General features: G+C 39.0%; 2 protein-coding genes across 4 annotated transcripts; one reads left to right on the top strand and one right to left on the bottom strand.

Annotated features, from left to right (window-relative positions):
- Positions 1 to 2,607: 2,607 nt before the first annotated feature.
- On the top strand, positions 2,608 to 34,432 carry crbn (cereblon). 3 transcript variants are annotated; one of them, XM_072280611.1, is made up of 12 exons: positions 2,608 to 2,684; positions 9,590 to 9,696; positions 12,163 to 12,365; positions 13,750 to 13,899; positions 15,141 to 15,303; positions 16,900 to 16,962; positions 21,116 to 21,200; positions 21,543 to 21,658; positions 22,100 to 22,164; positions 27,432 to 27,563; positions 29,734 to 29,918; positions 32,002 to 34,430. In XM_072280611.1, exons 1-11 carry the CDS (start codon positions 2,624 to 2,626, stop codon positions 29,915 to 29,917), a joined length of 1,329 nt encoding a protein of 442 aa, XP_072136712.1. In that variant the 5' UTR covers positions 2,608 to 2,623; the 3' UTR covers position 29,918; positions 32,002 to 34,430. The 3 variants fall into 3 exon arrangements, with proteins under 3 accessions (XP_072136712.1, XP_072136713.1, XP_072136710.1); XM_072280612.1 differs by having other exon boundaries at positions 29,734 to 29,922; XM_072280609.1 differs by having other exon boundaries at positions 29,734 to 34,432.
- A 7,668-nt stretch (positions 34,433 to 42,100) lies between these two features.
- trnt1 (tRNA nucleotidyl transferase, CCA-adding, 1) lies at positions 42,101 to 52,175 on the bottom strand. Its single transcript, XM_072280608.1, has 7 exons — positions 52,011 to 52,175; positions 51,637 to 51,830; positions 49,173 to 49,311; positions 48,930 to 49,056; positions 45,345 to 45,538; positions 44,980 to 45,233; positions 42,101 to 44,419 (listed from the first exon to the last, which is right to left on the bottom strand). Exons 1-7 carry the CDS (start codon positions 52,132 to 52,134, stop codon positions 44,171 to 44,173), a joined length of 1,281 nt encoding a protein of 426 aa, XP_072136709.1. The 5' UTR covers positions 52,135 to 52,175; the 3' UTR covers positions 42,101 to 44,170.
- Positions 52,176 to 63,030: the final 10,855 nt, after the last annotated feature.

The raw sequence follows: 63,030 nt of genomic DNA, 5'->3' as shown, positions 1-63,030 counted from the left end.
CATGATTAGTTGAGTTACAATCACCTTCCTGTCAGTTTAAACCATTCTGGCAATTCTCATTAACAAGGCATTTTCACACACAAAATTGCCCCTCTCTGGGTGATTCTTGTTGTTGTTTTTGCTCCATTTTTTTGTCAACTCTAGAGACCATTGTGCATGAAACTCCCTGAAGATCAGCAGTTTCTGAGATACTCAAACCATCCTGTCTGGCACCAGCAATCATTCCACAGTCTAAGTCACATTTCTTCCCCATTCTGATGTTTGATCTGAACAACAACTGAATTTTCTGATTAAGTCTACATGCTTCTTTGTATTGAGTTGCTACCACATGATTGGCTGATTAGCTATCTGCATTAATGAGCAGTGTACAGGTGTACCTAATAAAGTGGCCACTGAGTATATATTCACAACACTCAGGTCTAATTCAGCACCACAGATCTGGACCACACTGCTCTTCCTAACTTGTTAGATAGATAGATGTACTTTATTAATCCCGAGGGAAATGTGGTTTTGTTACAGCTGCACCAACCAAGAATAGAGCATAAATATAGCAATACAAAAACCACAAACAATCAAACAACAAAATGCAAACTATGCCAGATGGAAAATAAGTCCAGGACCAGTCTATTGGCTCAGGGTGTCTGACCCTCCACGGGAGGAGCTGCACGTTCGATGGCCACAGGCAGGAACGACCTCCCGTGCCGCCAAGTGTTGTATCACGGTGGAATGTGGCCGAAGTCCAACAGCAAAAAGTTCAATATCCAGTCTGAAAACACGTTCCTCGATCGTAATATACCCCGGATTGCACCATCCATTGTTAACCAGATCAGTAAGCACCCAACTCCTTTACGCTTACCACTCTCAGTACACTTCCGGTCAGCCGGAACGGTATTAACCACCGAACTCCTCTTCTCCAAAAGTCTCTGTTGTCTCGACCCGGTCCTCTTTCCTCTGCTTTGTGATCCGCTTTTATACCACTTTTATACCAACACTGCTTCAAAATTAAATATTGTGAAGACAAAAGCCTCTATCTTCTCTCCCCATTTCAGTTCATTCCTTTCAACTGCTAGGATGAGTTGTTTTTCTTTGACAGCCTTCTGAACTCGTCCAACAGCCATCAAGGATTTATTAACTATCAGTCCTAGATCTCTGTTCTTGCACAGCCTTTGAACTTGTACTGTTCAATTTATAAATCCGCTCCTCAATCTTCCTGAAAATTGTATAGACCAAACTATTGGACATATTTTGATTGCCCGGATTACTAAGCATAGTTATTAATATCAGATCATGTGACTACATGGAGGAAGGTGAACTTTTCTGTGGATATAAATCTTTGTTTGCCCAGCAACTCCAGTATTACATTATACCTGGTTTTATAATTATGTTAATAATTGTGTTTTTCATTGTTTGTTATACACAAAAGCAAAGATGATACTTAAGAAGTATCATCTTGATAAAACTTTCTATGTATCCTTGTAGTGACTGTAAAAGCGACTGCTGATGCTGGAATTGGAGGAACAATCCGCTCCAGCAGCTCAGTGGGCCAAGCAGCATCTGTGGGAGGCAAAGAATTTTCAATGTTGCAGGATTTTGATCTGAAGGAGTTCCGAGTTCATCCAGCAGATTGTTTGTTCAACCTCCTGAGCTGAATGACTTATTTCCAGCGACCATCAGATCTTAAAGTCATAATTTCATCATTGTATCATGATATAAAACTGCAACGGCAAATGAGATCTTAGCAGGAACCAAGGTGTGAAGATGCATTTGATATGGAATCACATTCTTCTTCCAGAAATGTGATGGATATTCATTGCCCAGGGTCCAGAGGGTCCCGAGGGCCCTTTTGCCAAGTTCAACATTCTATCACAGCAGCTGACTCTTTCAGGGGTCAAAGAGGTGATTTTGAGTGTGAAACTCACAACCAATATTTCTTACTCAGCTTCCTGTCATAAACAAAAAAAAATCAATCTTCAGTTCTTAATGTAAATTTTAAACAATAAATCAGTCTGAAATTAAAAGGACCAATTTACAAACAGCCCTATCAATAGTCTGCTGACCCACACCACTGGGCTGGTTGCTCAAGATATGCCCATTTGCCTGTGCCTTTGGACCAAATCTTTCTAAATGAGCCACAGGTTCATAAAGAAAAAAATGTATTTTTTTGCTTTGTCAAATTAGAAAACATTGCTTGAAAGGCCAGTGCATGTATTTTGAAATACAATTTGCAGAGTTATTAGACTAAAGGCTACGTGAATAATTGTAATGCGATGCATATATATAATGAGCGAAATAGCTTGTTTCTATATCACAGCATATTTTTCGGACAAGAGCAAAATACAAGATAACTGAAAAAAAGACATTTTGAGAAGATTATGCAGCATCCGCACTTCATAAGAAACATTTACAGTAACTTTCTAAGTTACAGCGGCAGTTCCAAGTGGCAACACCAGCCCCACATGAACACAGTTAGCTACGTTCTTTGGTCACTCTTTGCCTCTCGTAATTCCAACTCCCCACCACAGCTGGCAGAGCGCCAGATAATGCAGTCGTTTCTCTCTGCGCATGTGCGGGCCAGACAAGGAGTGCGCACGTTGCCCACATTGCATTGCGATAAACAACCAAGATGGCGGAGGAAGAAGGGGGAGGCGGCGACCAGTTAGAGAACCGGTTGTTACCAGAGCCAGGTAATGGGCGTGGTACAGGGAAAAGAGTGGACCGGGACAGCTGGTGTTCCGCGCAGCCACCTATGCCGATCCAAGAGGGGCTGCAGCAGGTTCATTGAGTGTTGCCGTAGACCTGAGGCTCTCAGCCGTCCTCCCTTTTAAGATGCGCGCTGCTTCCGGCTCTCTCTACATCCCGCAGTCCGTGTAAGGGATCCCTGGTCACCATGCAAGAGGTGGTTCAAACCCTCTGCTAACTTATCATCCTGAGCCTGTTTACATTCAATGGTGAGGTGTCCAAGATTCGTTAGAACTTGGGCAATACATTGACTGATCTTACAGAATAAGGCCATGCATTGGGGAAGATTCAGAGTAGTTGATGCCGATGTTAACTTCGCAGATGCAGCGTGGATCAGTAGATACAGTCATAGCTCAGCTGGTAGAATTTTCTTCTATTCCCTCCTCCCCCCCCCCACAGCCCCCCCACACAGACACACCCATTCAGAGGATGTAGATTCAAACTTTATTCCAAGGATTTGAATACAAAATTCTGCATGGACTCCTTTGTATTGAAGACAATCTGATGTCATGAATGCGTCCTTCTGAATAAAACGTCACCTGTCAGCTTCAGTTAAAAAGTCTCGTCACTGGGGTGTCTTGGCCAGCAGTTCACACAAAGAAATAGATAATTTGGTTAATAAGTATTGACTTTTTGTAGGGTTTTAATATTCACCAATTTGCATTTGTTTTCTATGTTAACAATTTTGGGGCACTGTGAGCTTGTGAAGCTCTTAATTCCTTATTGCAATCCTCTTTATTGCTTGATAGTTACATATCATCAGTTGAGAAAGCGTAAAAGAATCAATTCATAATCAAAATGGAGGGAAAATCATGTTGAGTTCATGTATCTAATTAGTGCTGCTTACATGTGCTTCAGTTGAAAATAGAGATCAGTTGTAATATCCACTAAAGCTGCCCCAGAACTAACTTCTTGCCTTAGACAATGAAGCCCATAGAACAGCATTAGGGGGGAGGGGGAGAATTTAATCATTTTTAAATTGACCCCAATTGGTACATGAGTTCCTTCTAATAACTTTAATACCCTTGATTTTCTTTCTATCTTTGAAGAGCCAGGGAAAAAATGATGTCATGACATGTTAGATGCATGTTACATCTTCATATCATGTTTACAAGTCATGATGCTGCAATCCTATATGTGGATGGACGAAGGGTCTCGGCCTGAAACGTCAACTGCACCTCTTCCTAGAGATGCTGCCTGGCCTGCTGCGTTCACCAGCAACTTTTATGTGTGTTGTGTGGATGGAACAAAACTGTTTTGCCATGTTTCACTTTCTCGATATTAATGGAAATTTAAGTTCCTTTGTTTAATCCCTTTTCTTAAGACTAGTTTATTTCTCCCTTTCAGCATATTTGTTGATGTAGCTCTTTTTAAATCTCTGAAAATTGACATTCTGCATCGAGATACGTATATGTGAAAATTTTATGGAGCCTGTTTTGAATAGCTTTTGGTTTCAGTTTTCATTTGTATTTACTGCAAGCACTGACATCACCAGACTCTCTCAAAGAGATTTCCCAACCTGGTTGTAGGTTTATAGTTTGATTTATAGATTCATGATGATGTACACAATGGGGGCGGGGAGAATAATTGGAAGTGCAGGGAAGAGTACTTTGGAGAATCATCTTGATCACATCTTAGACTTAATGAAAATTTAAGTCTTATTAAGTAGCTTTTTGGTGTACATTTGTTTAAATATAGATGAAATGTAAAAGTCAAAACTTCTTAAAACTTAAGTAATAACACTTGGAAGTACAGGAAATTTGATTTTTGAGAGTCAATCTTTAGTTTCTCCTGGTCACTTATTCTCTTATTTGGTTTCTCTTGGTCCTTGAGAGTAGGATTGTTATCTTCTGAAGAATAAGATACTATGTTTGTTACTCAAGATGTAAAGGATTGTTGGCAATTCTAGCAATTTAGAGTATATAACTAATCTTCCAAGTAGAAGTGCTGAACTACCAACTTTAAATACTGAAATATATGTTGAACTATTCCCTATTGTTCTTGTATCATTTAAAGCTAATTCTCCATATACAGATGGTCAAGCACTCATTTAAGACTTGCAAAATGCCATTGCTGCATTCCTGCTGACCACCAAAAGTCTTAAGAGTCAATATAATATTTTTTTTAAACTAAAAAAATTTGTTTGGTCTTGCTTTTGTGTAGTACGATCTGGACTACATTCAACCGTGGACTGTCTGGTAACATTTACATCATGCAAGTACCAACTGAAGGCCACCTTGAACAAGCAGGAATGTTCAATAGCAACACTTTCACTGAGTCTCCAAAAATCAATATCTTTGGAGTTCAATTAATTAAAAACATAACTGCATCAGCTGTGTTAATACAGTAATTTCAAGAAAAGGTTAGGTGATGGTGGCTCACTTCCCTTCTCCCCAAAGCCTTTCCACCATTTACATGAAGACAGTGTGGAGTACTCCTCAGTTGCTTGGTAGAGTGCGACCTTCAAAACACCTTAAGTTCAATGACCAGGCCTAAGCAGCCTGCCTAATTTGCTCCCTTTCAACAACCCAAAGCATGCAGTCTCCTCACCAATTATGCTCTGTGGTGGTGGGGTAGTGCACTGAAGATTAAATATATTTTAAGTGGTGACATTTTCCAGCCTAATCAACTCCCCATAAGTGGATCTAAATAAAAAAGGCTGTAAAATCTGAAATATAACTAATGCTGAAAATGTTAAGTAGATTGCGCCATATTTACTTAAAGTGAAGTATTTAGTTTTATGAAACACAAACCCTTTCTACAGATATTGTCTCAGCTGTTCAGTATTTCCAGTATTTAATGTTTAATTCATCCAGAATAGGTGTTACGATGAATTTGTTTTAATTTAGCATTTTGAATTGAGATTGAAAAGAATAATTAAGTTTGCCTTGGTGAAAGAGGGAAATTATGACTTGGAGCTCTTTAGTTTTCAATACCTGCTTATTGGGAACAAAGGGGTAGTTATTATGGTGAAGCAGCGAATATTGCTTGTATCTGAACTTAAGTTGTAGCTAATTTCCTGATTATTAGAAAATGATTCCTGCATTGTATATATGTGCATGTGTGTGTGTGTGTATACACACACACACACACACACACTTTTATATTACACCGTTAGTCTTGTGAGACCATGGATTTGCACTTTGGAAGGTTTCCAGGGCACAGGTCTGGGCAAGGTTGTATGGAAGGTCGGCAGTTGCCCATGCTGCAAGTCTCCCCGCTACACGCCACTGATGTTGTCCAAGGGAAGGGCACTAGGGCCGATACAGCTTGGTACCGGTGTCGTCACAGAGCAATGTGTGGTTAAGTGCCTTGCTCAAGGACACAGCACGCTGCCTCAGCTGAAGCTCGAACTAGCGACCTTCGGATCACTAGACAGACACCTTAACCACTTGGCCACACGCGCACACATATCTATATAGATATATATATATATCTAGATACAGATATTCTTACAAATTGAGATTAAAATTTTTAGTTAGAGCTATTCATTCCAAGTCAATTTTGATCTTTCTTTCTGAATGTCTTGCATTCTGTGAAGTTGCAGTCTTTCTTAGACAGTGTGTTACATTGTATTCGCATTGTGATATGAAATGTAATCCGTGAGTGAGCTTACCAACAGGAACACTTACTGTGGTATCAAATAACTGTGGCACTACAGTTACTATGAATATGAAATGTTGATCCTGCACATTTTTCAGGAGATACATATTTTATGAAGCCTTTGCAAATTTGATTGTGAGGATACTTCTGAGAAAAATGTACACATTAAGATATTGTGGTTCATACTTCTAATTGTTTGAGTAAATTGTTTCAGGTTCTTGAATTTTGCTGGTTGAGGACCAAAAGATTCTGCTTGCTCTGACTGTTGTTTTAGTTTTTCCTAACTGATTATCTCCATTTATTTTTCTTTTTGGTCCTTGTCTGGTTGTTTCTCTCCATTGGTGGGGCTCTTTGGCTGTTCATGTTGTTTTGAATATGTTATTCAGCTGTTGGAGGATTTGAGAATTTTGTGTACATCATATAATATAACATACTTTTTGAATGAGACTAAGTCTAGAAAGAAAAATTATGAACAGATATTCGGTTATTTTGCTGATGTGACAACAATGGAAGAATTATAACCCATAATTTTGTGGCATAAATTCCACCAAGAAAAGCTGACGAACCTTCCGTAACTGTGCAGGATTATTCATGTATTCTTCCTCATTAAAAGCTGTTATTCTAAAGTTCAAAACAAAAATACTTCACGTTTCAATACAAATTTGGGTTTTTATAATGACTGCAAACTTTATGCATTTGCAAATCCTGCAATCCTGACAACTGTTTTCATTCTATTCCTTGCAGTAGAGTGATGGGAATTTGGGAGGAGGTCAGGGGTAATTGACTAATCTGCCTTAATGGTTATTGTGTTAATTATTAATTATAAGTGCAATGGATCAAATCAGATTCATTATCACTAACATAATATGAAATTGCTTTGCAGGAATAGTACAGTGCAAAGACATAATGTGTACATTACAAAACTAAATGAAATTGTGCCAATAAAGGAATAACGAGGTAGTGCTCATGACTTCTTGGGTCATTGAGAAATCTGTTGGCAGAGGGGAAAAAGCTGTTCCTAAATCATTGAATGTTTACCTTCAGGTTTTTGTACCTCCTTCCTGATAGAAATAATGAGAATAGAGCATATTCTCAATGCTGAGAATCCTTAGTGATGGATGCACCATCTCATGTAGATGTCCTCGTTGATGGAGAGGGTTGTGCCCATGATTGAGCTGGTGGAATCTATAAACTTCTGCAGCCTCGTGTAATGCTGTGCATTGGAGACTCCAGTCAGAAAGCTCTCCGCCATACATCTGTGCAAAACTGATAATAGTCATTGATGGATCAAATCTCTTCAAATTCTTAATGAAATAGAGCCACTCGTGTGCCTCCTTTATGATTGCATCAATGTGTTGGTCCCAGGATCCATTCTTTAGCATGTTGATAGCTAGCTTCAAGTTGTAGCTGCTCATCCTTTCCACCATAGACTGAACAATGACGACTTCCCCTTCCTGAAGTCCACAGTCATTTCTTTCTTGCACTGAATGTGAGGTAGTTGTTGTGATGTCAATCTGTCTCATTCCTCTAAGTGTCCTCGTCGTATCTGAGAATTTACCAACAACAGTGGTGTCATTGGTGAGTTAATATATGACATTTGTGCTTTGCTTAGCCAGACAGCCATGGATGTAGACAATCAAACTGTGGACTAATTTTGCATCCTTTCATGCTTTTGTACTATTAGGTGGAATCATGGCATGAAATAATAGTGCTAGTTATGCCATAAATCATCCAATCAATGTGACCCATTTAGATTCTGATTTATTTTTCTGAGAGCATAAATATAACTTCACCCTACTTTCCCTTTTCTATTTTCTATTTATGAATTATATTTTAAATTTTTAATATTTATTATTGATTTGTACTCCAGGGAGCACGAAGCGCAGTATCAAATATTGCTGTGATGATTGTATGTTCTAGTATCAATTGTTTGGCGACAATAAAATATGAAGTAAAGTATAAAGTATGTTTTTTTTCACTTAAGCAAGAGTGATGTGTACAGTATTCATAGCAAAACTCTGTCCTGACATTGCTTGTTGAACTGCAGTACACTGGTATATTTTGCAATTAGTTTTGAAATTATTTTGTATTCATGATTGCACGTAACAGGCGATCTCACCTAGTTTCTCAATACCACATTTTCAATCAAGAAAGCACAGCAGCTTCTTCACTTCCTGAGGAGATTGAGGTGAGCAAGTCTCCCACCCCACCAACCCCATTCTAAACTACTTTGTACAGGAGCACCAATGAGAGTGTCTTGCCAGTGGCATCACCATCTGGTATGGGAATTGCAAGGCATCTGACCACAAGACCCTACAAAAATTGCACATACTGCTGAGAGGATCATTGGGGTCTCTGTTCCACCCAGAAACGCTGTGTACACAGAGCTCTTTGCGTTGTCAAGGATCCCTCCCATCCATTCCACAATCTCTTGGACCCCTACCATCATGCAAGAAGTACTATAGCATTAGGCCAAGGACTGCTAGGATAGGAAACAACTTCTTCCTCCAGGCCATGAGACTACAGAACTCCCTGCTATGATCCAGATCTCATCATGTAGCAATATACTGTCTACTTTTTAACTTGTGTTGTAAATGTACCATATGCTAAATGTCAGTCTTCTAGAATATATTTTATCATTTGTGAATTTATTTGAGGTAATGCTACTGTGTTGTGTGGAGTAAAATGTACTGTGTGCTGCACCTTGGTCCGGAGAAATGTTTTGTTTGGCAGTATACGTGTGTATGGTTGCATGTCATTAAACTTGATTTCTTTCTATTACTGAGAATTAATGTCAGTTTTTTTACAGAAAGCTTTAACATTTATCTACATATTAGAAGCTACAGAGTGATACTTGTGGACAAAAAAAGTGTATTGTAAATCCAGAGGAAAATTTTAGCAATTATCTTTAATTGGTAGTTACAATATTGATCGCACCATCATGTAGAGATGTTGGTCACAACAGCAAAGAAGCATCTAAGTAGAAGTTTAATAAACTAATGAAGGAGAATGGTATAGATTATACTTAGAACTACATTAAGTTTACAGCATAGAAATTGGCTGTACAGCGCAAGTCTTTTATGTTGTGCTCCACATATCCCTTTCCATTTCTCTTCATCTAATCGTACATAAAACTGCTCAAAAATTTTCAAATTTATTGCATTGAAATCCACTGTATGTTTAGCCCTTAAAAAGTCATATTGTAGCTGTGTACATTGTGAAGGTATGTTTTTCATTTCTTTATAAGATGATGAAGATGAGTTTGCTGACATGGAAGTTGAAGACCATGACAGTGAAGAGGCTGAAAAACCAAGTATCATCAATTTTGATCCAAGTCTGCCTACTGCACACTCTGTATGTATGAAAATACAAAATGTTGGAACTGCAGAATTTATTTTTTAAAATCAAGCTCTACCAAAGAAGCATTAAACTGGAATGCTTTGAGCAGTAGCTAAAGATTAGTCTGAAAACATCAATTTAGTTCAGTCAGTGAAAGTGTGTGTAAATCCGTTGCTTTTGCATACTACCTTAATGTGCTCATCAACACCCTGAACTACTTTAAATTCTAAATTTGTTGCTAATATTATTAATTTTGTCAGTCTTCAAATATGCGCCAGCAGGTGGAGCAAGCTTTGTGTCTCCAAAAAGTTTATTTTGAGCTGGAGACCTTGCTGCCCCATGTGTGACCCTAAACCTTAGGTGGTGATCCTACAGCTACACCCCAACATCTTCCTGGATCCTTTTTGACAGATTAAGAATGTTTTCAGTTAAAAGTAAAATGAATCAAATGCATCTACTTTTATCTACATTTTCCATGCAGGTTGCCAACTTCACTTAAGTTAATGGTATAAAGCAAATGGGCAGAAAGCAAAGATTATCTCTCCTCAGTTCAGTACGACTTAAGCATTTTTTCCCGAGAATCAGTAAGGAATCCAGTGGCTGAGTGGGACACGAGATGCACCTGCTTGTTCAGTATTTCTGTGCTGATACATGCAGTCATGTTAGTTCCAGTTCTTTCTAAAATGCCAGTTAAAAAACAAGATCTGGGCCATTACAAACTCCACTGAGAACGAAAAGGCATTGACAGCATGTTAATGATAATTTGGTAAACCAACTTAATTTACTCACACTCTTTCTGTGATTGAAGTTGAGTGATGTAGCACAGAAGGAGGCTATTTGAGCAATTCTGTGTGTGTACAACAGGCATCCCAGGAATTCCACTGTTTTCCCCCATTGAACATTGAACATAACAGGAGAAATAAGCAGAAACCTGTTATGTGCCTTTGTGCCTACTTGACCGTCCAATAATATTATGATTGATCTTTTACTTTTGTGCACTTTACCAGCTTTTCTGAATCCTTTTATATCTTCAAACCTATTATAAACTGAGCCTCCATAACCTTGGATAGTGAGTTCCAAAGATTCACTTTTCTGTTTGAAGAACAATCTTGAGTTTCTCCTGTATGGCCAGATTTCTGAAAAAATGTTGAAAATACTTAACATGTCAGGTAGCATTTATGGAGAGGGAAGGAGAATTGATGTTTTACGTTGATGAACTGATGAAATGTCATCATCTTGAAAGTTAATTTTGTTTCTCTCCCCTCAGCTGATCTGGCACATCTTCATATAAGCAAGCATTTTTGTTTCTTTTAAAATAATGTTTCTAGATTTATATATGTTGTATTTCAACCTTTGAGTTGCTAATATACTCTTGCATTGGAAACAAGATGATAGAAACATAAACTAAATAGTATCAAACTCAAAATATATTGAGCCATAAATTTAGTGAACAGTTACAATCTTTTTTATTTTTTATGTTTAGGCTGACAGATTAAATTGACTTACAATTTCAGGAATTACAGTGTGAGTCTGGTGATTCATTTGGCATTAATATAGAATTGAAACATGTTATCCAGATTTTCTGCCGATTTAGCATCCAAACTACGTACAATGTATGATCTAATCTTTCCATTTTACTTCCATTGTTTCACCTGGACAGGACAATAGTGAACAAATATTTTGCCATCGCTCCGTATTAATCATTGAGGCATGTGGAGTACTGTTGAAGTAAATCTTAGTCAAGTATCAGGATTTAACACAAACCAAAATTGATCACCTTACTTTTATGGCAAAAGGATCTTAAATTTTCATCATGCATAAATATTTGACAATATAGCAACACACATAAAAGTTGCTGGTGAACGCAGCAGGCCAGGCAGCATCTCTAGGAAGAGGTACAGTCGACGTTTCGGGCCGAGATCCTTCGTCAGGACTAACTGAAAGAAGAGCTGGTAAGAGATTTGAAAGTGAGGGAAGGGGGAGATCCAAAATGATAGGAGAAGACAGGAGGGGGAGGGATGGAGCCAAGAGCTGGACAGTTGATTGGCAAAAGGGATATCAGAGGATCATGGGACAGGATGCCGGGAGGAAGAAAGGAGGGAGGGGGAGAAAAGCCCAGAGGATGGGCAAGGGTTATAGTGAGAGGGACAGAGGGAGAAAAAGAGAGAGAAAAAGAATGTCTGTATATAAATAAATAATCCCCCTCCCACTTTCAAATCTCTTACTAGCTCTTCTTTCAGTTAGTCCTGACAAAGGGTCTCGGCCTGAAACATCGACTGTACTTCTTCTTAGAGATATTGCCTGGCCTGCTGCGTTCACCAGCAACTTTTATGTGTGTTGCTTGAAATTCCAGTATCTGCAGATTTCCTCGTGTTTGCGTTATTTGACAATATATGCCGGATGCCTTTGCATTCAATTTTATAATCTGTACATTGGAGGAATTTAAATCTAACTATACATCAACTTTATTTTTTCCTTTAGTACTTGGGAATGGACATGGAGGAGTTTCATGGTCGTACTGTGCATGATGAAGAGAGTAGACCAACTATCCCAGTTCTCCCTCATGTTGCTGTTATTCTTATTCCTGGGCAAACCTTACCACTGCAGCTTTTTCGTCCTCAAGAAATATCCATGATGCGAAATCTGATTCAGAAAGACAGAACGTTTGGCATCCTGGCATACAGGTGCAGGCTCTTAGATGTGCAGTAAGGTTTAACAACCAATCAGTTCTTAATTGTTGAAAGGAGTAATATAACATCATTTGCATGGGAAATGAGCCATTTTGAATTTGTATGTGTCTTACCACAGTTTTCTTTCTCTAATAGGTAAATTTTAATAATTGGCTAGTTTTTTTTATATTTTTACAAAATCTTTACATAAAAACTTAACAAATTAGTTTCTGAAATTAATTTCATATTAAGGTATGAATACAAAATGCTTTTCAGATGGATATAGCAGTGTAAAATCTTATCAGTCTCAAAAATTCTGAAGTACTTCATGCGACTGTCTTCCAATTCAGAGATGATGTTGCTGCTGGCTGAGTGATAACTGAAGAGACCTAATGGATGCACACAAGACCAATTAACTGCAATTTGATTGTAGCATTTCCCTCTGTACATTTATATAAAAGGCCACCATCTGTTACCATAAAAAAGATGGGATTGCAGAATGTGATTTCCTCCAACATACAGTGAGAACTTCCAAAATCCATAAAATTAGATAGTATTTTTTCCCCATTAACTAGTTGCTTGCTTGGCTATCCTAATGGTAGGCTGGCATCAAAAGTGCTAGTTTGTTTTGTCAATATATTCTTATGAAAAATGTGTTTGGGTGACATATTTTACCTCAGTTTTAATGTGCAGCTTTCTGTTATATGAAATCTCCAGTGAGAACTTTTTTGAAATTTATTTACATTATAGGTGTATTTTTTCCCTGTTGCATATTGGCAATATCCCAAGAATTTTAAAAAACTAGTGTATACATATTATAAAGGCTGGTAACAACAAAAAAAATCCTTTATTTAACACCTTTGAGGTTCCTATTTGAATCACCTACACTACTCACAACCAAATCCCCATTTTACTAACCTCCACATTCCTTTCCTCTGCACCTGAGATATTTGAATCAGTTATTTCATTCTTCACCAGAACTCTCACTGTTAGAGTCTGCTTCCATACTGCCATACCACCCACAACTTTGGGCATACTTCAACAATTGACATGGTACTTTTTAGTTTTTCTTGCATTCAACTAGATAAAGAATTTTAGTGTAGGGAAACTGAAACTTTTCGTTTTAGGTGCCTAGTGTCCTGTTCTTGGAGGTGAGAGAACTCAGATTCCCTGAATATCATGAACAACAAATGGTTTAGTGAAATGTATCCTACTAAAATTTCTTGAAACCAAGTATTTAGTAATACTGTACACAACATGTTAGGTAGAGCAGTTGACATTTTTGGGGGTATTTCTTTCTGCTTTTCCAAAGCTAAATGTACATGATCTGTACGTAATTGAGTCGTCATCTGATAATATGCACCATTCCACTTTCTTATTATTCATTGTTCTCTCCTAGTGAACACACTGACCGTGCTGCAGAATTTGGAACCACAGCAGAAATTTATGAATATAGGGAGGAACAAGAATATGGTATTGAAACTGTGAAAGTGAAAGCTGTTGGACGTCAGAGGTTTAAAGTTCTTGAAACAAGAACTCAAACTGATGGGTAAGATGGCAACATGCAAGGCTACCTATCACTGTTGTTTCTTTTTGTTCAAAATAATGTTTATTAGTAACCAATATAGTTAGCACTTAATCATATTTTGTTTGTTCAAGGCCATGTTTTTATTTCCAGCATTGAGTATTTGGGTTGTGGGCTAAATTTTGCATCTTGATCTCATATCATTGCACTGTGCTATACATCAACAAGCCAGAACATGCAAAATGCAAACTTTTAAACTGAAAAATGAAAGCTACTGAACACATTACCTTAGGAGTTTTGCTTTGGTGCATTTGATTTGATTAATTGGATTCCTGAAGGTTTATTCAGCAGAATACAATTGGGTGGAGGTATCAGCAGAAAGTATGTTGTTACCAAACCTGTCCTAACAAGAAATTTTGTCTTGGACAGTAACGATCACTGAGAACTAATAACTGTTGCTGGAATTGTGGACGTTTCTGAAGCTCCTTTCAGTTTGCTTGGCTCATTGACTCACAGGCTGGCTGTCACATTAACTTGAACATTAAAATGAGTTTCCAGAATGAAATCAATACTTGTGGAGTCATTCCCAATAATTAGTGCATTCTAAGAAGTGAATGTATTTTTGGAAGGAGAAAATTGACAGTATATTGGGGAGAAAGACTGATATTTTTGGCCCATTGTAGAGAATTGGTTTACAATAAAATACTGTTCATCTTCAGTGAGAGATGCCTACCATTAACCTTTAACTTACAGACATGAGTATGCGTTATCCTATCTATGAATATTATATGCAGTAGGTCAAATCAAGAAGGAAGATTATGTGCAAGCAGAGAGCCTGGCTGGAGTTAGAGTATAGATGTGGGTTGGGTGTTGAACTAGAACTGAGATTGGGGCACAGAAACATGCTTAGTTGTGTGGCCAGAGCTGTGATCCAGAGTGTTTGTATATTTCCTGCACCCTCTAATCTCTTTAGATTCATGGGAAAGTTTGTTACCCATCTGTCTAAAGTGTAAATAAAATTGGCTATTTATGGAAGTAGTGACCAACAGTCCAAAAGATCTGCTGATCCAGCACCACTAAAATCATAAAGATCATCAAAGATTTACTTTATTAATGATATCATTTTGTATTGCCTTTTTATATTTTACCTGTATGAGTGCAAACCTATGTATAAAATAACAATTACTTTCTCTACCATGTGTAAAATATCACAAGTTCAATTTATGACAAATACATTAACATATTCTACTTTAACTTGTTCGTAGAATTCGGGTTGCAAAAGTTCAGATCCTGCCAGAGTGGGTCCTTCCTTCAAGTATATCAGGAGTTCAGCTTAATTCTCTTAACAGACTTCATATGTTTGTCTCAAATAAGCCCCCTGCATGCCGATTAAAGCAAACCCAGAAGTGGTGGCAGAAATATCAAAAGGTTAGTTTGTCTATCTTATCAAAATATAGCAGAAAAAGAGGCAGATTTTTACTGAAATGCAAAGTAAACCTTAAATTATTCTCCAAGGAGGAAAAAAAAGTTACATTTAATGACTATCTTGATATTGATCCAATATTGCAGTAGGAAAAAAAGTGAGTTGTTTTAATCTGAAGTGGTGTCTACCACATTAAAACAATCCATTTTTTAGGCTACCTATTCATCTATTTAATTTAACCACATCCGCAGATCCTATGACACTGCTCAAATTCTCATTATTTTTAAATTTCATTTCTGATTGGAATTCTCTGTCCACTTGATTGACGTATATAAATGGTAATCTTACAATCAATGTGAAGCCCACCTTTTGAAGAATCACCAAACAGGAAATATACAAGACTAATATTTTGCTATATTGGAACTGAATTTTTTTTTAATACAACTCATGAACGGTATATTGCAGCAGTTAAATCTTAGTGCATTGTTACTTTTATATACTGATTGTATTTTCATTAAAGTGCCCACAAGATTTCTTTCCAAATTAGTTAAAGTTGCTGGAAGCCTATGTAACCCTCTCACTGGACTCGTATGCAAACTTAGCTCGTTAGCTAACCCTGCTAACAACCACGTAACTCAGCGGTGAGAAGGACACCTTTCATAAACAATATACATCTAGGGTTGGTATAATTTGGGGTTCAACCAAACTGGAATGTGATGTTTCAATTAAAGAAACCTCGATTTGAGCAAATGCTGTGTAAATACTTCCCATACACAGTATCAGTAGGCAAGAAATAACAGTGCATAAAATTATAAAGAAAGTATATTTATCTATTTCAGCTTTATAAAACAGTGATTAAAAGATAGAAAAGAAAGAAAAAATAAAAGGGCCTATTACAATTAGACCAGTCTAGATGTGCTCATGACCATTGGACTTCATCTCTTCCAAAAGCTCGATATAACTGTTACTCACGGCGCCAATCCCACCGTCTGTCTGAAAGCACCTGCCATATTCCAAACTTCCCTTGAAGTCCACCTTGAACAAACTGGCTTTCTCAGGAGTATTGCTTCTTTCTCCTTGGAGCCATTCTTCTGCACAAAGCACTTCTTGCAATAAGGACTCTCCTTCCAACTGCATTCTGCGGCATCATCCCTTCTATCCCACTCCGCAGCTCCCACCAAAAGACCCCAAACCAGACAGCTGTCCATCACAAATCTCTCTCTCGGACCTTCTCCCTATCTCACAATCCTGATTGGCTGGCCCAATATAAAATTTGTGCAGTTAAAAAACATTGAACTTTAAAATATCCTCAACAATTCCATGTTTTTGATAAAACATTGCCTTATTCCCATGACTGATTCTGAAGGAGGTGGAATAAACCAGTATCTGGATTTGAAATTTTACCTTCCATAAACACTCTTCAAATATGAGGCAGGTCTTTTCTGTTATCTGTGTCATTGTGGTATATATTAGTGGTTTGTAGAATGAGATCCTGTACAGTCAAAATCAAAAGCTAAATATTATCTCATTGATCCCATTACCTCTAAAATCTTTGTTCATTTATTTTTCATTATACTTTTTTTTAATTCTTTGTACTCTAGAGAAATTTCCATTGTGCGAATCTGACCTGGTGGCCTCCGTGGGTGTATTCATTGTATGATGCAGTGAGTATAAATCTAAATTTTATGTGTGATAATCAAAATCAAAATAATATTGCAAAATGAAGTAGTTTTTAGTTTAGATTTATAGATATATAAAAACAGGGCCTTTGGCCCAATCTGTCCATGCCAGTGAAGATGTGCACGAGATTAGCTTATATATTGTAGATATATTTGGTCCATACCGCTCTAAACCTTTCCTTTCCATATACCTGTGTAAATGGTTCTTAAATATTATAATTGAATCTGCCCCTACCACCACCTCAGCTCATTGCAGAAACATGTCATTCTCTGTAAAGCTTGCCCATCTGATCTTCTAACTCTCCCCTCTATTAAACCTATGCCCTCTAATTTTAGACTTCCCTACCCTGGGAAAAGAAGTGTGACAATCCTCCTTATTTTTCTGTTTGAATACTAATTGATGTAAAATTCAGTATTCATGTAACAGAGTATTGAAAAATTCGCCAATTATTTAGATTTTATAGCTTGTAAAATTAGTTGTCATATGTTTCTAATAAAGCAGATATGTGTATATTTTATGTGATAAATAACTTAATTGCATTCATTTTTGTAAGCAAGATACGCATTATGCTGCATAATTTCCCATTTCTGCTTGATTGTACTTCATATTGGTTTTCTTCAGTTTTTGGGTGGTATATTTCTCATTGCCAGTTGGCTGGTGTGTGATCTGTTCATATTTTTTGTGCCAGAGGTGGGTTGAGGGTTTGGAGGTACTGTTGCTGTTCTTTTCTGAGAATGAGGGGGTCAGGGATTGTTGTTATTGTCTCTGTTTCTTTTCTGTGGGAGGCAGGGTGGATTTTGGAGACTGCAAGTTTTGTTTCTGTTCTTTTACGGGCCGGTGGTAGGCGGGGAGTTGATGCCTTTTCTTTGCTCAACACCCATGGTCTTTTTTGTATTTAATGACTATCTGAGGTAGACAAATATCAGAGTTGTACTGTACATGCATTCTTTGACAATAAAATGAACCTTTGAACCTTTGATTTCCATATTATAATTAATCTTGTCTGCACTGAAATTAGTCAAGAACTCAATCCTTGTTCTAAACTTGCACTTTTTAAGGCCTGGTTGCACTGAATTAAGATTTGAATGTGATGTCTATGTCATTTTCAATATTTACAATGTAAGAGGTCAGTTTGTCCCTTTGAGCTTATTCCGGTTCACATAGCAAATTTATTCTGCAACTAATTTTCCTCGTAATCTATTCTTGCCACATTCCCGTTTACTTCCACCATCACCCATCTACTTTAGCAAAAATTTGCAGTGGTGAGCAACCTACTGGTGCATCCTTGTGGGAGAAACCAGAGCATTTAGAGGAACCATAGAACAAAACAGCACAGAAAGAGGCCTTTTGGCCCCCCTTGGCTGTGCCAAATCGATTTTTCTGCCTAGCCCCACTGACCTGCACCTGGGCCATATCCTTCCATACACCTCTCATCCATGTATCTGTCCAATTTTTTCTTAAATGTTCAAAGTGAGCCCACATTTACCACTTCATCTGGCAGCTCATTCCATACTCCCACCACTCTCTGTGTGAAGGAGCCCCCCCAATGTTCCCTTTAAACTTTCCACCTTTCACCCTTAACCCATGTCCTCTGGTTTTTTTCTCCCCTAGCCAAATGGGAAAAATCCTGCTTGCATTCACTCTATCTATACCCATCATAATTTTATATACCTCTATCATATCTCCCCTCATTCTTCTATGTTTGTATCTGTATTCCCAGATCCCTCTCTTCTACTGCACTCCTCAGTGCCCTACCATTTACCTTGTATGTCCTACCTTGGTTTGTCTTTCCAATGTGCAATACCTCACACTTGTCTGTATTAAACTCCATCTGCCATTTTTCAGCCCATTTTTCCAGCTGGTCCATATCCCTCTGCAAGCTTTGAAAACCTTTCTCACTGTTCACTACACCTCCAATCTTTGTATCATCAGCAAATTTACTGATCCAACTTACCACATTATCATCCAGATCATTGATATAGATGACAAATGACAATGGACCCAGCACTGATCCCTGTGGCACACCACTAGTCACAGGCCTCCACTCGGAGAAGCAATCCTCCACTACAACTCTCTGGCTTCATCCATTGAGCCAATGTCTAATCCAGTTTACTACCTCTCCATGTATACCTAGTGACTGAGTCTTCCTAACTAACCTCCCATGCGGGACCTTGTCAAAGGCCTTACTGAAGTCCATGTAGACAACATCCACTGCCTTCACTTTCCTGGTAACCTCTTCGGAAAGCTCTAATAGATCTGTCAAACATGACCTACCACGCACAAAGCCATTTTGACTCTCCCTAATAAGACCCTATCTATCCAAATACTTGTAGATCCTATCTCTTAGTACTCCTTCCAATAATTTACCTACTACCAACGTCAAACTTACCGACCTATAATTTCCCGGATTACTTTTAGAGCCTTTTTTAAAAAAACGGAACAACATGAGCAATCCTCCAATCCTTCGACACCTCACCCGTAGATACCGACATTTTAAATATATCTGCCAGGGCCCCTGCAATTTCAGCACTAGTCTCCTTCAAGGTCTGAGGGAATACCCTGTCGGGTCCTGAGGACTTATCTACTCTGGTTTGCCTCAAGATAGCAAGCAGCTCCTTCTTTTCAATCTGTGTAGTTTCCATGACCTCACTTGGTTGCCTTGTTTCCATTGACTCCATGCTAGTTTCCTTAGTAAATACAGAGGTAAAAAACCCATTTAAGATCTCCCCCATTTCTTTTGGTTCCATACATAGCCGACCACTCTGATCTTCAAGAGGAACAATTTTATCCCTTGCTATCCTTTTGCTCTTAATACCTGTGGAAGCTCTTTGGATTATTCTTCACCTTGACTGCCAAAGCAACCTCGTGTCTTCTTTTAGTCCTCCTAATTCCTTTCTTAAGTATTTTTTTGCACTTTTTATACTCCTCAAGCACCTTATTTGCTCCCTGTTTCCTATACATGTCATACATCCTCTTCTTTATTAGAGTTCCAATATCCCTTGAGAATCAAGATTCCTTATTCTTATTCACTTTGCCTTTCATCCTGACAGGAACATACAAACTCTGCACTCTCAATTTCTCCTTTGAAGGCCTCCCACTTACCAATCACATCCTTGCCAGAGAACTACTTGTCCCAATCCATGCTTTTTAGATCCTTCAAATTTGGCTCTTTTCCAGTTTAGAACTTCAACCCGAGGACCGGATCTATCTTTATCCATGATGAAGTTAAAACTAATGGTGTTATGATCACTGAAACCAAAGTGTTCCCCTACACAGACTTCCGTCACTGGTCCTAACTGAAGCACACATATTCACAGAGAAATTATGCAAACTGAACACAGTAGCAGAAGTCAGGACTAACTCACTAGCTGCTCCAGTCTGCTGTCCATTGCAAGATTGACATTAAGTTTAGTTTTAGCCATGAGTATGTTTAGTATGAGAACCGAATGTTCAAAATTATATGTTCTAATGTTCAAGTATTTTTAATTTAATCAGAAATCAGTATTTATCTCAATCCATTAAGAGATTCAAATAAAACTGTCTGCAAAGATTTGCATTCATTTGCAGAACAAGGAACCAGTTTTGTTCCCTTCAGTTGCTTAGCACGATTGTATAGCGAGTAACTACACTACAGATAGGGAAGATCTACATTTGTTCAGACTGATCATTGAGAAGGAAATTGCAAACAGTCCCATTTCCTCTAAAGTTTGAAGTCTAAACAATTTAAATGAAATTAAAATTGGCCAGAAACACTTCCTCTATGGTAAGTTTGCACTTGTTCTGGTTCCAGTGGGAATAGGGCCTGGATTTGATGCTTTGTCATTCAGTGAATCTCTCGCATTCGTTAGCTAAACATGAATATTATCTGTTTACATGAAGTACCAGACCACGCGAGGAAATCTTTTCTTAGCAAAAAGTCAGTTTGAAGACATGATAGAATAAACAATTTGTCGTCACCACACTAATTTCCTGATTTTAATTCTGTTCTGTAGGGAGGACATAGTGTCATTGTCAAGTACCTGAATGCAGGAAATTAATATAACTAGGAGGAAATAATAAGTGCAGGCAAAACCTGTAAAGTACAACCACTTATTCTCTAATCTGAGCAGTGATTTAGTTTTGCTGTTATCTATATAGGAAATACTAATGGAAAGAATGAAAGTACAACTCCGAGAATGGGATGAAAATCTCAAAGATGACTCCCTTCCCTCAAATCCTGTAGGTAAGAATTATAATAATTTATTAATTATATGTTATTCATTAATTATTTTACTCAGCTTGTTTTAAAAAATCCAAAATCAGTTTTCCTGTTCATTGCCCTTTTTTAATGCAGACATAAAAGCAGTTTTGAAATTGCTTTATTTTAGTCCTTGCTGTTCAATGAGTTCATTGGATGGAGAAAGCTTAAATGAAATGACTAGCAACTTTACATTACATGTAGAAATAAATAAATTTAATTAAACTATTTCAGTAGTTAGTTCCATTTAAAAACTCATTGATAGGTATCCAGACTACATCTCGAACAAGAAGAATTGCAAATTATTGATTGATTATTGTTTTTTAGATTTTTCTTATAGAGTTGCTGCGTGTTTGCCTATTGATGATACCTTAAGGATAGATCTGCTTAAAATTGGTAGTGCTATTCAGCGGCTCCGTTGTGAATTGGATCTGATGGACAAAGTAAGTGCTAAAAAAGGTTAAATTAGACTCCTCTACACAGTAATTGTGCTTTTAAATCTGTGCCAAGTGTTGTATTCCATACTAGAACCGAATATATAATTGCCTTATTCAAATTTTTGAAAAGCAGTGTCCATTAATCTGATACTGTTGTTGAGACAATTGTCTAATTGATAAATCACATCACATAGCATTATAATCAGGGACCAATGTTTACAGCTGCAAGACACAAGTAAAATGTGCATGATGGTTATTAGTGTTCCTTTTTCAAAGTCCCAGTTGGATTCCAGTAGTTGGAATTTTCTGTTATGGTAAGTTATGGTATAGCTTAGGAAGTTGCCATTTTACCTTCAAATGTATTTCTTTTGAGTGCTGTAATTTTGTATTGTTGGTCAAATATTTACAACAGTCACGAAAAGTTATAACTAATGTTTTGGTTTACAGTGTACGTCTCTTTGTTGTAAAAGATGCCACCACACAGAGATAACCACAAAAAATGATATCTTCAGGTAATATTTTTCCCCTTTTGAAATAATAATCAGATTTGGGTTTATTATCACTGTGTATGAGGTGAAATTTGTTATTTTTGTGGCAGCAAATTAACAAATTTCATTGAGGTTTAATGAGACTGGATAAAAATTGTGACTTGCTATATTCTTGCAGGAGTCAATAAGAAGGAGCTTTCTCATAGCTGAGATGACCCATAGATCACTCAAGGGGAGGACGGATGAGAGAAATGTTTTCATTCAGGGTGACGAATCTTTGGAATTGTCTAACCCTGTGGAGGCTTGATTGTTGTGTTTATTTAAATCAGAAATGAGGGAAAAATATAAATAAAGGGAATAGAGGAATGGAAGGATGTTGCAAGAAAACTAAGTTGAGCTCGATCGTTCGCAATCTCAATGGATAACAGCAGGCCGGATAGTGTTCCTTCTATATATTCTTGTATTATAGGACTGTAATTCTCTGACAAATTCTTTAAGATGTCAGGGAGGGGGTACAGAAGCCTAAGGACCCACACCGAATGATTTAGGAAAAGTTTCTTCCCCTTTGTCATCAGATTTCTCAAAGGTCTGTGAGCTCATGAACACAGCCTCATTATTTCTTTCTTGCTGAAATTATTTGTTGTGTAATTTATAGTAATTTTAAGTCTTTGCACTGTACTGCTGCAAAACAATAAATGTAATGCCATATGTTGTTCATCCATCGTTGACATCGATGAAGACCTCGACACCAGCGCGTGATTTGGATTTATGTGAGGGAGAGTTGCACAGCGTCAGCCTCACTCTCTCTTCCCAATTCCCATCTGGATCCAGTGGTAAGACAGAGTCTAGACGGCTGGAGATGGGACTAGGCGCAGTGGATGACCAGGACGTCTTCTGTGTCTTGTCCTGCTCTACACGTTCCACGACGCTTGCAGAGACCGCCTTCTTGACCGTTGGACCTTCTATGGGTCTCATCCGCTCAATCCGCCAGAGTCTGTCTTCACGTGTTGGGATAGACAACTCCCTATCTCACTGAGGGTTTGAGACCCGTTGGCTACCCTCACCTGGTTTAGCCGGCTTGTCAAAGCCGTTGCCCGGGGTGTGGCCGCTGTCGCATGCAAACAGCTACGGGGAGCCACAGGTGAGAGCTGAGTGCCAGGTGGGGACCAAAGGTGGACTAATGCCATATAAGACAGTAGTAATAAACCTGATTCAGGATTGTTAGCAACTTCAGAGGTAAATAAGAACAGGCAGGAGGAAAACTTTTGCCTAGTGATGTAAATAGATCAGTTTGCTTGTGCATGCTTTCAACTTTTCATTTACTCAGAGTTAAATCTGCAATTACTATGTACATGCTTGTAAATAAATCCATTCTGGTATCCACTTACACACCTCAAATTTGTCACTTGCCTTTGAAGCAAATGTAATGATCTACACTTTAATTTGTTGGTAGACATCTGCATTTCTTTCTATATTTTACCCATGATTTCTCCTCATGTATTTGTTTATTATTGTTACTTATACCAAGATACAGTGAAAAGCTCATCTTGCATACAATCTGTACAGATGAAATCATCACATTGAGCTAGAATAACATAAAATAATGACAATGCAGAAGAAAGTGTAAAAACTTTATGTTAAATTGCAGTGCAGTTAAACAATGAAGGGCAAGATTGTAACAAGGTAGACTATGAGGCCAAGAGCCCATCTTATTTTGCAAGAGGTCCATTTAAGAGTCTGACGGATAGTGGGATAAAAGCTGCCCTTAAACCTGGTGGTACATATTTTCAGGCTTTTGTATGTACTGCTTGATGGGAGAGGGACTGAGAAATAATATCTGGGATGTGTGGAGTCCTTGATTATGCTGCCTGCTTTACTAAGGCAGCGAGAAGTACACTCAGAGTTCATGGGGGAGAGCTAACTCCTTTGATTCGCTGAGCTGTGTCCACAACTCACTGCAGTTTCTTGCAGGCATGTGCAGAGCAATTGCCATGCCAAGCCAATATGTATCCAGACAGAATGCTTTCTATAGTGAATTGATTAAAAATTGGTAGAGTCAATGCAGACATGGCAAATTTCTTGAGCCTTCTAAGGAAGTAGAGATGTTGCTGAACTTTCTTGGCTGTGATACCAATGTAGTTGGACTAGGATGAGATTTTGGTGATGTTCACACCTAGGATCTTGAAGAGCCAACCTTCTCAATCTCTACACCATTGATGTAGAGAGCAACATGCGCACCAGCCCCCTTTCTGAAGTCAATGACTAGTTCTTTTTGCTGACTTTGAGGGGAAAAGTTGTTGTCTTGACGTCATGTCACTAAACTGTCTACCTCCTTCCTGTGTTCTGAGTCATTATTTGAGATGTGGCCCATTGCATTCGTATCATCTGTAAGTTTGTAGATAGAGTTAGAACAGAATCTGGCCACACAGTCAAAAGTAGGAGAATGAAGACACCACCTTGTGACAATTGTGCAATACTGTTAGCAATTATACTTCTGCTTAGGACTGTTTAAAATGAGAAACTTTGATTTAACATATCAAATTCAGGATCATCCCAAATATACCAAAGCCATGTGCATCTTCCACAGAGCCATCTATAAGATAGTATAATTTAAATTTGGAACCATGAAGTGGTAAGTGTGAAGTATTTCTGCACAATAAATTACTGTCAATGAAGCTGCTGCCCCCTCTTTTCTCAGACCAGATGCATCCTTGCAATCCAAAGCATCGACTGTTTATTCCACACCACAGATACTGGCTGAAATAACAAGTTCCTCCAGCAGCTTGTTAATTGCTCCAGATTCCATCACCTACTTTTGTGTCTCTTGTGTCTCTGAATCCAGTAGCTAAGGATGTTGCCGGGACTTGAGAAACTCCTTAACTTGAGTTACAGAGAAAGGTTGAATAGGTTAGGACTTTATTCCCTGGAGCATAGAAGAATGAGAGGAGATTTGATAGAGGTATATAAAATTGATGAGTATAGATAGAGTGAATGCAAGCAGGCTTTTTCCACTGAGGTTAGGAGAGAAAAAAAAAAGAGGACATGAGTTAAGGGTGAAGGGGGAAAAGTTTAAAGGGAACGTTAGGGGGGGCTTCTTCACACAGAGAGTGGTGGGAGTGTGGAATGAGCTGCCAGATGAAGTAGTAAATGCGGGCTCACTTTTAACATTAAAGACAAACTTGGATAGGTACATGGATGAGAGGTGTATGGAGGGATATGGTCCAGGTGCAGGTCAGTGGGACTAGGCAGCAAAATGATTCGGCACAGCCTAGAAGGGCCAAAAGGCCTGTTTCTGTGCTGTAATGGTCTATGGTTCTATAAGTTTCTGATCATTATTGAAACATTCCCAATATCTTGCAATATTTTGATCCTGAAGAATTAAATACCAGAATTGAGTCACTTCAAGCCTATTTGCCTTATGGCTAATCTATGCATCATCCTCATTACTCTATCCATGTTCCTTGCTATGTTAGTTTAATACAAAAAAAAATCAGTTTTCAAAATCTCAATTTTCACATTTTCTTTGGCTTTGAAGAAAAGATTCCAAATTTTTATCCCCTTTGTGTGAAAGGAATGCTTTCCTGATTTCATTGCTCCTTTTGTTCTGGAGTCTTCCATCAGAATAACATATGTATCTGTTCTATTGAGCTCCCCTATTCTTAACATCTTCATGAGATCAACTCAAGCTTAACATACTAAGTTTATGCAGTAGTCTTAAGAATACAATCCTGCAAGCTCTCAATTGGCCTCCATTCATGAGTCCCTGATTCTTCCTGAGATGCATCATTCCAAATTCATGCAGTACTCCATTAAGGACTCCAAATAACTAAACCATTACTTCACTTAATTTTCAACTCCTTGAAATAAAGCTTCATTTTATTGATGTTTTGATTACTTTGTGCCTGGTTACTTGTTTTAATGATTTATCTAAATGGACACTTAAATTTCTTCGCTGGTCCATATCTCTTGGAGAATTGCTCACACTTCGGTATAAAATCAGTGAACCAGTCAAGAGAGTCAACCATTGAGAGTCCTCAAGCTGTTTTGCAATTCAGTATGATCATGGTGGATCAGCTTTGCCCTTTGACTCCACTTGACTGTCTGATTCATATCACTTTGTTGATTCCAAAAATTTATGCGCCTTGGTATACTAATTAGGGTTGATGTGGCATTATTTTTCCAGTAGGTTAAATTAAAGGTTCAAAGGTCGAATTTAATGACAGAAATGTATACAATATACATTCTGAAATGCTTTTTTCTTCGCAAACATCCACGAAAACAGAGAAGTGCGCAAAAAATGAACGACAGTTAAATGTAAGAACTCCAAAGTCCCCCCCCACCAGCAGAAATAAACGTGCATCAGTGCTGTCACTGAGCCCAAGCGTGTGCTAAGCAATAGCAAAGACACAGACCAAAGTTACCCCAAAGGCTTCGCATTTCATCCAACTTTCAACAAGCTACAGGTTCTCTCTCTCCCTGGCAAGAGAGAGAGAGGTGTTCCCTATTTTCACAGTGAGCGGGAGACATAACAACAGCCCGCTGGTTTATGATGTTGAAAGTCCGTTTTGTTGCTTTTTCCAAGCCCTGTGTCCGAAGATCGCAAAGGCCTCGGGTCTTTGGGCCCACAATGGAAGATTTTCCGGCCTCCCCGATGACACACAAGGCTCCTACCGTGACACTGACCCTCGATCCGTCTGTCTCCAGAGCCCTGAGATCTTAGGCTTCCGAACACAATCGAGACTCTCAGGCCAAACCCTTGGCATGTCGAGTAATGGCCAGTCGTGGAACCCTGAGAACAGGTCCCATTCCTGCAAAGAACTGAAGCCTGCAAGGAAACTCCAGGTCAGGGTCTTCAAAAGAATCCTGAAAGGGAAGAATAAAGATATTAAAGGTAGAAATAGAACTGTTTCTGAAGATGCAAGCAAAGGTAGTGGCCGTTAAGCGCCATTATCCCTCCTAAGCTCAGCTGTATTCTTTTAATTTCTATCATTTTTTAAATAATATTGTATCAAAGATGGGGGTTAGCTTTACCATCTTTCTTCAAAGATATTTTGTGGGTGGAATTTGTTCTGGCCCATCCAGATGGCTGTATTATGTCATGTGAGGCTCTGCCGCCACTAAGGGTTTCATTGGCATATTTTGGATGCCAGTTTGTCCCTCCAGATTCAAACTTGATAAATCCATGGCATTGCTGAGTGCAGGTGGCAATATAATTTCAAGAGTTAGTTTTCTATCTTTATTGCTGTGTAGAATACTTAAATTCTTAACTTTTATCATCCATTTTCTTTCAGCTTATCTTTATATGGACCCATGGCTGCCTATGTGAATCCTCATGGCTATGTACATGAAACCCTCACCGTATATAAAGCTAACAACCTGAACTTAATTGGTCGGCCGTCAACTCAGCATAGTTGGTTCCCTGGGTAATTTTATACTTGACAGTATCTTTTTAGAGTGTTAAATTTGTTATTTATTAGCTACTGTAATGAAGTTGTTGAAATACTGTGTCCTATTTCACTCATTCTGAGCATATTTAATTAGCAAAGTTCAATGTTAAGGATTCATTTAACAATGTACATTTACTGTTCAATTTATGCTTCTTTTCTATTACTAAAGTTGTATATAATTCAACTTGTAAACATTTTGTAACTGCTCAGTATGATACTGTTTTGTCCTTAATACATGTATTTATTAAGTATGGGATCTTGTAAGTTAGCCACAGTTTAGCCTTTATTGCTACCTTAAATGATGTGTGCATGCATGTATCCAGAGTTTCCTTTTTCCTCACCTCTTTCCGCTCCACATTCTTCCTTACACAATATTTTATGCTTCCTTATGTTAAGTGTTTTATATCATATCTATGCCTCTTTCATAAGTCTAAATGTTCTTAATGTTCATCATTATATTCTTCAAGTTTTAGATAACCTACATATTTTTAAATTACAGTGGCTTCCAGTTAATTAGGCCATCGGCTAATTGGGGCAGCTCTTAAAGAACAAAAACTAATTGACAAAATTGCCGGGATTCCCTTTGTTTATTTGGGACACTATCCAGCTTAATTGAGGCAAGAAACTGTTGCCAAACAGGTTCTAACTAGTGTCAGTTGTGTGCACTTGCATGGCTGTTAGATGCTACAACAAGCTTAGAGCACCAGTTTTTAAATAGCATCAGTAGCATGTGTTTGTATTCAAAAAGCAGTGATTTTTGTCGCTGATAGTTGGTGAGAACTAAGCAGTAAGACAAATCAGAACTGTTTTGCTCACCACGGTTTCAAACATTCAGGTTTGGAGGTGATAGAAATAGTTGGAGTGAAAAAAACGATTTCACTATTCACGTTAGGACATATGAAGAAGTTGAAGGTATCTTGAGTGTTACAGTGGTAATAAAGATTTGGAGGATGCAGTCATCGATAGCATTGTATGAAGGCAGTCCATTATCTGCACTAGGTGTCTACATTGATTTTGTTAATCAAAATAACACGGCCATGTACACTAGATTAATTCCTATGATGGGTATTAGAAACTAATACATTTGTATAGTACTGTATTACTATTTGTTCTGTATTTCATTTAAGTACATAATTTGCTACCCAGTTTGTCTAATTGGGGCAGCTGCTTAACTGGGCCAAAATGTACTAGTCCCAGTGTGTCACAATTAACCGGAATCCACTGTATACAGGCGTCCCCCGCTGTCCGAATGTTCTCTTTGCGACATTTCACTTTTACGAAAGACCTACATTCGTACCTGTTTTCATTAACCGAAAGAGGATTTTCTCTTTTACGAAAAAAGACGCTCGTTTTAAACTTGTGTTTACCCTGAGAAAGACTACCATGACCATGAAGCCTTGCGAGGGCAGGTGTGTGCGCATGCATGACGTGCGAATGCGTGTAGGTGTGCATGCATGATGGGCGTGTACGTGCGAATCCGTAACGTGCACATGCGTGTACATGTCAATTTTTTTTTCTGACAAATCAATTTTGGCTCGAACTTCCTGATTCTGGTAATTGAATACTACACTGTACATACATTATTTCTACTTTATATAGGCTGAGTATTTATCATATCATTCTGGCTTTCACTATATGTTAGTGTTATTTTAGGTTTTATGTGCTATTTGGTAGGTTATTTTTTTGGGTCTGGGAACGCTCAAAAAAAATTTCCCATATAAATTAATGATAATTGCTTCTTTGCTTTACGCCATTTCGGCTTATGAACGGATTCATAGGGATGCTCTACATTCAGATAGCGGGGGAAACCTGTATTCAGTATTCCCAGTCCAAGTCATTTTTATATAACAAGAATTAATTCCTTGGGAATACCACTGTTTATGCTCAAAGCATATGTAATGTTCATGCTACTCCTCCTCCCTTAATTCTATTGCTGGCAAAATTATTAAGTAGAATTTTAGAAAATACTTTTTTAAAAATCCATGTTCAGAACAATATCAGCCACATCAGCTTTGTCAGCAAAACAGACTTCACAATGTAGTTGTTTTAATATTAAAAGGTATCAAAATGCTGGTTATGGTTTGTATCTACATATAGTTAACTAAGAAAATTTCTAACCTCTTTCTCATTTTGAAATACCTGACAGCTTTGCGTGGACTATAGCCCAGTGCCGTACTTGTGGAAGTCATATGGGTTGGAAGTTTACAGCAACTAAGAAAGACATGTTGCCCCAGAAATTCTGGGGATTAACACGGGCAGCTCTGCAGCCCAGGATACCAGAACTGGATGATGAAAGTCAACAGGAAGGATGTTGGCAACCATGCCGTTAATGTGTGTGTGTATATATGTTAAATATATATTTTATATATAGATATAAATATCTATGTGAATAGCACTGTAGTTACTTGTGCCAAAGAACCTCTAGTTCTTATCAAAAAGTTATTCAAGAATATAACAGCAAATTGAATGACGTGCATGACATGGCTCTGTTGGATTTAATAACTTAAATATTAAAATAATCAGAATCAGATATAGCACTATCATATGAAATATTGATGCAACTTGTATCAATACATTACGATACTGTTTTAAGCAACTTGCCCCAGATCAGGTGCAGTGATTTAATGAAGGTTATCTTTTGGAAACAAAAAACAACTAAAAGAATATCACTTGGAATATGGATAAGTCATTTAACGTTCTGAGATATTTGACTATTTGCTGTTCGAAGGAAAATTTACCATATGAGTTTGGACAGGACACTACCCTGACATTATTTTGTTTTCTTTATTTTGAGTTTACATACATTACTTTTAACTAAAGTTATTTTTCAAATTGCTGTTTGCAGCTTTCTAAAATGGAGTTTTGTATTGCATCTTAACAGGGTATTTGTAAAAATGTTCCAGTTAAAAGGCCCCTCTATGGAATGAATAGTTTTCTTCCATTATCTTACTGCATATCAACTGTGTTCCTTACTGTAACAACCTAGGGAACTTCATTCCCATGGACAAATGCTGGATTAGTCATTGTTTTGCCTTATTTGCTCAGGTATTATACAAACAAATAAAAGAGAATTATGAACCCCAAACGAGATTAATTTTACACACAAATTTTGGAAAGGTAGTTTCCTTTCTTAGAACATACATTATGAAATTAGGTACATCCCCTCTATTTTTTCCGTCATTAATAGACTGCAGAACTGTCTCATAATTACGGTAAGATGTTTTCAGTGGGAGAGTGAAGGCAGTTGGTACCCTATAAAATGAGCTCGCAAAATGCAACAATTTTAAAAGCAATATGCTGTTCACAATTAAGAAATTATCATATTTTAATTTTGCATGTAGGCCTAATTAGAAATCTTTTGATCATTACCTTAGTGTTCCTTCAAGATGCTTGATAACACCTAATATTTTAAAATGGAACCATTTAAAATGTCCATTTAAGCCTTTTTGATAATCATTGTGCATAATTCTGGGAGGTGACTTGCAGCAAGCTTATTCTAACAACTTTATGATTTAATTTTAGTTTTTCAATAAATCTACAGTTATTATTCTGCTGAGGCTGCTGAAAAATTATCTGTTGTAGCCATTTCAAAGTAGCTGGCGTATTAGTTGTTGACAGACCAGAATTTGTGATGTGGTCAACTTGTTATAAGGCACTACAGTGCTGTTCTTAGTTTTCATTCTGGCAAATTACTTAGTTCCTAGTAAATGGTGTTATAATGAGATCTATTTTTCTTGAGATAGTTGTAAATAATGGGATTTACTGTGTGTTTAGTAACTGAGAATCATTGTCTTGAAAGCATTGTTTTAATTGTAGGTACTGTATTCTGGGAAGCAGTGCTCTTTTCAGTACAGAGGCTTGTTTTTGTCAGATTCAATTGGAAGTAATTTATACTGTTCTTTACAAAGCAAATGGAATGGAACTAAGATACAAGTGAAATGGTTAAAATATTTTGGAGACATTAACTTTAACAAAATTTTGCAGATTTCTTTTATAATGCTACCTACATCCATAAATTTTATATTTAATGAACAAATTAAAGTAATAATGTTTTGTAGTATTGAAATGTTTTGCAAGGCAATTTTTGCCTTTTGTTCAACAAAGAAAAGTATTAGTAAATCTGTGTTCCTAAGTTGTTGTCTGATCAGTTTAAATCTTGCTCTGTATTCTTGGGTGCTGAGTTGGATTTGCAGCCATTTTCACAATGATACAGGTTATTATGCTCCTAGCTGTAATTTAACTGGTTCAGTGGATTATCCAAAGTATTTAAAAGTGAAACAGATAACAGGTTAATTTTTGATATGATTGGGGAAAAAAGTGGTACATTGAAGTGCACCTGCTTATCTGAGCCACTTGAAATTTATTGGAAGATGAAGGCTCTCATTTTGTGGTAATTTTGCATTTACTTTTAAAGATATTTGAACGTTGAACTGGATGCAATGGCAATGTATTAGAACAGAATAAAGAAGAAAGAAATCAGAAAATGAACAAATTGCATTTTGGAAGTTAAATCTGAGCCTTCTGCTTTTGAAGAATCAATAATAATTCCACCAGCTGTGATCTGAGTATTTGGTATGGTACTTTGCTTTCTGTTTATGTACTTAGTTTCATGATATTTGAAAAACCTATTAGTTATCAAAGAGAACTAAGGTCATTTTGAGGCTTCAGTAGATGTTCATAAATTCTGAATTCAGTTTAATTTTACTGAAAGAAATGCTTACTTAAGTCCAAGGTGATGTGGGAACAGTTATACAATACATTAAGTCCTTAATAATTCCTGAATAATTCTTTTCTCTATTGAATCTAAGTATCGTTATAGTGGCTTCAGTTCTAGTTACTTTAAATATGTTTATTGCTTTGCCACTCTGAAGACCATCTCAAATCAAAATAACATTTAGATCTTAGATTAGATTAGATTATGAGGACACGCAGTCCTCTTTTATTGTCATTTAGTAATGCATGCGTTAAGAAATTTTACAATATTTCCTCTGGTGTGATATCACAAGACACAGGACAGACCAAGACGAAAAAACTAACAAAACCACATAATTATAACATATAGTTACAACAGTGCAACAATACCATAACTTGATGAAGAAGTCCATGAATACAGTAAAAAGTTCAAAGTCTCTCAAATATCCCACATCTCACGCAGACGGGAGAAAGAAGAAAACCTCTCCCTGCCATACCCAACCATAGTCCGACTCTGAGTCATCCAAAAACTTCGAGCCTCCGATCAGCTCTCCAACACCAAATACTGAGCGCCATCTCTGTCCAAACGATTCGACCTCAATCTCGGTCGCCAACAGCAAGCAAAGCCGGGGATTTTGAGGCCTTCCCTCCGGAAGATTCCCGACTGTGCAGTAACAACAGCAGTGAACTGGCGTTCCAGAAATTTCTCCAGATGTTCCTGTGTGCTTTCATGTCTGTCTCCATCAAATCAGAATTGTCCACGGCCCCTATTTAACGGATACGATATCATTTTTCACCGGAGGGCTGAGCACGCGCAGCACGCTGCTCTCTCTCCTCCCACCGTTTGCTAAGTGACCTCAGCACGACAAGACATTCACGTTTCTCTGAGTAATAGGTAAACACCGTTATCTAGCTTTCCTATAGGTTGAGAAATAGTTCATGAATTGCCATGCAGAGTTCAAGTTCTTTGTAAGCACGTTGGATCATATATTAAATTATTCATATTATCTTGAGAATTTGATTTACTAGACTTTGCAAGTCTTGAATCTGTCTTGTAGTTATCATTCTCTCACATTCTTCTCTTATATACTTAACCTTCTGATTGTTGTTGCCATAACCCTTCCAAGAAATGGAGCAGCAGCACATGGCATCCCAGCCACAGGTGGTGGAAATTAAAGCCTTCTCAGATGACCTTCTGTTACCTTTCCCAGTTTCTAAATGACTGGTTAAAATCAGTGGGAAAACATGTATATTTCAAATAATACGAATTTATATTTACCTGTTTGTTCTTCAGTGAAGGTTAATGGCTCCATTCAAATATATAGAGCTGCACTACCACAACAGCTTCTTGTTCTAAATTTGACATGTCAAGGTGACTTCTGAGGAAACAGATTTTACAATGTTGGAATCTGAAACAAAGATAAATGCTAGAAAAGCTTAGCAAGTCAAATGGCATCTGAGGAAAGAAGCGAAATGTGTCGAGCCAGGGCCTCTTCCTCAGAACTCTTATTTCACCCTTAACTTTTTAATTACATACCGACTTTGATTCGACAGTAAGTGAGCTCATTTTAAATTGTACTTCTCACTCATTAATCATCACCTCTGAACTTCTGGAGGTGGATGCCCTACTGCTTCCTATTCCCCTCACTGCAGTTAATAGACCATATTTAGTTGATTGCTAGCTGGTACTTGTATTGTGAGCAGAATGTTCTTTTCTTGAATCTTGCAATGTGGAAATTAAGAATGAAATGGAGGTCAGTTGTTTCATTTAGTCACCTGCTTTGTTACATTACTGCCCACCTCAAGGTCTGTGGCAAAGGACAAACCTCTCACCTAAAGGAGATGGATGTGCTTTCTATTCACCCCTTAAATTTACACCAATTATGGCAGGTATATGTCATGTGGCACCTTTCATTTGAATTTACTCACTGACCAATATTGAAAAGGCCAGTGTGGATAGATGGTTTTGGTTGATAATTGATTAAGCATTCTTGTTTGTTTAAATAATTGTGAGTTAATGTATAAACATGTGAATGGCAGACATCAACATGCTACCCTGTGATATGTGTGATCCTCACTTAAAACAAACACGAAGTAATCCCACAGATTGGACTCCCATGTCTTCCTTCAAAATATTAAACTAATTTAAAGTTACAAAACATTGGTAATGAAGTTTTTTTTAAAACAAACCCAAGATAGCTATGGACCTGTTACAGTGCAGTGAGATGTTAGAACTAAAAAAATCGCAGCAAGGAATAGCAAGAGAGAAAAAAAAACAGCACTGGCAGAGACTAGTGTTCAAAAAGGCAGTAGATGGAAGAATTCATCGGTTCATTAAGAGTGAGTATCGGGTAGTAATCATAAATTTAAAGAAAAACAAATGGCTGGCTATGTTGACACATTTGAGTACACGACGGATAACTGGGTTTTATATACCAAGCAAATTGAATAGTAATTTGAAGCAAATGAAATAGCAAATACGAAATAAGTACCAATTTTTCTGTGGATTTGGTTTAAAGGCATACAGTTTGCCTCAAAGTTTAACTACTACAATCAAACCAGCAGAAATGAGCTTTGCTGATATTTTCGAAGTAATGAGCATTTAGAACTGATGTTATTGTTCATTGCAGAACACCTTAGGTTTCATAAACAAAATCAAAAAGAATGAGAATCAATTTCAGCATACATGGCTGAATTGAAGAGATTGAGCATTGTCAGTTTGGTAATGAGCTTAACGATGTACTGAGAGAGAATTTAGTTCATAGAATCTTACAAGAAAACATTCAAAAATGGCTATTAACTGAAGCACAACTTACATTTAAAAGAGCAGTTCATATTGCTGTATCAATGTAATCAGTTGGAATCAGGAATGAAAGTGAGTGTGAACAAAAGTGCAGTCTGAACAGAAACCGGCCTGGCTGTACAAATCATTAGCATTGTGGCAGGATTACACATACAGCAGACCAATGCAGGTTTAAAGACAAAACTTGCAGAAAATGCAACAAAGTAAGACACAAGAGCATGACAGGTAGACAAAAATAAATGAACAGCGCAGGGAAGAGAAAAAGCTTTAAAAAGACTATTCTGCATGCTGTTGATGAAAAATTTGATGATGAGAGTGGCATAGGACTGCATAGCCTTGTGATTTACAATGTGAAAACTAACAGACAAAATATGGCTTACACCAGAATTGAATGGCAGATTGATTAAAATGGAATTGGACACTGGTTCGGCAGTTTTAGTCATACCACAAAATGAGTTTGAGCAGCATTTCAAAGATATTAAACTGAAGCCTGCAGATATCCAACTAAGAACTTATACTGGAGAAAAGGGAATGCCTGTGGGAATGACATTTGTGACAGTGAAGTACAACAACCTACAAGCCATACTAAATTTGTATGTGGTAAAAAACAGCGTTGTGGGGATATGATTGGCTGAGACAACTACAACCTGATTGGAAACCCATCCACCATTTACATACCACGTCTCCTGCAAGAAAGTCAACTGAAACTGAAATAAGGTACTGGATAATGCCAAAACTCTCTCAGCTGTACACCATGAACTATGATGCAACAGAGGATTGGAAAGCATATTAGACCAGAGAAGGACCATGCTCCTCAGATGAATGTTGAAAGTAATGGTCCAAACTACAACAGTTTTTGTAGGCAACATAGCTGAGGAAGCTTCTGATATGTTAATCAGACAAAATGTGGGTTAGTTTTAAGCTGGAAGAGTTCAAGGAGCTTCAGGAAAGTTGCAAGCATTTGGCTTTTGTGAGTATAAAGATCCAGACTCTTCCATAGCAAATAAAATCTTTAGGCCTGAATGGGACAATTTAATATCTATTCTGCTGCGGATGGCTGTATGTAGTAGTTGATTTATATTGTATACTGTGTATATAGTTAGATGTATAGAATTGAAGTTTATAGCCAAGCAGGGAAATGTGTTGTTGATTTAATATTTGAGTAATCTTGTATATATTGGTTGTTTACCCTTGCAGGTAGGTTTGCTAGCATGGCTCGGGAGGGTTTAAACTAATTTGCAAGGGGGATGGGACCCAGAGTGATAGAGCAGTGAAAGAAGTGCACGGAGTAAAGCCGGATCTAACATACAGAGAGGCTTTGAGAAAAGAGAAGCAGAATAAACGGTGTAAATGTAGTAAGGTAGAAGGGCTGAAGTGTATGTACCTCAAGACAGGAAGCATCAGGAACAAAGGTGATGAACTGAGAGCTTGGATACATAGGTGTAATTATGATGTGGCCATTACAGAGACTTGGCTGGCACCAGGGCAGGAATGGATTCTCAATATTCTTGGATTTCAGTACTTTAGAAGGAATAGAGAGAGGGGAAAAAGGGGAGGAGGGGTGGCATTACTGGTCAGGGATACTATTACAGCTACAGAAAGGGTGGGTAATGTAGCAGGATCCTCTCTTGAGTCAGTATGGGTGGAAGTCAGGAACAAGAAGGGAGCAGTTACTCTATTGGGGGTATTCTATAGGCCCCCTGGTAGCAACAGAGATACAGAGGAGCAGATTAGGAGGCAGATTTTGGAAAGATGCAAAAATAACAGGGTTGTTATCATGGGTGACTTTAACTTCCCTAATATTGATTGGCACCTGATTAGTTCCAAGGGTTTAGATGGGGCAGAGTTTGTTAAGTGTGTCCAGGATAGATTCCTGTCACAGTATGTGGACAGGCCGACTAGGGGGAATGCCATACTAGATCTAGTACTAGGTAATGAACTGGGTCAGGTCACAGATCTCTCAGTGAGTGAGCATCTGGGGGACAGTGACCACCACTCCCTGGCCTTTAGCATTATCATGGAAAAGGATAGAATCAGAGAGGACAGGAAAATTTTTACCTGGGGAAGGGCCATAAGGCTAGAACGTGCGGGTGTGAATTGGGATGATGTTTTTGCAGGGAAATGTACTATGGACATGTGGTCGATGTTTAGAGATCTCTTGCAGGATGCTGGGGATAAATTTGTCCCGGTGAGGAAGATAAAGAATGGTAGGGTGAAGGAATCATGGGTGACAAGTGAGGTGGAAAATATAGTCAGGTGGAAGAAGGCAACATACATGAGGTTTAGAAAGCAAGGATCAGATAGGTCTATTGAGGAATATAGGGAAACAAGAAAGGAGCTTAAGAAGGGGCTGAGAAGAGCAAGAAGGAGGCATGAGAAGGCCTTGGTGAGTAGGGTAAAGGAAAACCCCAAGGCATTCTTCAATTATGTGAAGAAAAAAAGGATGACAGGAGAGAAGGTAGGACTGATTAGAGATAAAGGTGGGAAGATGTGCCTGGAGGCTGTAGAAGTGAGCGAGGTCCTCAATGAATACTTCTCTTCGGTATTCATCAATGAGAGGGAACTTGATGATGGTGGGGACAATATGAGTGAGGTTGATGTTCTGGAGCATGTTGATATTAAGGGAGAGGAGGTGTTGAAGTTGTTAAAATACATTAGGATGGATAAATCCCCGAGGCCTGACGGAATATTCCCCAGGCTGCTCCACGAGGTGAGGGAAGAGATTGCTGAGCCTCTGGCTAGGATCTTTATGTCCTCGTTGTCCATGGGAATGGTACCGGAGTATTGGAGGGAGGCGAATGTTGTCCCCTTGTTCAAAAAATGTAGTAGGGATAGTCCGGGTAATAATAGACAGGTGAGCCTTATGTCTGTGGTGAGAAAGCTGTTGGAAAAGATTCTTAGAGATAGGATCTCTGGGCATTTAGAGAATCATGGTCTAATCAGGGACAGTCAGCATAGCTTTGTGAAGGGCAGATCGTGCCTAACAAGCCTGATAGAGTTCTTTGAGGAGGTGACCAGGCATATAGATGAGGGTAGTGCAGTGGATGTGATCTATATGGATTTTAGTAAGCATTTGACAAGGATCCACACATCAGGCTTATGCAGAAAGTCAGAGGCATGGGATCCAGGGAAGTTTGGCCAGGTGGATTCAGAACTGGCTTGCCTGCAGAAGGCAGAGGGTCATGGTGGAGGGAGTACATTCAGATTGGAGGACTGTGACTAGTGGTGTCCCACAAGGATCTGTTCTGGGACCTCTACTTTTCGTGATTTTTATTAACGACCTGGATGTGGGGGGTAAAAGGGTGGGTTGGCAAGTTTGTTGACGATGCAAAGGTTGGTGGTGTTGTAGATAGTGTATAGGATTGTTGAAGATTGCAGAGAGACATTGATAGGATGCAGAAGTGGGCTGAGAAGTGGCAGATGGAGTTCAACCCAGAGAAGTGTGAGGTGGTACACTTTGGAAGGACAAACTCCAAGGCAGAGTACAAAGTAAATGGTAGGATACTTGGTAGTGTGGAGGAGCAGAGGGATCCGGGGGTACATGTCCACAGATCCCTGAAAGTTACCTCACAGGTGGATAGGGTAGTTAAGAAAGCTTATGGGGTGTTAGCTTTCATAAGTCGAAGGATAGAGTTTAAGAGTCGCGATGTAATGATGCTGCTCTATAAAACTCTGGTTAGGCCACACTTGGAGTACTGTGTCCATTTCTGGCCGCCTCACTACAGGAAGGATGTGGAAGCTTTGGAAAGGGTACAGAGATTTACCAGGATGCTGCCTGGTTTAGAGAGTATGCATTATGATCAGAGATTAAGGGAGCTAGGGCTTTACTCTTTGGAGAGAAGGAGGATGAGAGGAGACATGATAGAGGTGTACAAGATAATAAGAGGAATAGATAGAGTGGATAGCCAGCGCCTCTTCCCCAGGGCACCACTGCTCAATACAAGAGGGCATGGCTTTAAGGTAAGGGATGGGAAGTTCAAGGGGGATATTAGAGGAAGGTTTTTCACTCAGAGTGGTTGGTGTGTGGAATGCACTGCCTGACTCAGTGGTGGAGGCAGATACACTAGACAAGTTTAAGAGATTACTAGGCAGGTATATGGAGGAATTTAAGGTGGGGGGTTATATGGGAGGCAGGGTCTGAAGATCAGCACAACATTGTGGGCTGAAGGGCCTGTACTGTGCTGTACTATTCTATGTTCTATGTTAAGCATTCTTATTCATTTTAATAATTCATTGAGTTATATGTATAAATACGTGAATTGCATTCATCATCACGCTGCCACATGTGGGTGCTTTGACCTCACCTTGAGTATCATGTACAGTTTGGTTTCCCCATCTAAGAAAAGACATACTCACATTGGAGAGGGTTCAGAGCAGGTTCATAAGGATGATTCTAGGAATGAAGGGTTATAATATGAGAAATGTTTGATAGCTCTGGGTCTGTACTCACTGGAATTTAGAAGGATGAGTGGGGTGGGATCTCATTGAAACCTCTCGAACGTTGAAAGGCTGAGACAGACTAGATGTGGAAAGGATGTTTCCCATGGTGGGGGAGTCTTGGACAAAAGGACACAGCCTCAGGATAGAGGAGTGTCCAGTTAAAAGAGAGATCTGGAGAAATTTCTTTCACCAGAGGGTGGTGAATTTATGGAATTTATTACCACAGGCAGCTCTGGTGGCCAGGTCGTGGGTGTATTTAATGCAGAGCTCATAGGTTGTTGATTGGACACAGCCTCAAAGGTAGAAGGCTGTGGAGTGGTGCTGAGGAGGGGGAAAAAGGATCAGCTGTGATTGATTGGGCAGAGCAGACTTGATAGGCCAAATGGACTAATTCTGTTCCTGTCTTATGGTCTCATTTCGGACTCCCGTATCTTCTCTTGAATTTGTTTAATCTTTTGAAGTTACAATACATAGGTTTTGTTTTCACTTCACTTGATCTTAATGAAGTTACTGATCTGTGACACTGACCTCAGTATCAAATTACCTGGAAATTACCGAAAAGTGATTAGGGCGAAGAGTTAACTTTTAGACTCCGATCATAGAAAAGTAATCGATTTAAGCAGAAATTTCAAAGCAGCAGCAATAAGAATGGAACATTTTTCAGCCTTCATAAATGATCATTTTATCAATAGTTAGGTAAGCAAATGTGTGAAGTGCTGAAGGAAGGATAATTGGCAACAGCAAAACCAATCTGTGTGTTAATATAACATCCTAGATTAAATGAGTCTTTTGGTTCATGGAGATGATACTCAATTCCAGGTTTGATTTTCTCCTGCAATTGAGAACCATGCCTTTGACCTTTGAAGAGGTTTTCATTCCTCTATCTTTGAAGCTGCCTTCACCTGCATCTCCTCAATTTCCCAGACATCTTCACTCACCCAATCTTCCTAACTGCCACCCCGCCCCCTGCCCCCGCCCCCACCCCGGGATAAAGTTCCCAGAGAAAATCTGCCAATACTGGAAATCTGCGTAGCACAAAGTGCTGGAGGAACTCAGGAGACCAGGCTGCATCTATGGAAAAAGATAGTCAACATTTTGGGCTGAAACCCTTCAGTAGAACTGATAAAGTTGAGGATGAAGGTCCTCTTGACCTTACCTACCACCCCATAAGCCTCTGCATCCAACACGTCATTCTCCGCAGCTTCCACCACCTTCAATGGGATCCCACCACCAAGCACATCTTTACCTCCCTCCACACCCCACCCCCCCCAACTCTCCACAAGACATCTGATCCTTAGGTGGATCAAAGGCTTTCATCCCATCAGTCCAGATTTCAGATCAGCTCAGAGCCGCAGAGTGCTAAACTCAAGAAAACAGCACGTTTTTGCCTCCATATTTAAGAAAGGATGTGCTGGCATTGGAGAAGGTGCTGAGATGGTTTACAATTAATCCGGGAATGAAAAGAAAAGTATTTGATGACTCTGGGTCTGTACTCATTGAAGTTTGGGGGGGGGGGGGGGAGATGGGTAAGAGATCTCAGAAACCTACTATTGAAAAGACCTGGACAGAGAGGATGTTTCTAATAATGGGAGTGTCTAGGCTCAAAATAAAAGGGCATCCCTTTAGAATAGTGATGAGGAATTTCTTTACCCAGAGAATCAGGGTCAGAATCTGTTTATTATGGTGAAAATTTGATGTGAAATTTGTTCTTAGTAGCAGCAGTTCAATGCAATTAATAACAGAAAAAATAAATAAATTACAGTATACATATACTGAATAGATGAAAAACGTGCAAAAAACAGAAATAGTGTATTAAAAAAAGTGAGGTAGTGTCCATTTAGGAATCAGATGGCAGAGGGGAAGAAACTGTTCCTGAATCGCTGTGTGCGCCTTCAGGCTTCTGTACCTCTTACCTGATAGCAACAGTGAGTAAAAGGGCATGCCCTGGATGCTAGAGGTCCTTAATAATGGATGCTGCCCTTCTGAGGCACTGCTTCCTGAACATGTCCTGGGTACTTTGTAGGCTAGTACCCAAGATGAAGCTGAATAGAACCAACCACCTTTAGCTTCTTTTGGTGCTGTGCAGTAGCCCTCCACACCATACAGTGATGCAGCCTGTCAGAATGCTCTCCACAGTACAGCTATATAAATTTTTGAGCTTATTTGTTGACATGCCAAATCTCTTCAAACTCCTAATAAAAGTATAGCTGCTGTCTTGACTTCTTTATCGATATGTTGGGACCAGGTTAGATCCTCAGATATTCACACCCAGGAACTTGAAACTGCTCCCTCTCTCCACTTCTGATCTCTCTATGAGGATTGGTATGTGTTCCTTCGTCTTACTCTTTCAGAAGTCCACAAGCAGCTCTTTCATCTTACTGACATTGAGTGCCAGGTTGTTGCTGCGGCACCACTCCACTAGTTGGCGTATCTCACTTCTATACCCCCAAGGGTGGTGAATCTGTGGAATTCATTGCAACAGAAAGCTGTAAAGGCCAAGTCATTAGGTATATTTAATATAGAGGTTGATAGGCTCCTGATTAGAAAGGGCAATGTTTATGGGAGAAGGCAGGAGAAAGGAAATGAGAATGAAAATAAATCAGCCACAATCAAATGGTTTAATTCTAACCTATGTCTTGCAGTCTTTATCTAAAACATTTCTTAATGTAAGAGCAACACACCAACTTAAGATGCACCAAGGTAACACAAACTAACGATATTAGTACAAAAGACCCTCATTCCCCAGTTTGAGAGTTTGCTAATATTCAACCTCTTTAAAATAAACAAGCACAACAGCCTTGTGGATTAACAAAGGATGAGCCACTTGTCCAAAGAATGCATCTTGACGTTAAAAGGAACAGTGGCTAACTAATCAATTTATCTTTCCTTAAGATAACTTAAAAAAAATACAAAACGTTAGCACGAGGAATTCTGCAGACACTGGAAATTCAAGTCATACGTCAAAGTTGCTGCCTGGCCTGCTGCGTTCACCAGCAACTTTCATGCGTGTTGCTACAAAACATTAGGTCCATTTCCTTCTATGCCTGACACATACAAATATGTCTAAATGCTTCTGAAATGAAATTAATTACAATATTCAAGATATCAACCCCTTAAAAAATTCTTTACACACCCTTTTTCCTCACAGCTTGAAATCGATACCCCAACCTGGGGAGAAAAGATTTGACCACCCTGTATACCTCGCATAACTATACTTCTATCACATCACACCTCAGTCCCCGTTGCTTTATGGAAAACAAGTTCAGCCTATCCAAAATCTCCCCATTAATGTCCTTTCTCTGCACCCTCTTCAGTGACCAGAACTACACTGCACACATTACTCCAAGTATTATGTACCAGCATTTGTAAAGTTGCAATATAACCTCTCAACTTTTATGTTCTATGCCCAAATCAATCAGGGCAAATAAGCTACATGTTTGAAAGGATCTAGTGCTTTCTCAGCACGTGACGAATAAACTCTTCTCGGGCTTCCAGAAAGGTACAGGTATTGATTTTAACCTATATTTCAATGAAAAACTCAAGCATCTTCTTTAGGGATGATGCTTAGGCACTTCTAGTTTGGTAGTATATAGATCCTTATAGATCCGTCCCTCCCGATTGGTTGAGTACTAAAGAGTCAGGTTTCTGCTGTCCCATTTTGTTTACAATCGAATTCCAGTTCTTTCTTAAGAGCAAGACTTCATCTTTGTTAAAATTCTTATTCTCTAGTTTTATTTCCACGGCTTTCTTTACCAGATGGTCCCAAAAGCTACTGGCGCAGCACAGTAGTTTTGTGCCAGTCAATCCTATGGCCATTGTGTATGCAATGTTTTGCTACCTCCGATTTCTCCAGGTAACCCAAACAAAGGTGAATCCCTTTGGACAAACCTGGGTTGTTTTACCTGGAGTATTCGGGCCTGGGGTTTTTTGTTTGAACAGAATGGTAGATGCCTTGAGTGGACTGCTGAGATAGTGTTAGAAGGAGATACATCTTTTCAAATTGCCAAGTGTTTGAAAAAAATAGCCTCCAGTTTTTTTCCCCCTACAATGCTTAAATCCACTTAAACAAGTTCTAGAAAAAAAAGACTAAATTAAAGTTTTCTTTTCACAACCATAGCTTATCTGTTCACATCAATGTCACAATCTCACTCTTGCATGGATAAATTATTTTCTTTGTTTCTGTGACTAGAGGTAAAGATCAAGGGAAAACAAGATAAGTTTTTTTTTAATTTTTAAAATATCTTGCATACTAGATTCTATTCAAATTAGAGCATTAGTGAGTAAACACAAACTCAATTTATATAAGCAGGTTAAGATCTAGTCCTTGATGGCATATGCTCTATCTAACACAACAGCAATACTTTTAATAATACAAGCTGTTCAAACTTCAAACATGAACAGAATTAACCAGTCATCTGCACATATGATCCAACTGAGTAGAATCCAATTATTTAATAGAACCAGTGAACATGCAGTCAAACTAGTGATCCTAGTGACACGAGGAAGCAAAACAGTTGAATTTACAAAGAATGAAGCATATATATTGTACACATAATTTACAAACCAAGAGTGATGGCAAGAGTTCTAACACACAGAGTAAACAATGAATGATTTCAATGCCTGAATCGCTGAGACCAGTCAGAAGTATTTAAGGACTTTTTACTAAACTCAATAGTTCTTCCTTATCCATCAGGTAACCACTTTGTTTCCACGTATCCCTAAGTTCTTGCAACATTGTCCCAATTTCCTTTCCAGAAACTATTCCTATTCTCCGTAGATCATGGCCGCTGACAGGAAAGCGCGGTATGGACCATTGCTCCATTTCCTTCAGTAACTTCTCTTCTCCTTGGTACTTCAGCAACTCACACACTTTGTTCTGCATATCTGGTTCTCTGGACTGAAAATTGAGTAGAAAACAGATCAAATCAACTGTAACCTGTTGAATAAGTACACGCACAACACCAAGAGATACCAACTCTTTGCAGCCTGCTGTGTTAACAAGCAATTAAGGAGTTGATTAGGGAAAATATAGGCAGAGATTCAAGAGAAATTTTATGTTGACAAATGTTAAATATTTACTAAGTTTTCACCATTAGCCAAAAAGCCTATTTGCATTTATTGTAAAGCCTGATCTCAAAACCCAACTAATGATGACTGGATGATCAAGTTGATAAAGCTGTAAACCAAATTTCACACACCATGATTAAATTGAAGGAGTAATATCTAAGACTTAATATTGCAAAAGCTAAGTGCTTGTTATATTACGAAGTAATTTTCACTGGTATCTGCTAAAAGCAATGAAAGTCATACAATACTAGCACAAATTGTAAAAGTTGCTTATCTAAACAAATCTACCATTTATAAAAAGAACTAAAACTAGTCACTCCCAAAATATTTTACATAAATCCAAATTGCCTCTTTATTTTCCCCAATTCCCTGAAATAATTCACTACTTACATCAATAATGAAATCTCTGTAAGGTTTTAGTGGATCAGAACCATCAGATTTTATCAAATCTCTTCGATGCTTAACTAGGAATAAGCCAAGCTGCTTTTCTTCTTTTGAAATCTTTAGCCTTAAGTCAAGTCTTAGAACATCATCTTGTGTTCGAAACAATGCTGAGAGAACAGTCATGGGTTTTGGACAATGATGCTGCACATTTTTGCACACCCTGTTTAGTTCCTCCAGGTTGCCATCAATAACTGGCAATCCTGCAGACAAAAATAAATTTAAGGTAAAAAAATCATTAAAATTCCCCAAAACTATCAAGAAACTTTGTTATACATATCAACTCACTAAAATATGAAGAATTATATGCCTACCAATATACTGAGCTACATCCAGTTCATACATTAGACTGACAAGGTGAGCAACATGATTTCCAACTAAAGTTTTCTTCAGCTCAAACCAGATTCTTTCACCAGAAATTCCAGCCATGCCCTTTGCATGTTGTTTGATCGACTTTAGTGTCTTGGGATCATGGTCTCCCAATTCTTTAGCAATCTTGCCATAAAACCTAGAAGATATAAAGTCATCAGAAGAATTAACTAGATTTTACTCCAAGGATTTAACCTTTATTTAAATATTATTAATCTAAATCTGACTAGTTACAATCTAGCCACTCTTGCACAGAAAGTCCAGTAGGCCTTTTACTAACTGGTTAGCCTGCAGAGAGAAGGGTAAGTTTAAAGTGCTTCTTAGGTAGGGCTCTACATTGTCGGGATCCCTCAGTTTCCCAGAACTAGTTCACTGGTAGAAGAATCTAAAGATATGAAACATTGTTTGGGAAGATACTGGTGATTACCTTGCATCAGAATTTACATTTACTAGAAAAAATCAATATTGATTTTTGGTATTACAACAACAATTGGTCCACCGAATTGCTCAGTTAACATTTAAGAGAATAATAATCACATCATAGAAGCTTCACTCAGTACTTTTGTTCCTTCCTTTCTCTAATGTTATGACCATCGCAAGGCTACTGAAATAGAACTATCATTGTACCTCCAAACTTCCAATTATCTCCTGTCAAGGGAAGGATTTGCTGCAGACATGCTGGCACATTAACAAGCAAAAATGAGTACAAGACAATTAGATCTATATTTTGTGTTTTGGATAGCTCTGGGGAAAATGGAAGCGCAATAAAGGCATGTTGGGGGGGAGGGGGCGGTAGTGGGAGAATAGCCATGCCTACACCAAGAGGCCCAGATAATGAATTTCCTCCAAACTGCCATTCAGCTTTCACTAATCAGTATAACTAAAGCAGCATTTTGTTCTAAAAGCAAACAAAAACTGATTTTATATATATATTGATTTGTTGGTGGTAGTCTCACTTACAATTAAGCCAGCATCAAAAATGCAGGGTAACAGCACAAGGTCAGCATGAGAGAGAGGTCAGATCTCCTGCACCAGTGGATGTGGATCTGGGTGAAAGCACATACACGTACACCAATTTAGTCCATGATATGGGTGAAAATAAAATACAGGGATTAAAATGCAACCAGGTTCAAAACCTGGTGCCAACAGGCCTGGAAATTTGCAAGCCCTAAAACACTACCAGAAAGGACAATTGTTAACATGCAATTTAGATATTAATGGTTGCAATGTGACAGCATAGAGGGAACCCACAAATACAGAGTCCTTCTCCAACAGACATAACTTATATTCAGGCCCTTCTCTCTGTAATTATATTGGAAGCAGTAATCTGGAGAGTGACTGAATAATGCAATCATGCAGACATAAAAATCCCTCTGATATTTTTATTCTAATTTAGTGTGTCATTTACCAAATACGTTCCTGGCTTCAGGAAAAGCATAATTTTTAAGAAATTTGGTGTCAAATTTAAAAATATACCAATGAAAAAGCACTGCAGAGACTAAAAAAACAGTATGAACTTTGTTAAACATTTCTCAAACATGAAAACTTTACTATATATTTTGAGCATTTTTTACAATGTGAAGCAGCAGTCCTCCCATGGCTACGTACTGCAAGCTAATACTTAATTACAAGCTAGAAAAATGAAACCAAAAGCACAGGAAAGTAGTAAATAGCCATACTTGATACACCAATTTACAATTACCTTGTCCAAACTACGAAAGAAACTTTCAAAATTCAAAGTAATCTCTACTAATATAATTTCATCATTGGACTTCGGTCAAGATGGTGCCAGCGAACAATTCCTCAGGTGACATGTTCCAGATAGTACACAAAACTGTTTATTTCACTTCTTGTATGTCTTCCCTTTATCTTAAATGTGATTCTGAAACTGTTAAAGAGCTTGCAATTTACAGTTTGGAGATCATCTGAGTGATCAAGAACTCTACCTCCATGAACAATCCATGAGACAAGTATGGGCCTCGTGGTGAACCTTAGAGACAAGGCACAAGCCCATGAGCAACTCCATTTTGCAGATGAAAACATTTATTATTTGCTGATTAAAGCATCGAGGAAGATTGAAACACAGGCGACCTTGAAAGGCAGGCACGGGTTCAGTGATGACTACCTGCTTCTCACTACACTGTGACAGATCTCTGCCAATGAGGTGTCAGTGGTATCAATCAGTAGTAAATCAAGGCAACTGGACTTGCTGTGTTGTCTAGAAGACGTTTCACCATTCACTCAAGAGGCTTCTTCAGTTCTGATCATCGTGGTTTGTTTTCCGGCTTATAAACTCTGAATTTTTTAAAGGTATAGCAATCACATGAGGGCCATTAAGGGTCAGAGGTAATGAGAAGATCATTGGTCTTATCTTTGCATGAATGGAGGTGTGAACTGTTGTGGAGGCGCTGGGGTAGAAATACTTGGGATTGCATTGTAAGTAGCTGATAGGTGGTGTCGTACCCCACCCCCTCTGTTCAGGGATGGGTTTTCCAGTTTGACAAAGATGGTTTCGTTAACGCTGCTTTCAAATCACCTGTCCTTCCTGTCCAAGATGTGAACATTGTTATCAATGGAATATCTATTGTCCTTTAGGTATAGATATACAGCCAAATCTTGACTATATATCAGCTACTTACAATGCAGTCCTAACATCTCTACCCCATTCACACCTCCACTCATGCAAAGACTAATGACCCTCACAACCTCTACAACTCATAATGACCCTCAAGTGATTGCTACACCTTTAAGCAACCCAGTTTATAAACTGGAAAACTACCCACCATGGATCAGAACTGAAGAGGCGTCCCAGATGAGTGATGAAATGTCTTCTAGACAACACAGCAAGTCCAGTTGCCTGATATTCAATGACCTGGATAACTGAGACAAGGCATGGCGGGCGACTGCCTATCTCCCTCGCTGCTATGCCTCTGTGTTCGAGTGACTTCCCTCTCCCTCGAGGCCGGAGGATGCTACCAAAGTTCTGTGATTTATGACTCTGGTTGGACTCTTTTAGTTTTGTCTTTTATGTTCTGTGTTTTTGCCTGTTCTTTCTTGTTGTCATCTGAGTAATTTAATCTAACCGTGGGGTTTGTTCTCAGTTTGTCCGATTTGTTTTTCTGTGTGGGGGTGTTTGATGCTCTTGCAGCCACTGCACGATTTTTACTTTTTTTTTGTATCGGGGGGGGCGTCATGTGTTTGGTGCTTTTCTTTGAACAACTTCATGGTTTTCTTTGTTTTGCGGCTAGTTGAAGACAAGCTGTATGCTGCGTACATACTTTGATAATAAATGAATCTTTGAACATCTTCACTGGAATGGTTTTTAAACTTTTCACGTGATAATGACTGTGCTTCTATGTATACCTTCTGTATCTCTGGTCCCCAATTACTCAACATGAATGAACACAAGAATGCAACTCCCACAAGTCAGTCAGCAAAGTTTTCTGTCAGAATCCAAAATTTGCTTCAGCCCATACATGATTTAAAACATTAGAAATGTCTTTAATTAGATAAAGTAAAATTACACCAACCTAAAATATCGCATTATTCTCAAATAGTCTTCTTGTATCCTTTGTGCTGGATCACCAACAAATCGAACTTTCTTGTTCTTCAGATCCTCATAACCATTGAAATAATCATACAAAGTACCATCAAGGCCTGAGAAGGAAATGAAAAACTTAATATTTCAATACACAATCACATCATGGGGAAACATATTAGTATATTAATAAAAATATAACAGAAGACAGAGATACAACCTAAAACTAGAATACCTAAAAACATGGAGTTGATTGTAAGGTCTCTTCGTTCCGCATCTGTCTGCCAATCTGTTGTAAACTCTACTTCAGCATGCCTTCCATCTGTTGCAACATCAACTCGCAATGTAGTAATCTCAAAGTTCTGATTATGTACCTGAACCAGATATTCAAAATACATACATTAAAATTTATCATGAACTCAATGACTTTATCAATCTTATTATGATCAAGTTACAACAAAAGTTACTAAACTGGCAAGAATTTCTTAGAGTGAAATAATTCAACACTAAGCTCACCATACTCGATTTCAGTTTACAAATAAACAAGATACTTCGAAGTATATCTGGCGATGGTTTTCACTATGGTGAAGTGGAAAGATTATATATAAGGCTCAAGATCGTAAGTTTCAAATCAGATGAAACCAGAGGGGAACATATACAGTAAGTGAATTGCTTGATATACAGTTGAAGTCAGAAGTTTACATACCCTGTAGCCAAATACACTTAAACTCAGTTTTTCACAATTCCTGACATTTATTCCTAGAAAACATTCCTTGTCTTAGGACAGTTAGGATCACTACTTTATTTTAAGAAAGTGAAATGTCAGAATAATTGTAGAGAATGGTATTTTCTTTCATCACTTTCCCAGTGGGTCAGAAGTTAACATGTACTTAGTTAGAATTTGGAAGCATTGCCTTTAAATTGTTTAACTTGGGTCAAATGTTTTGGGTAATCTTCCACAAGCTTCTCACAATAAGTTGCTGGAATTTTGTTCCATTACTCCAGACAGAACTGGTGTAACTGAGTCAGGCTTGTAAGCCTCCTTGCTCACACACGCTTTTTCAGTTCTGCTCACAAATTTTCTACTGGATTGAGGTCAGAGCTTTGTGATGGCCACTCCAATACCTTGACTTTGTTGCCTTTAAGCAATTTTGCCACAACGTTGGAGGTATACTTGGGGTCGTCGTCCATTTGGAAGACTCATTTGCCACCCAGCTTTAACTTCCTGGCTGATGTCTTGAGATGTTGCTTCAATAGAGCCACATAATTTTCCTTCCTCATGATGCTATCTATTTTGTGAAGTGCACCAGTCCCTCCTGCAGCAAAGTACCCCCACAATATGATGCTTCCACCCCCATGCTTCACGGTTGGGATGGTATATCAGCATAACGTGAAAGGCTGCTCAGCAAGGAAGAAGCCACTGCTCCAAAACTGCCATAAAAAAAGCCAGACTACAGTTTGCAAGTGCACATGGGGACAAACATCTTACTTTTTGGAGAAATTTCCTCTGGTCTGATGAAACAAAAATTGAACTGTTTGGCCATAATGACCATCATTATGTTTGGAGGAAAAAGGGTGAGGCTTGAAAGCCAAAGAACACCATCCCAACCATGAAGCATGGGGATGGCAGCATCATGTTGTGGGGGTACTTTGCTGCAGGAGGGACTGGTGCACTTCACAAAATAGATGGCATCATGAGGAAGGAAAACTATGTGGCTATATTGAAGCAACATCTCAAGACATCAGCCAGGAAGTTAAAGCTCGGTCACAAATGGGCTTCCAAATGGACAATGACCCCAAGCATACCTCCAAAGTTATGGCAAAATTGCTTAAGGACAACAAAGTCAAGGTATTGGAGTGGCCATCACAAAGCTCTGACCTCAATCCGGTAGAAACTTTGTGGGCAGAACTGAAAAAGCATGTGCGAGCAAGGAGGCCTACAAACCTGACTCAGTTACACCAGTTCTGTCTGGAGTAATGGAACAAAATTCCAGCAACTTATTGTGAGAAGCTTGTGGAAGATTACCCAAAACGTTTGACCCAAGTTGAACAATTTAAAGGCAATGCTACCAAATACCAACAACATGTATGTAAACTTCTGACCCACTGGGAAAGTGATGAAAGAAATAAAAGCTGAAAAAATCATTTTCTCTACTACTATTCTGACATTTCACATTCTTAAAATAAAGTAGTGATCCTAACTGATCTAAGACAGGGAATTTTTTCTAGGAATAAATGTCAGGAATTGTGAAAAACTGAGTTTAAATGTATTTGGCTATGGTGTATGTAAACTTCTGACTTATATTGCTTCAACTGACTGCATTACTTGAATTATATTGTGGATAAATTAATAAATTGCTCATTAAACTCCGGTGTGAGATTAGCTGTAGCACCCAATTTTTTATCCCTTAATTGCTAAGTCTACATATTCATCTGAAATGGTTTTACGGCCAGTTGTTAAATCAAGGGTAGCTGGACCATTAAAGTTATGAATTTACCTTAATAAAACAAAATAGTCTCAATAGCTTCACAGCCCTTCCATACTCAAGATAGTTCTAAAATATATATCTTGAATAAAAGGGAAAGACTGAAATTTGAAAGCAATCTTTTGAGACATTATTCACTGACGACAGCATTGCTAATTACAGAACGAGTCTACAGTTTCGCTGAAACGGGACAGAATGGCAGTTTAGACCTACTCTTGCAGTAATGGTGCCATGCTTCTCCCCTTTGTTGTTGATCATCCGAATGCCAGCAGCTTGAAACAAATCCTTCATGTGTTCAGGGGTAGCCGTGGTGGCGAAGTCCACGTCTTCGGGCTGCTTCCCGCTTAACAAATCCCTCACGGCGCCGCCAGCTATTCTCAACTCGTGGTTGTTTTTACCGAACAATTCTGGAGGAAGTGGGGAAAGTGTACTGCGGGTTATTCCATGAGAAACAAAGGGGATGGGAATGACTGCAAAAGCCGAGAACGGGAGAAGGCTTGGAAACATCGCGCTGGTCCTGCTGCATCAGGCCTACGCAACGACGTAGTAGTCACCAACAAACCTCACTCCGCCCCTTTGCCCCTCACCTGCCACACACTTCAGGCCATCGGTAAACAACGACTCAAACTCCACTGTCTTCAGCTGCATGGTGAACAGGCCTCGCCGCAAAGCCCAGCTCACTGCCCCGATACGCGCGGCCCGTCTCCACATCGATCGCCACTGTTGCCACACTGCGCCTGCGCACACGGCTGGGCACGGGGGCGCGTGACTTGCCCATGTGATCGGGGGCGCGCATTACGCAGCGATCCGCGTACGCGCGCGTGACCATCAAGCTGACTTGCGCGCCTGCGAGTCGGCCGTGTTTGTGATCTGTAGGTCGTTGGAAGGTTGAAGAGATTAGTTTCGGTGTTTGGGCGGAGAACCGAAGGTTATGGTTTTCAGGATTTCAACGGGACCGATGTTTGCAGTTTGGCCGCATGTCTTGGCTAGTTCGTTTAAGATTTTAGCACTGATCATTGAATATAGGATGTTAAATTAACAGATCTCTTTTGCCTGCACTTTATCATATTCCAAGTCTCTAATAGCCTCACATGATCTCCAAAGGTTCATTTTGTTGTCAGAGTATACATGTGCAATACAACTATGATATTCATCTTCTCCAGAGAGCCACATGAAATACAGAAAAATTACAGATGCTGTTGAAAGAAAAGACATCAGCCTCCCCCTCCCCGCACGAAAGGAAAAAGAAACTAAACTCGCAAACCCCAAACTCCCCACCCCTTCCCTTGCACAAAAAAACTTAACAGATCGCCACATGAGAAACGGCAGCTGGAATACTGAATACCAAACCCCCAAACCCCTCCTCACAAAGAAACAGCAACAACATCAAACCTCCAACCCCCTCCCCACAAAAAAGAATAGCAACAACAGCACCAAACCCCAACCTCCTCCCTCACAAAAAAACAGCAACTACAACATCAAACTCCCAACCCTCTCCCTACAAAAAAAGCAACAACAGCATCAAACCTCAACCTCCTCCCTCACAAAAAACAGCGACATCAAACTCCTAACCCCCTCCCCACAAAAAATATCAACAACAGCACCAAACCCCCAACCTCCCCTACCATACACAAAAGCCAACACAGAAAAACCAACAAGAGCATCAGACCCCAAATTCCCAAACCCTCCCTCGTACAAAAACCAACATATCACTCACCTGGAACCCCAGCCGTCAATCAGCAACAAGAAAGAAAACACAGAAAACTGAAGGAGCATAATATAAAACTACAGTCCAATAATCACATAAATCTCAGAATTTCAAAAACATCCTTCTGCTAACACCAAGGAGAATGACTGCTCAAAATCAGGCCTTCCATGGAGAGCACCCTCCACACAGTCAACATGTGCCCTCCACAGAGATCGACTGCTAACCTCCACATTCACCTCGAGACTTCAATCTTCCTTGACACCTTGAAATGGAGTCGATCATGGCTCCATGCCCCCATCTCTGGTCTTCTGCACAAGATAGCCCATGCTCAGGGTCCCTTGAGAAGAGCAGAGTGCTAGATCACTGGATCGAACTCTGAACTGCAGGACACAGACTTCAACCGTCTCCAAAACACAATCAAAGTAAAATAATTGAAGAGATTAGCTATCTGAAAGATGTCACCTGAGAAAGCGTTGTTCACTGGCACCATCTTGACCAGAAGGAGTAGAACAACCCAAGTTATGAATCAGAGGGAGCGTGCATTTTTGTTTTGGAAGAGTTGGAATCAAAAGCCAGATTTTTATCTGAACGGATGAAGACTGCTAGCTAATGAATGAAGTTCAGCAGGATCTAGGCGTTCCAGTGCATAAAACACTTAACAGTTTAGCAGGCAGGTCCAACAAATAGTTAAGAATGTAAATTGCATTTTGGCCTTCGTTACAAAGAAATTGTAGTTTAACAATCAGCAGGTTTTTCTACAAAGTATTGGTGAGGTCTGGCTTGGAATTCTACATACTTTTTTGGTCTCCAGGCTTTAAAAAAAAAGTATGATAATATTGGGGCCGTACAAAGTCAATTCACCATGCGAACTCCTAGGATGAGAGGGTTGTCCTGCTAAGAGAGAGATTAAATAATTTGGACCAGAGTTCAGAAGACTGAGGGGTTCAAAAGGGCCTCACCAGGTAGATGTTAAGATATTTTCATGAATGGGAGTGGGGGAGTCACAAAAATGAGAGGCTGATTATTTGAAATTGAAGTATGTAGAAATATCTGCTCGGTGGCCCAGGGGTGGTGAAGCCAAAACATTAGATGTATTTAAGGTGATGTTGGGTAAATGTGTGACAGGTGAGGACCTGAGGGTTATGGGAAACTGGCACAATAGAGGAGTTAAGGCCAGCATAGTTCAACCACGATTATATTGAATGATAGGGTAGGCTTGAGGAGCCTAGTAGCCAACTCCTCCTGTTTTCTTCTTGAATCTTAGATATATGCGCAAATAATGTAGGTGATGCCCTGAGTGAGTCTCTCATGGGTTCCCATCAGAATTAGACTTATTATGACTGACTTGTATGAAATGGAATTTGTTGATTTTGTGTCAACAGTAAAGTACAAAGACATGAAATGACATTAAATTCCAAAAATAAATAGTGCAATATAAACAAATAATGAAGTAGGGTTCATGGACCATTCAGAAATCTGACGGCAGAGATGAAGAAGCTCTTTCTAAACCTGAGTGGTGCTATTTCACACGGAAGTTACCCCTGAGCAATATCTATCCCCCAATCAACAGAGACAAACATCCATTGTGTCTACCTGCTCCTGCCCCATTGAGGCTAATTGGTCATTGTAAATTGTCCTGAGATTAGCCTGGAGTTAAATCAGGGGTTGCTGGGTGGTGCAGCTCAAAGGGCCGGAAAGGCCTACTCAGCACCATATCTCAATAAAACTTTAAAAAACTGTTTTCATAACAGGATTACATTCTATCCTCCTTGGTTCAGTCCCTTCCCACCTACATGCGCAGCCCATTATCTCTGCCTGCTCCTACCCCAACGATCTCACGTCCTCATACCTTAACTCCATTCTATCCCCCTTGGTTCTCTTCCGCGGATCACCTATATTTGCGGATCTCCTTAGTAAATTTCAATTCCCTGGCCCTGACAACCTCACCTTCACCATGGATGCACAGTCCCTATACACATCTCTTCCCCATCTTGAAGGCCTTAAAGCTCTCCACTTCTTTCTTAATAAATGAACCAACCAGTTCCCCTCCACCCCCACTAGAACTAGTCCTCATTCACAATACTTTCTTCTTCAACTCCTCCCACATTCTCCAGATTCGAGGCTCCAGCTATGCCTACCTTTTGCTGGCTACATAGAACAGTCCATGTTCCCAGCCTTATCCAGTAATGCTCCCCAACTCTTTGTCTGCTACATTGGTGAGACCTATCATAAATTGGGGGACCGCTTTGCCAAGCACCTCTACACCATATGCCAAAGGCAGAACTTCCCAGTGATCAAACCTTTTAATTCCCATTCCCATTCCTGTTCCAACATGCCCGTCCATGGCCTCCTCTTGTGCCACAATGAAGCCACCCTCAGGGTGGAGGAGTAGCACCTTATATTCCATCTGGGTAGCTTCAAACCTGATAGCATGAATATCGATTTCTCCCTAGTTAAAAAAAATTCTCCCCCAATCCCCCTCCCCCATTCTTCTATTCCCCCCTCTGGCCCTTTACCTTTTCTCACCTGCCTACACCCCCCTCCCGGTACCTCTCCTCCTTCCCATTCTCCTATAGATTACTCTCCTCTCCTATCAGATTCACATTCTAGCTAACCACCTTCCCCTCCCCCCCCACCTTTTCATGCTGGCATTTTTCCCCTTCCATTTCTGTCATGAAGAAGGGTCTCAGCCCGAAATGTTGATTGTTTGTTCATTTCCATGAATGCTACCTGACCTGCTGAGTTCTTTGTGCTTTGGATTTACATCATTTGCAGAATCTCCCATGTTACAGATTATCTGACCATAATCACTTTTTATTTGCACCATACAAATGACAGTCAAGTACCATCTCCATCAAGAGGGACTATAACCAGAAATTAGTGACAAGTAAAGACATTACCATTGCTGACTTCCTCATCATGATCATCCTTGGAGACACCATAGGTCAGGAGATTCAATCTGACCAGCCACAGAGTCTAAAAGGGCAGATCACAAGCTGAGTGTTATATACTTAGCAACTCACTCTCTGTTATCCCCAGAGCCTTTTTATTCATCCAGAAGACACAAGTCAGAAAGTGCGATGGAATTTTTGCCTGGGTGTATGCAGTTTGAGCCACACTTAGGAAGCGTAACAGGATTCTGGACAAAGCAGCTGCTTAATTGACAACACACCCTGAACAATTTCTCCTCCTCCTCCCAATCATCTGGACTATTCCACCAACATATCCAAAAGTCAAGGTACCTTGAATTATGAAGGACAGCAGGTGCATGAAAACACATTCCCATCATGCTATTTACCACCCTGACTTAAAAATATTTTGCCGTTTCTTCATTGTTGCGTTTGAATTCTGAAATACTCTACCAAATAGTATTCTTTACAAAGAAGACCAGTAATTCAAGATATGATTTATCACACCTTCTCAGAGTCAGTAATGGGCAATAAGCATTCATCTTGCGAGTGATGCCTGCATCCTGAAAGATGAATAAAGAAAATATTTTGCCACTTGATTTTGAAGGGGTAAATATTAGTTCAAATCTTGTTATTGCTTCATTATTTAACAAATTTAAAGAGATATAATATGACATTTGTATTGCAGTTGGGCTAAAGCTAGCTGCAATAAAATAAGGCTATTGCATGAGAGTTGGTAACTGGAGTGATTACCAACATTAAAACTAAGGTATAAAACTCTACGTGAAAAATATAGCTATTATTACACATTTGAATACAAAATCTTTCTGCGATCTCACAATGCAAAAAAAATATATATGGCTGTCTTTGACAGTAAGATACAATTTGCATTTAACTGGTAGTTTATTACATCTTCCCAGTTTTCCAAAGCCTTTCATTACTAATTAATTACTGAACTTTTTTGGGAAAACCAGATTTTGACATTTAATTGGCAGATGTGCACTTGATGTTTGGCTACACTAATAAAAACAGAAGATGCTGACAGACATCCTGAATGTTTGAGTTTTTGACCTGAAATTGAATCCCTGTTTCTCCTGCCTCCGATCCTGTCTGATGAATGTTTCCAGCGTCTTCTGTGTTAAATTTCCGATTTCCAGCATCTACAAATTTTTTAAATTTTAACTTTTCTTTACCTTGGGATCTGAATTTGCATTGTACATACAGTACATTCCTGGAATAAGAATGTACTTTCTAGAACACAGGAGGGAAATAACAGCAATACATTCAACATGTCATGTGTCATGTTTAACTCTTTAAGAGGGTCATTCAAATTCCTAGATTTTACCTAATGTTGTTAGGCATTCAGTTGAAAACAGCAAAACATCAACAGTATAACACTTTGGATCGTGGAGGAAACCATGTAACCATTGTATACTGTACTGAGAATAGTCCTTTTTTCATGAACAAAAATAAAAATATAATATTTAGTTTTGAATGTTGTACTATGGAAATATTGCTCCATTCAACGCATTCTGGCATTGTGATCATATTGAGTTTGGTGACTGCAAAGTTCTAAACTCAAACGAAGCCCTTAAGCCCTATCGGATATAAATAGTAATGTGTATATTTACTAAAGGGAGATTATACTGTAGCTACCTAATCTCACAGACTAGTTCACTTTCGTGTTTATGGCGAGTTTAGCTTCCACTGTTCAAGAGGTAGGTCTTCTTTCCCTTCCAATGAGAAGATATTTCCAGCTAACAAAGTAGTTTAATATACAGTTCATTTAAATTCAGTGGTACACATTTAAATCCAAACAACCTTTTTAAAACATATTTGAAACTTAGAGGATCTCTATCTTATAAAACATTTCCAAATTACAAACCATTTCTAAAACACAAAGAACAAAGTATTTCCAAAAATACAGATACAATTATTATAAACTGAAAAGACATACCAATGATGCAGATGAAGAAATCTTCTGTTGCAATAGTCAAAGCTAGAGAAATAGATTCCAGTTCACCCAATGTTTGTTTCACGCTTCTTGATGTTTTTTACCCCATTCCTAATAAACCTGAATAGCTCTCTACGTTTATACAGTTTCTTTCTCTCTTGGGTGACTTTACATGCATATGGTATTTTCTCAGATACCATTTTTACACAAAAGGTCTGAAGTCTTTTTGGAGACACAGATCTCAGCTACTTACACTTAATGCGGTAAAGCTAACTTCTCTGAGTACATAAAATTTCCAACATTAATAGATCAGTTATTTGATAAGCTGAATGATATTAATCATTTGCTATGCAATCTTCCTTGAACTAAGCAACTTAGTGTGTCTGTTTTCAAACAAGCCAGATCAAATAACCCATTGTCTTATACTGCAATACTAGAGCAGTCAGCATTGGTATGAACCAGCAACTCTGAGGCTCCATACTGAGTCTGTTTGCAAAGCTGTGTTTTAATTTCAAGCTGATTACTGCTTGCCATTTGCATTTTAAAAGCCAAAGACTGACTCCCATTTTACACCCAGAATCTAAACAACTGTTAGTCTTGGCATGTGGCAGTTGCTGTGTTTAGCAAAACATGAGACACCTTTCCCCAGGAAACAAATATTCATCACACACCCCTCTTCCAAAAATTTCTAACCCAGCTTCTTCATACAGATATCAGCTTCAAGAACAACATTCCTGCCAACACTCCTCTTTGGAACAGACAGACTATCACTCATCCAATTGCTCCAGTGGGTTACCAATGCTAGAAAGGCTCTATTAGATCCGATGTTCAAGTACTTCCCAATGTAGGGGTTTCTGTGTGATTTTATCTTTAGAGTATTCACCTTCTCAATCTCAGCTGCACATGCTTCTTCAACTTCAAAAGACTGTCACCATTATAATTTTCCAAATCGTGTTTGTTTTTCTGCCTGTTGGTGATAACACCTTGTGACCGAATACACAGCAATAACTGAAAGCTTATCTGTGTATGTATTTGGGAAGTAATGTTATCTGTGTAACTGCAAAATTTAACATCATCATTTGGTTTCCAACAGTAACATTTGTCATCAGCTTGTTTCCCCATTTTTCAACTTGTATTCAAAGTCTATCTGAAATAAAATGGAATTCATAAGGACATCAATAATTCTGAACTAATTTTCATTGCAGGGTATTATTCACACCATAGCTCAAAGTAGTCACAACTGTTTGATTAAGGGTAAATAGGAAATTTTTGGTTGATACAGTAGTCTATGGGACCATAATCTCTAAAATGTTTATTGCACTTATCAATTTCAATTGACTAGGGAGGAGAACATTTTTGTTTTATCATACAGTCTGCTTCAGTGCATCTTTGCATCTTCCCATGCAAAAACTCAGATCAAGGTCTTTGCTAAACCTTTTAGAACATAACCCATAAATGTAGAAAATTGTCATGTTACTGTGACATTTAGCAATGTAGTGGAACAGTGGCCATGATTGGAGACATGGAAAGGTCTAACATCCTTGTAGTAAGTATATTCATATACTAGTTGGCCATAAAGGGAATGTCTAATGGAGAAGTCTTTATTAAAAAGGGTACTTTTACAATGTTCTAGTCTAACAGTTTCAATGTTATGCTCCCATGAGTGGGATAATCCAATTACATAACAGTGTCTATACTTTTCTTCAAGCGTAGAGGAATGCATGTCAAGGGATTCCTCTATTGGTTTACTTTCAATATCTGGGCTGGAACCTTTCAGTTCTGTTCGGAATATTAATCTTTTCTGCAAGTCATTCTTTACCTTCCCACGAATACATGCTCATTTCATCTGCATTGCAATCAGAGTGAATGTTTGACGGGAACAATCAGTTTTCCAGAGGCAAGGATTAAGGGTTCCAGTGTATTAGTTCATATATGACAAAGAGGTAAAGGCCCTTTAGTGATATTTAAAATAGAATCATCATTGCTCTCCGTTCTCTTTAATCTAATATTCTCTGGATCACTAAGTTTCTATGAGATCTTCCTCAAGTGAACAGGAATATTTTTGTTGCTTTCCAGACTTAACTTGTGTTTTATCTTTTCAATACATCCACTCCCCTTACTGTTGGGGTGTAATGGTTCCGTGGTAGAACCGTCTTCCCTGTGAACTGTACTCCTTGATCGGTGTCCACCTGGACAGGGGGTCCCCATCTTGGAAGGATTTCCTGAACTAGAATCCATGCAGCCGTACATGGTGCAGTCCCTTGTTGAGAAAGCCTCTACCCAGGTGAAGTGGTCTATAGTCACTAGACAGTAGCTTTCCCTCCTGCTTTCTGGCAGGAGCCCCGTGAAGTCCATCTGGATGTTTGCCCAGGGTCCCCTCATCATGGCTGGTTTGCCAGCTGTAGCTTTATGCCTTTACCATGGTTATGCTGGGCACAAATGATGCAACAGTGGTAGAACATTCCCACCCATCCCTGGCCACCACCAGTCCTGCTGGAGGGATGTGATCATGCTCTGCCTTCCCTGATGCATCACCTCCTGATATAATTTCAGAAGCATCTTTCTCATACATGGTGGGACCACTGCAACTTCTTCCTCCCCATGGAGCCAGCTCCCATCTTGTCCCTCCGTTACTCCCTTTCTCCTCCATTTCTCCTGCTCTTCTGTCTCCACCTCCTCATATAATTTTACTAAACTGGCTACGATTGATTCCTCCTGCATACTTGTCTCCCCCTCTGTTAGGATGGTGTTCATGGGATTCGTTCCAGTATCCCTAACTATTGTTACTGTTTTGCGAACAACTGTCAGTGAGTCAGTTTTTATAGGATACTGCTTGTGGGGTTTATGCAGGCCCTACTCTATTTTAACTGGGTTTACCTTTACTCCACCACAATCTTGCTTGTCTCTAGGTCAGTTATCGATACCGGTGCCCCTATGTCAATTAACGTATCGCATTGCTGGCCCCCTAACAATGCTATTGTGTACACCCATGGGTCACCAGCACTGGCAATGGGGGCCGACATCACATCTTTTACTGGCCTAGAAGCAGTCTTCACCAGCTCTATGAGCTGATGGGGTGAGCGATTGAGTGTCTGCCATGACTTTCACTTGTTTCTCTTTCCTCTTATTTTGGACACTGCCTTCAACCATGTTCTGATAGGCCACTGCTCTAGCAGATCAACTCCTTTACCCTTCTACGTCTATTCCAGCAGTTCCTTGCTTCGTGTTCCTGCTGCAGGTGCACAAAACAAACCCCTTGTGATGTCACAGCAGCTGCATCCACTATAGCCTCTTTACAATTTCTCTCTAATCTATCTCACTGGCCCACGAAACTACCACAGAGTAGGTCAACCCCACCACTATCCCCAAATCTAAAACTTCCTGGTGGTCTGAGCTGAGGCCTCCTTTCACCGTTTTCAGGAAATCTAGATTATCCCTCCCTGGATTGTCCAACCCTGAATATTCCTCATATGCTCAGTATTTACATTCTGCATAATTCATGGCTGTCTCATCAGTTCTTTGGATCACTGCCATTATCATTCCCCAGTTACTCTCACCACCTCCCAGTCGCTGCCTCATTTCCCCTTAAAAGGAGCGATACCTTTCTTCATTGCTGACATTCCTGGTAGTTGCGCATGTACCATCCTGCACCCCCTGTGCCATACTGTCCCATATATCCCCTCGGCACTTCACTTTTACCAACATGTGTATATCTTTAGTGTGCATCTGGTGAATTTCAAACATTTCCTTGAGCTTGCGCCAGAATTCTGAATTCCCACATGTCACTTGTAAGTGAGCGCAACTCTAACAAAATGCTCTGTTTCTCCCCGGGGGTGAAAGGCTTATGAATGGTTATAATCAGAGTCAAGGGCTGGCTCAGATCATCAGGGTTCTCAGCCTGACATTGCCTGAACTCTCTAGGTGCCATCCCAACAGATACATCTGGGTAAAACCTCTCCCTGAAATATATCTACACTAATTCCACATTACTCAAAATATAACTGACGGGTAGCAGTTAAACAATACATATTTAAAACTGCAGAGTATGTACTCCACAATCTGTCACTTTTGTATACCTGAACTCATGATGCCTGCTATATTCCCTTGCATCTAACTTTTGCACCAAGGCACACACACTAGGAAGATGCTCGCAATGAAACTTCAATAACCACCCTTTTGCAACTTGTGTCTCCATCTCACCAAATTAACACATAATGTTTTATCTCTTACATAAACAGAAATGCACACGCTCACACTACTTTTATATCTACCAGTTCAACTGTCCGTGTTCGTGATACTCCATGATACCATGTGCCACAGACCTGAACAGATCCAAGTGTGAGTGCTAATTTTAAAAATACTCACCTACTTACACTGCTAAGATCGCTGGCCACAAGATGTGTTGCAAAAAGGTATCCCACTTCTGACACCAAATGTTGTTGCGTGAATGAATTCACCAGAGAAAAGTACTGGAAGATATGAAGCAGCCTTTTTATTCGACAGAACAAGATGCAGCAGGCATCATATTGAGAAGCTTTCGGCAGAAAGATCTCACTGGCCTACGCTACCTGAGATTTTATGTGCTAAACATCATGGGACAATCCATATTTACAATGCATCCACAATGCTTTCTTTGAAACCACACACAGACTTCACACCTCCCGACTCATACCCACACCACAGATACATAAATGAATTTTAATCAGCATTGTCCAGTTTTTGATTCAAGGTTTTTAGAAACCTATTTTTTTCTTTGAACAATATAAAAGCATTTTAAATTACAATCTATATTCAGATTTGAAGATTGGTGGCTGAAGTTATTTGCTAGATGTGTTAATCCAAAAATCCCTCTACCACTAGTTATGCTAGCTCTCCGTTCATTTGTTGGTAAATTGTAATTATTTTTCAAAGCCTCAAACTCTGTATGATAATTAGTTTACCCCCTTGCAATGGTCTTACTGCAATATGTGTATGGAATACCATAGTAAGGCATCATTCTAAGGCAGTAAATTTCTGTTCTGTTAGGGTGAAATTAT

Source organism: Mobula birostris, chromosome 16 (genome assembly GCF_030028105.1).
Source record: "Mobula birostris isolate sMobBir1 chromosome 16, sMobBir1.hap1, whole genome shotgun sequence".
Classification (NCBI taxonomy): Eukaryota; Metazoa; Chordata; class Chondrichthyes; order Myliobatiformes; family Myliobatidae; genus Mobula; species Mobula birostris.
The sequence above is the reverse complement of the archived record's forward strand: the minus strand, read 5'-3'. Positions and strand labels throughout refer to the sequence as shown.

Bases quoted from the DNA above. Each gene is read 5' to 3' on its own strand.
- trnt1 (XM_072280608.1), bottom strand. From the start codon at position 52,134: ATGTGGAGACGGGCCGCGCGTATCGGGGCAGTGAGCTGGGCTTTGCGG. The intron at 49,312-51,636 runs GTAGGTCTAAAC...TATCTGGTTCAG, and splicing joins ATGGCACCATTACTGCAAGA to GTACATAATCAGAACTTTGA. The intron at 45,234-45,344 runs GTAGGCATATAA...TTTTGTCTGCAG, and splicing joins GGATGTAGCTCAGTATATTG to GATTGCCAGTTATTGATGGC.
- crbn (XM_072280609.1), top strand. From the start codon at position 2,624: ATGGCGGAGGAAGAAGGGGGAGGCGGCGACCAGTTAGAGAACCGGTTG. The intron at 12,366-13,749 runs GTGCAGGCTCTT...GTTCTCTCCTAG, and splicing joins TTTGGCATCCTGGCATACAG to TGAACACACTGACCGTGCTG. The intron at 13,900-15,140 runs GTAAGATGGCAA...ACTTGTTCGTAG, and splicing joins ACAAGAACTCAAACTGATGG to AATTCGGGTTGCAAAAGTTC.